Source organism: Falco biarmicus, chromosome 2 (assembly GCF_023638135.1).
Source record: "Falco biarmicus isolate bFalBia1 chromosome 2, bFalBia1.pri, whole genome shotgun sequence".
NCBI lineage: Eukaryota > Metazoa > Chordata > Aves > Falconiformes > Falconidae > Falco > Falco biarmicus.
The window spans coordinates 48,862,613-48,934,701 of NC_079289.1; positions in this window are offsets into that span (position 1 = coordinate 48,862,613).

Here is a 72,089-nt window from a genome sequence, read left to right on the forward strand (position 1 = left end):
AATTACCCAGAAATCGTAAAAATTGTAAAGTTTCAGGTCCTAATCCTAAAACCAATTCTTCATATATTACATTTCTACAGAGATGTCAAGTCAAGAAGCCATTTTCTATTTCAAAATTATTTTCTTCTCTACATGCACATTTTGAACAGTAAGAGAGGAAGACCTTTTCTCTTGAAATTTTCCATTGGTATCTCTCAGCATGAGCTGATATTTTGGGTACTTCAGAGAATGTCAAATGGCATTGCATACCTATTTTTGGGGCACTAAGCCCTGCCTTTCTCTTGACTGTTTATGGGAGCTTAGAAACATACTCACATGGAGATATTTAGACACCTAAATACACTCACTCCTGTATTTGGAGCTGAGTCCCAGCACAATGTAAGTAACATGCAAAAATCAGTAACTAAACAAACAAACAAAAACAAAACCAAAAACAAAACAAAAAGGAAAAGAAAGAATGAAAAGTCCACCTAATGAACTGTTTCATAAGATATGTGAAACTAGATTTTCAATTTCATTAGGAAAATAAGATGTACATAGAAGAAAAAAAAATAGAGAAACTTGGTATTTTACATCTCTGAAATACACAATTAGGTCATACACGTTTGTATGTCACAAGAAGTTCTACATCCTTCACCTGATTTATGTACTGGAAAAACAGCCACACTATCTTTAGAAGGTACTTCTATTTCTCTAGCACTTTGTGAAAAACACAGCTTTTATTCTTGCTTAATGTAACCAAATTATTTACACATGGATTTTAAAAGGTTCTAGTAAAGTGATGAAACTTTATATACATTTTTATATTGGTTCAAAACTGATTGTTCAAGTTTCATGTCTTTACTTCTATATATATGTTAATCTGCTAGAAGTAGCTTTAATAACTTCTAACTAGTCACTGACAGATAGATTGGCAAGCAATCTCAATTGTCAAGTTTTCAGCAATTTCCTTGAATATACAGACCAATTCTATTTCAAAGATGGTTTTGCTATTTTCTCTGTTACATTCTCTTCACCTATGTAGGTGAACTGATTTTTAATACACCATTCTGTTATGTTTGTTATTTTTGACAGCTGTTGCTAATCATGCTGTCATTTAATCATGCTGAAAGTACATAATATTCTTTAAGTTTGGTATATATACAGTTTTCTGCTTACCATAGCTCTTTTTCATTAGGCAGCTGGTTAAAAAAACCCAAGTACACACACAAGTATATCAAGAAGGAGTGATGATTTCCTTACTATTTTGACATCTTTTGAAATCATGTATTTATCTCCCTTTCTTCTGGTTTTGTTTGAGGTCATCTCTAATTGAAAACAAAGAACAGGAACCAGGTCACCCGCTAGCCCAAGTCACATTTCCAACGATCTAAAAAAGAGTCAAGTAAGTAACAGAAAAATAAATTCCAAAAGACTCCAGCAGGAATTTAAAGACAATTTCACATGTGCAAAACCGTTTCTCTGCAGCTATTAGAGAAATGTGTGCAGGCAAGTACAACAGAAATCTAAAGGAAATATACTCTGTTCTCTGTAAACAGCATAAAGTATCACTGGTTTTGTGACAATAGGTTTACTTTACTACCATTTTCTTTCTCTTTATAGTGCAAATGATTCAAGGGTCCTTTTTTCCTCAGATATGTGAAATAACATTATTTGCTTAGCCTAAATAAAAGAGAAGAAAGCAACCCTTTTAGTTCCTAGTATGGGACACAGCCAAGTATAGTATTGACTAGTATAATTACTTTTCAGTACTTAACGTTAAAAATTCCAGAGCCATGAAAACAGGCAGTTGAAAAAGGAGTTTGAAAAACTATATTTTGACATACCTGCAGGGAGGAAAATGAATCACTCATTGTAAGAAAGTCAAATATTAATGCTAAATTTCAGCATACTGGGTTTCTGGTGGAGAGGATGACACAACAGAAACAGTACTGTAAAGATTTCACAAGCAATTCAACTACTAATCTTACAAAGAATGACATCTCAGTATTCTAAATAGTATTTGAACTCCTCTGAAGATGAAGCTTGGAAGTTTCACATTTGAGAGAGAAGCCAGTGTCAACACCTAGAAATTTTTAAACTAGGTATTAATATATTTTCCATCTGTTAGTTTTGTGTAAGGACACATCTGGAACAGAACTCAAACCCTGCAATGAACAGATGAATTTGTTTTCAACAAAAAAACCCAACTTTGTGGTCCTGAATTCCTGTGAATGTGCTATGTAGTTGATAGCCTCTGTTGACTGGAAACAGCATGAAAGAACTTCAAACAAAGAGCTGGAATAATCTGAGCTTGATCCTACAAAATAATGAATGATATAAAAGCTGATACTACCTACAGGCAGTAATCACAAAGGCTTTTTGAAGTCTTAGTAAGAAAATGATGTTTTAATTATGTAAGAATTTTCCCTTTCAAAAGGAGATATCAGTATGATGTTCCATGTTATTCAGAAGACCATAATCAAAATTTAAAAATGTGAAAATTAAAAAGCAGTAATAGAAGAATTAAGTGATGGCAACTGTATTATAATCTAGTAGTGATATTTTAATAGCTTTAGCTATTCATGGACATTATTTCATAAGTGCATTTTAACACGTGTAGGTTGATTTGGACACTGAAGAAAAAAATCTCCAAACTTACTAATACATAATTTGGGAGACATATACTAAGTCAAATATTTTTTCAATGAACAGTCATAGCTGACTCTTGACAAAAATTAGGCTACCTTTATACATACACAGAAATTGTTGAGAAATACCTCAATAACTATGATCTTATCTATTCCTTCTCCAATTTACCACCCTAGCAATCCTTACCTACAGAGGATTTAGTTCAGATAACTGATTTTGAAAGACTTATAATAGCTCAGTTTGACTTCCTTTATATTTTTCAGAGTTCTGAGTATACCTGAAACTTTCAGGTTTATGTTCCTGAAGATCAGTTGTCTATGTACATAATTGTATGAACAATGTGCACATTCCCCCATATCACAAGTGACGTACCTGATTAGGAAAGGTACCCTCCTAGATCTGTTGCTTGTAAATAGTGATGGTCTTGTGGGTGAGGTAAAAATTTGTGGCTGCCTTGGCCACGGTGATCATAAAATGGTTGAATTTAAAATCTTTGGTAAAATGAGAGAAAAAACATCAGCAAAGGTACTACCCTGGATTTGGGGAGAGCAGACTAAGCTGTTCAAGGACTTAGTTAGTATGTTCCCCTGGGAATCTGCTTTTGATGGTATTGGACTGCATAAATGTTGTACACTTTTTAAAACTAATCTCTTAGGAGCACAGGAGCACAATTCCAATGTATCAGAAGTCATGCAAGCAGGGCAGAAGACTGGCATGGCTTAACAGGAATCCTCTTCTGGAACTTCAGAGGAAAAAGAAAGTGTGTGGACTTTGGAAGCAAGGTCAGGCTACACAGAAAGACTACAGAGTTTCTATTAGCCACTGCAGGAAGAAAATCTGTATGGTCAAAGGACAATTGGACTTGAAGCTGGCCAGTACCATGGTGGATAACAAAAAAGTCTTCAGAAAGTATGCCAACAGCAAAAGGAAAACTAAAGAAAACATTGCTCTGTTACTTGATAAGGTTTCTCATCGCACAACTGGTTAGGGTGATAAGTTATCGCTCTCACAAATAAGGACGAAGATACAGCAGAGACATTCAATGTCTTTGCCTTTGTCTTTAACACTAGCGATGGGCCCTGGGACCCCGGAGCCCTGGACTGGAGGCCTCACTGTTCACTTTGAACTTGTACAATATCTCCTCCTGTAACTGAATGCACATGTTTATAAGGCCCAGTGGGATTCATCCCAGGGTACTGAAAGAGTTTGCCAGCGTTGTGAGACATCTCTCACTTATCAATGGTCTTGGGCATCTGGAGATGTCCTAGTCAACTGGAAGCTAGCAAATATTCCAATTTTCAAGAAAGGCAAGAAAGAAGACACTGTTAAGTGTAGGCCTGTCAGTCTCACTTCAATACCAGGTAAAATTATGGAGAAGATCATGTTGAAAGTTATTGAAAAACACTTGAAAGACAATGCAGTCACTGGCCAAAGCCAGCATGGGTTCATGAAGGGAAAGTCATGCATTACTAACTTAATATTTGTTTATGACAAATTACCTGCCTAGTGAATGAAGGAAAGACAGTGATTGTGGATTTTTAAAATATATTTTAACAAAGCTTTCGATACTGTGTCTCACAGTATACTTCCAGACAAAATGTCCAGTATACAGCTAGACATGTATAGACGTACATTATGATGGGTGATCAACTGTCTGAAGGGTCAGGCTCAAAGATTTGTAGTAAAGTGGGTAACATCTGGCTGGTAGCTAGTCACTAGTAGTGTTCCCTAGGGCTCAATTTTTAGGTTGTTATCAATGACCTGACCACAGGAGTTGAGTGTTGGTTTGTCAACAATACTAAACTAAGAGGAGCTGTTGATTCCCTTGAGGGTAGAGAAGCCTTACAGAAAGATTAGAGTGCTGGGCACTCACCAGCTGTATGGCATTTAACAAGGAGAAATGCTGGAGTTTGCACCTGGGGCAGTGTAATCCTGGATGTACTTCTATACTGGGGGACAAGAGGCTGGAGTGCAGCCATGCAGAAAGGGATCTGGGGAGGTTGATTGATGGTAAGCTCAATAAGAGTCAACAATATTCCCTGGTGGTCAAAAAACACCAATTATATCCTGGGTGGCATGAAGCACTGCACAGCTAACTAGTTGAAAGCAGTGATTTTCCTACTGTATTCATCACTGATGTGGCCTCACCTCAAGTACTATTTTGGGCTCCACTGTATAAGAAGGATATAAAAATAACTTCTTGTCTGCCAGCTGCTCTCTCAGTTCCCCCTCCTCAACATGACCTGTGGAGAAAATTAGATGAAAAAACTCATGGGTCAAGCTAAAGAAAGGGAGATCATTTACCAATTAACATCATGGGGAAAGCAGACTTGACTTGGGGAAAATTAATTTAATTTATTGCCAATCAAAAATAGAGTAGGACAGTAGAAACAGAAAAATAAAATGCCTTTACTCCAGCCCTGCCTTCTTTCCAGGCTCAACTTCACTTCATCATTCCAACTTCCTCTACTACCTCTGCTCCTGGCCAGCACAGGGGGAATGTGGAATGGAGGATTGACGTCAGTTCAGAACAGTTTCTCTCTGATGCTCCTTCCTGCTCACACTTTCCTCCTGCTCTAGTGTGGAGTCCTCTCTGCACAGGTTGCAGCTTCATAACTGATCCTGAGTGGGTCTTGCACAGCTTTCAGTCCTTCAAGAATAGACTGCTTCCATGTGGGTCCCCCATGGAGTGCAGCTCCAGAAGTCCTGCTTCTGCATGGGTTCCTCTCCATAGACAGCAGGTCCTTCCCAGGAGTCTCCTCTTGCATAGGGTCTCCATGAGCTGCAGCTTCCTTCAGAGCATATCCACCTGCAGCACGGGGTCCTATATGGGCTGCAGTGTGCATATAGGGTCCAAGGTGGTCTTGTCCACAGGCTGCAGAGGAATCCCTGCTCTGGTACCTGGACCACCTCTTCCCCCTTCTTCTTCTCTGACCTTGGTGTCTACAGGGTTGTTTCTCACAGGTTTTTTCCTCATTCCTTACTGCTGTGTAGTAATTTAACTGTTCTTAAACACGTTTCCACAGGGTGCCACCACCTTGGCTGAGGGGTTTAGTTGTGTCCTGAGGTGTCTGGAGGTGTCTGGAACTGGCTGTGTACAGCATGGGGCAGCCCTTGGCCTTTTCTCACAGAGGCTGTCCTACAGACCTACTGCTACCAACACCTTGTCACCTACACCCAATAGAACTGTAATCCTCAAGCTTAGTATATATATTTTCTTTTTAATAAAACAATTCAACATTTAAAAGAGCTAACAGTTATAGAAGTGAATTGATTATTACAGTAGTTCATGTTGGATAGAAAATAAGAAAAAAAGGACAATATATATGGTTCTGTGACCATGCTGGTGATCTGGTAATACATCAATTTGAAAGATATCTCTGCCTATTTGAAAGGTTCACATTTAAATTTCACTGCAATGACTTCCTTGGCTTTGAATCAGGTGTATGCATGAAAAAAATTCAACACATTCATATGCATCAAAAATATATTTCATGCTTAGTATCAGTGTTTCAAACAGAAGCTCCTACTGGAGGCAACTTTCAATATACAGCTTTTTTTCATTTTGCTAACTTTAAGAAAAAAATATTATTTCCATATATTTATTTAAGAATTTCCAGCCAGTGGCAACTTCAATTTTCATTTTGTTAATTCATTGTTACTAAATTTATCTAAAGTTTATTGAGAGATATGTGAGATTTTTTAAATCAATGTCCATTTATCAAACATGAAAAAAAGACCAAACCTCTTTTTGCCCCTAACATCAAGGAATATTTAGCCTACAAACCTCATTAGTAAGTATTTTTTCTGTCTTCCCATTTTAATAGCTATAATACCTTAGCATACTTTTTTCCCCAAAAAAAGTAATAGCTAAGAGTTATTTACTCAAAAATATTTTTCATTTCTTAACTACATCTTCATACTAGATTTTCAAAATTAAAAAGAAGTCATTGCCATTGAATAAAAATATCAGTTTCAATCATTCTATTAAAAATTTAAAATAAATTACTCATTCTCCTTCTTTTTTTTTTTCCAAATCTTTTTATTTCCTGTCTAAAAAATACATTTTGAACCCCAATATTGAAATTCAATCATAATAATATATACATATATCCACTTTTTCACTGGATGTATTTTAAATATTTCAGAGAAGGTGAGCTTACTCACTATTTAGGCTCAAAGAAACAAATATTTGATTACTGTTTCAAGTAATATGTATTGTCATAGTGCCTGCTACTCAAAATATGACAAAATTTTCAGTGTCTTAACAATGAAAGCTTTTCTGTCATCTGGCTTTGCTGAAATATATTGGTAAAGGATCACTTTAGGTTAGTTAGCTTTCACTTCATAATTGCCCTATGTTCCAGAGATCTTTGGATTTATTCAAGATTTAATTTGAAGGTCAGATGGTCTGCAAGGTCTGTAGTATATATTGACTGTGAAAAACAAGTATTTAAATCTGAGGGTTCCCACTGGCTTCTCAATTTGATCTTTTCTCATCTGTTACCAACAGCAATGACTGAGATAAAGTAAAGCTGTTCTGTGAGGACCTCTAGCATGCCTTGTTTTGCCTGTTTTCCTCAGACCTCTTGAGTCTTTATTATGGTAAGGATTTATCTTTCAGATCTTGTGTCTTTTTACAAGTCAAAGCCTTTTCTTTTGAGAAATACAGTGAGCAGTTTCTTAAGGAGCTGCCACTGGAGCTTCTATTTTTAAGGCTGAGTTTTTCACTTGTTGCACAATTTATTCTCTGTCAGTTAGGGAATGTAGCAAGAAGAACACATTATTTCCAAAATGAAACCACTTCGTTATTCCCTGTCTTCTCTTGTGCCTCTCTTTTATATAGCATATAACATTTAGGTCCATTTATGGTGTTCATAAATTACAATAATTTATATATACTGTATTATTGACACCTGCAATCTTGACGATTAATATAACATCTTTAAAAAAAAAAAATTAAGAGGCATTTTTGCTTGTGTGTGCTTTGAGTTACAAGCATAAATGCATACAACTCACAAACATGTAATGTCCTTCTCTGAAGCTTAAACACACTGATGAAATTTTCATTTGAACAGTCTAAAAAAGGACTACATAATAAATGTTAGTAAATGTCATATGGATTAAAACAAGCATTAAGGGAATTATGAAAGAGCGTAGAAATTATATATGCAGCATAAAATAAAAAGAAGAGGAAATGTTAAGTTAAAGGACTAGTTATCTTTCAACCTCCCAACTTCCCACTTAGAGAAATTGTCTAGCCAAGAGGCAAGTATTGCAGTGAACCTTTCTTTGAGTACTGCTATGCAAAAGTTATGTCCAAATTCAGTATTTATACAAAACTATTATTAATAAGAATAATTTATTCATATCTGTAATGGGTTAACCTTGGCTGCCACCAGGTGCCCACCAAACCACTCTATCTCTCCCCCTCCTCAACAAGACAGGGGAGAAAGTACATTGAAAAGCTTGCCAATTTTTACCCAATACCATTATGAGCAAAACAGATTAAACTTCAGGAAATTAATTTACTTTATTGCCAATTAAACACAGTAAGATAATGAGAAATAATAAATCTAAAAAATACGTTCCACCCACCTCTCTCTTCTTCCTAGGCTCAACTTCACTTGCAACTCTTCTAACTCCCGTGAGCAGTGCAAAGGGATAGGGAATGGGAGTTGGAGTCAGTTTGTAACACTTTCTCCCTGCTGCTCCTTCCTCCTCACAGTCCTCCCCAGGTCTAGCGTGGGGGTCCTTCACTCAGGAGGCGGTCCTTCACAAACTTCTCCAATGTGAGTCCTTCCCGTGTGCTGCAGTCCTTCATGGACTGCTCCAGCATGGGTTGTTTCCCCCAGCCAAAACCTTACCAAGTAAAATCAATGCAGTATTTTACGATGTTACTAGAAAACTCACCAGAACATCTGCTAGAAACTGTATGCTTATTGTTAGACCTGTAATATTAATTTAATGGATTGTGGAAATGTTTGTGCTAGTAAGACTTATTTTGTGTGCTTTCTTTTTACACCTAGTCTCAAAGAAAATAATACCCTTGATCATACCTTTATCTAGATGAGGTCCTCAGCTGCAACTGCTATAATCTGCTATATCTAAAAATAGTACACCCAAAAGACACACACACAAACACAGACGTGTTTTTTAAAATTGTCATCATCATCATCAATATTATCATTATTAATATTAATGCAGTTTTTAGGGAAGAAAGAAATTTATTTGGAGGGATGACATACATAATAAGATATTTTAATTCCAAGTTATGTTTGAATGCAAAACTGTAAATCCAGGCAATACTTGGTTGGTGGTCAAAGACCCCACGAGTGTGTTATCACTGATGACTATTTTAATGTGACATTATGGGATATCATCATGTAATGATCTGAGATTCAGTTGCTGAAGCTTTGCAGTTGTCACTTGAATTCAAGCCAGAATAATCAATCTGCTCTTCTGCCCTGGTTAAATTCGGAACTGGTATATGTGAAATGATGGAAATTGGTTACTATTAGTTTGTCTTCTCAGTTGTCTTAGGCTGAATAGGACCATGTATTTTTTTTCTTTTTCTACTGTATTTCTCAATTTTAGAGAATACATTGTGCCTCCCATTTTGCCATTTGTACATTTAAGGATTTCTTTCATATTCTGTTGGGGTTTGGTTTTGTTGTGGTTTTGTTTTAGTTTTGTATGTTTTGGTTGTTCTTTTTTTTTAGTTGGTTGATTGGTTTTGTTTTTTAAAATTCTATTCTAATTTATTCTATTCTTTTCCTACTTACTGTGTTGTAATTTTGGAGTCAATGACATTGAGACATAAATTTAAGCCCTGTTATGCTGAGAAAGCCAAAGAAACTTCTAATTGGTAGCCATTTTAATCGCTTCTAACTGTAAGATATTTTCTAGAATATGTATAATGGAATTTGATACATTATTCAGTTTTCAGCACAAATAGGGAAATAGGAAGATGTTTCCTAGAGTGTGTAGTAACCTTGTATATTTTGAAGATATTCATCCCATGAAGCAAAGTAGTGACTGTAAGCAAACTTGTAAGTACAGGTTTAGTTAGGTACACTGCATTGGTTTAAATAAAAATGATAGGGTAAGTTTTTTTTTGTTTGTGTGTTATTTTTTTAAAGAATCTGATTATTCTTAAGATGAGTCTGAAAAGAGACAAAAGAACTATTTTTAGTGCAGAAAACAGCTCTTTTTCCTGAAAAAAAAAAAAAAAAAAAAAGAGAAACTGCTCAGGTATTAGCATATTGATCTCTAAAGTACCAAAGCACTTGTCTAGAGATTTTGTAGTACAACTTGAGTGCTATCATACTTTAAATCAACTTTTATTTATTTATTTATTTATAACACTTTATGAACTCTTGATTTTATAAACCATCTTCTCTTTTACACAAGCACAAGGGTACACCTTAAAAACTTTAAAAATATGTTTTCATTTTTCCAGATGTTTTAACTAAATCCATGGTTATTTCTGGTTTATCAACAAAGGTGGTGAAACTATTTTCTACAACTAATATTATTTATTACCTTGCAAGTGTTTTGCTTAATTAGACCAGAATTGCTTGTGATCATAAGTTTTAATTTTGAACAGTCACTAAATAACTTGAATAAATTTACTTACAGCTTGCAGGTCTTCAACATTCAAACTCTCCTCTTTATTTCACTACTCATTCAATTGTATGTTATTATGCTCTACAAAGTCACGTGCCAATGATTGTGATGGGTAAATTCAGGTGCAATTTGTCATCCTTCTTTTTATCAAGTGTCTCATTTTGAGTGGTGGTGGATGCTTCCTTCCCACCACTCCACCTTTTGCTTAACAAGGTAAATAAGAAGGATTAGGAAATGAAAAGTTCCCAGCATTCTTTATATTGTTCAAAATACTGTGTATAGTAGGACATCCAAACACACATATTTTCACCATTTTTCATTACTTCCTAATAGCATGTTTAGTAGAGTAAAAGGCACTAATTTTCACAGATTAATGAGACCAATGTTTTCTTATCTAAATAAAGCAGGTAGGAATCAGATTTTTTTTTTTATTTCTTTGTTTGTTTATTTATTTTATGTCATTGAGATGATTATGTTTTCATTTTCAATTATTCATGTATAGCTAAAAGCCTGACAGACTAATGCTTAATACTGCAGAATGAATATATACATATTTATATCTATCCCTTTGCTATCACACTATTAACCTTTATATGGGAATTGGCTGAACTCTGTTGAATGCATATGGAGAAAATGCTCTCTTTAGGTACATTTAAAAAGAATCTCAGTTCATGCCAAAGCAAATCAAACAAGTACACAATAGATTACACTGTAAAGAGAGACAATTTAAGAAGTAAACTTAACTTAAACTGTCGTGCTGTGTGCTCACATAGCTCAAATTAAGAAATATCCTTCATTCAGTATCATATCTTGTGTTATTTCTCTTTCTGAATTGCATTCTACATATTCTTTTAGAAAACTTTTTATCCAGTCAGAACTCATTAATCCTGCATGGATTGTTCTGATTAAATTTTTTTCAGAAATGGTATCTTCTTACATCACCATCCAATGTAAGACTAACATTTGGCTATATTAGAGTGAAGAAAGTTTAGAAGTTACGGAGTCAGCATGGATTTATTCTTCTTAAGTTACAAATATATTAGTTATACACCCTTTTCTACTACAAATTGTTTTACCAAAGGGGAAATGCGGAGAACATCTTCCTGTATTACTTACTGCCTAGCTCCACCTATGCTGCAGGAAATATCTGACATCTAAAGATGGTAGCTCCAGTGAGAGAGTAACATAGATGTTCTGTTAGTTCCTGATCCAGGAATCCATTGGAAAAGTTGAATAGATGAGGTCGTGCTGCTTTTCCATTTTCACTTTTTTACTTTTGCAAGGCAGTTATAGTCAATTACATGCTATGAGCAGGGAACAAAATCTAAAATAATAAATCTTTAGTGCTGATGTCCAAGAAATAACCTATTCAGACACCTTCATCAAATCTTTCAAAAATTCTTTGTATGCGCTTTTTTATTATATTAAAAAGATAATTTGGGTGGCAATCTCTTTATGAAATTATTTAACTTCCAAAATTGTCTAACATAAATGTTTCCAATAATATGTTATTCTGCAGAAACAAAAACTTCTGCACAGTAAGAAATGTTATTCTAAGAAAACCCCTCTTTTCTTGAATGTCGGGGTGTGTTTTCTGAATTATAGGAGTTTAGAGAAAGGAAGAAAGAGAAACAACCATACAGCAGTTCCTGGATTGTGTCTAACTGTTCACTGACATTTCATAGGTTTTCTTTTTGGTCGTATTATGACATATCTAAACAACGCAAAAGCTGTTATTGTCTCTCTAGTAAACAACTCCCTTTTCACATGGCTTTCTTTTTAAATCACAAAAAATCCATAGCCTGTCTAAGATGTCAAAGGAAATATAGTTTCAGGCATCATACACAGAAAATAAATTGATAAAGAGATGTGAGGAATGTGATAACACAAGGGTATAGAATGGACAAGACAAGAATCAAATAAAGGGGAAGGGTCTCAAAATAACTCAGCAGAACACATACCATTTCAAACAGGATTCTAGCTCAACTGACAGATATCACAGTAAATTATTTGCCTAAATATAGAAAAGAAAAAGCACAAGAAAATCTATGATACCTAGGTTACTATATTAGTCTTACAATATATGTCTACCCACATGACTGTCACAGAGGCCTGTGACACTTGTAAATAATAAGTGAATAATGTATGATACAATTATTCTTAGTTTTCCTTGAACTTAAATGAGTGTACTAAAAAAATGTAAATGAAACAGCATATAGCTATTTTATAAAACTGTAATGACATAGCCAAATACAACATAAGATTTTTCCATAAGGTTATGAACAAAGTGACTAAAAAAGGGGCAAACAAAGACGTGTAGGTGCATGCAAGAGAATGCAAATTACAGAAGAAGGAATAGGTAAACCCAAATAACTACAAGCAGGTAGGAGACCTTCCCAAATACACAGAAATGATGACTGGCAAAACTAAGACAAATATAAACAGTATTACGGACAGACAAGAATCCCTTTTTGGCGGTCAGTAAGGAGGATAAATACAACAAGCAGAAAGAGAAAATTTGGAGAAGACAGATGTCTACTTCAGTTCCAAAGTTTTCATGGAGAACTCTCAAGCCTGATTGCATTAACCTCATCAACTAAGAATAATCAGGAGCTGTAGTCATGAGTACTAACTGTACAGCAAGATTTTTATGGTACTGTACACCCACAGCTAATTTATTATAAGCTTGTTAAGGGCTAATAGTTTTGAATGCATAGTGAATATATAGTGATAATGAAGAACTAACCATTAGCACAGAAGGTTGTTGATAATGAATGCATTTAATAAAGTTTTGGTTTTATGAAACTGACTTAATTTTTCTTTCTTCTAGACACTCCCACCACAGATGTCTCTAATTCCCTGATATCTACGTCTTTATACACATATATAGATGCTTGTGAAAAGGTAGATCAGAATATTGTAACTAAATGTAAAGGTCCATGTAAATCTGTGCAGTTTAGACCTGCTTTATAAACAGATAGCACTAAAACCTGCTAAACTATTTTATTTTTTGTACTTCCACTGAAATCAATGCCTATAGTAATGTTCACTGAACAATTATCATAAAAAATCCTTGTAGACTGTGTAGAACCCCATACATTTTTCTTTCAGTAATATATGACATTCCTGAGACACTGGGCACAGAATAAGCTAATAAAAACCAAAATATATGAAGTAATTAAAATAATGGGTAACTTAAAGGCACATATACTTATTTTATATGTTTAAATAAAGATATCAAAATTTAATTCCCATCTGATCTGTTTGTAATTGTCACTTCATGAAGCTGAAACTGGTAATTAAGAAAACTTTTTTAGTCTTTGAACTGCAACAACAGAAAAGAAAGTTAATTAAGCACTATGAGGATTTTCCTAGGGAAAAAAAAGCACCATATTTTAAGACAAAAGCAGGATCACAAGACAATACAACAATGACAGAGGTTTCTTTCCAAAGGGTAGAAAAAACATGGTTTTTTTAATGCTCCAGTTTTGCTCAAAATTAGTTTGCTTTTTACCCAACTACATTTGCATTATTTGTATCAGATTTTTTTTTTTTTTTCTTCTAGAGGTCAAGATCTCCTGCCATAAGCATTGTCCTTTAGAATCTCAGGAAATCACAGCATATTTGTTGAAATTTATTTTAAAAGGACATACTTTTTAACCCACTGATGCGTTTGGTAAGTTATTCAAGAACAATTATTTTCTAGTGACATATACTTCATTATTCCTATCCATGACTATTTAATACCACTATATGTTTTCATTGTCCTTTAGTGTAAATGATTCTTAGCCTTCCCCAGTGTTGACAATCATTCAAAAAGAGTAATAATATCCCTTGCTATTACAGAGGCCAACTTTAGGATTGTTGTTGTTTGGATCATCTTTTTCTTCAATTTATTCCACAACCACACATCAGCAGCAGCAGCACATAAAGTATGAAGAAAACATAAACTTTTATATTAATTTAAGGATATTAAATGCAAGTCCTTGAAATCCTCATTTTAGTCATCAGTTCTTTTAATTTGTCGAAGTTTTTCTTTTGAACCCTGGAAAGTCCATTATGCACATTACTTTGCTTAGTTGTTCTTTTTAAGATAAACAAAAGAAATGTAATCTTTCAAACCAAGGCTGTTTCCTATAACCATCTCTTATAAATATTACTATTATTGATGACAATAATTCTAAAACGACATCACTGGCTGTTTTAAGATCAACGTCAGAAATGTTAAAATTAAACATTAAACTTTTTTTCATTTTTTGGGGTTGTTGCTGTGCTTCCTATTCCCCTACTCCAGCAAAAAAACCCAAGGGTTTTCTACAATTCACAGGAAAAGTCTGGCATAAAGTTTATATGTATATCCTTCCTTAAATACAGGAGATTTGGATAAGCACATCAAAAGCTGATTCTTCTAAAGCGTGCTTGTAACAATCAGTTACTTGACATTCTTTCGGTCCCTTTTCTGTTTGTTTGTTTGGCGGGTGTGGTTGTTTATTTGCTTCAACATCATTCCCACTATATGCACGAGGACAGCACACAAAAAGCATGAAATTGAAGTATATTATTACAAGTTATGAAGTGTGTAATATATTGGATGGGATTCAGTTTCAAAGAAAAAAAAAAGATTACAGCTGACTATTGAGAGGTGTTTGTCATGCCCTAATAACTCTCATTACACTCAGAGGAGTTCAGGTTAGTAGAGCCTAGAAAGTGATTCAGCTCACACTAAAGTAGATGCTGAGGGTATAAGTCACTACCTGAGCATACAGATCTAGTTCCAATTGTGATGTTTTATGGTAATCTATCTGGCAAACAGCTCTTGTTCCAGATTGTGGGAGTCCTGTTGATGCGGCATACCTATCAAACCCATGGGGGGAACTTGGGATACCCAGGGAATCTCAAATGACACTGACAGCATTAAATCTTTAGGTAAACAATTTAATCTCTGACTTTCTTTTATCCAAATATAGCTTTGAGAACTGAGTTCAGGCAGGTGGCTACACATGGGTACATTTCAGTATTTACAGCATCCAGAAGAGGCTGAGAGCTGCAACACAAGATCAGAGCTCTTCTGCAGCTGACAGCCCGAAGTCAGGCAGATTACTTTAGGAAATTTTAAATTACAGTAATTGCTTATCTATAAACGAATGAATCAAAATATTAATGTAGTTCTAAGTACTGTAGGTAACATGCCTGGCCTTGCAGTTGCTGCTCTGGATGACAGTTTACTCTAAGTTCAGTGTCATATCTGTTGTCCCATAAAGATGTCTTGGATTATCAAGTGGCAGTAGAAATTTATGCTGAAGCAATTGATTCTTTTTATGTCAGGTCAGGTTGATCACTGTAGATTGTCTTAACTGTAAATGCTAACATAAAAAAGCCTGACAGCCAACTCATGTCTATGTAGATGTGCATATCTCTGTGTGGGCATCTAGTATTTGGTTGTCTTAGTCTACTAAAACAGTCTTTGGTTCCTCTGTGAGGAAAAATATGTATCTCTCATGCATCCTTTCATTTTTGATTAATAAGCTTTTTATTTATTTATTTAATATTATAATATATATTTCATATTATAATATATATTTTATACATATATTAAGAACAAATATTTAAATTTATGAGGTAATTGGGGGAAAAGGTTAAACAACCTTCTCAATAATTATGTTTTGAATCATCATATATTCTACTTTTAAAAATATTTATTTTTAAATATAGACAAAATTAGAAGTTTTTTGGTTTGGGGGCTTAGAATGGATAATGTATACTCCCTTTTCTGTGAATCTGAATAGAAGCTGTTGAAGGCCTACCTGAAGGTCAGTTTTGCTCTAGTTCTATAGTAAGAATAACAGTAGAAACATTCTTCTTACAAATAACTTATCTATGGCCTTATTCAACCCCTCAACTCTGTAGTGATTGAAGAAAAAATACTTTTCCTCAAAACATATGCTGTAAAAATCTATGGTAAGGTAAGACTGCTTTTGTTAAAAATGAAAGTCCAGACTAAATACACTGGAGATCTTGTGACCAAACAAAATTTATAATTTAGATATATTGAAAGAACTTGATATATAAAGATTACTGTTTCACATGTTTAATTTTTAAGTGACAGGGGACCTTCTTTGGCACCATAATTGCCACTGAATTTTGAACATACCTTATTCTTGTTATGATCTTTTCTGAAGGAGCAAAAAAAGGAAGACGACACTAAAAGGAAGATGACACTGGAGTGGAGGACACTGGGGAAAGGAATTGGAAAAAGAAGTCCTTTACTTTATGTTATTCTTTAATTGAAATGTTAGATATCTTTAAGTCTCTTAGCCAAAAAACTTTGCATCCTCAGGGCTGTAAGAGATAAAATCTAGGCTATCATCTCTATGCCAATTTTGTCCAATGTCTTTCCCCTCTTTTTATGTTTTTCTAGTTAACTCTTACTCAGAGATATTGTATTTCTCCTACAAAGGACAATACTCCTTCCATTTCTCTTTCATATACATTTTGAAATCCAGCTAATCACTTCACATCACAACATTGTTGACACAAGCAGTTCATTTCACAAGTCTGTCTTCATTTTGCCTGTATCCATAACCACTCCTTTGCATCTTCTTTTATTTCTACTGTTATTGGAGTTTCAGTTTTAAATAAAATTTATTCCCCAAATTGATCATCACAATAGCCATTCCTGGCCCAGAAGTTTTTAAAACTTCAGTGGCCAGAAAGGTAAAATCTATCTGCAAAGAGAAGAGAAGAGAAGAGAAGAGAAGAGAAGAGAAGAGAAGACAAGACAAGACAAGACAAGACAAGACAAGACAAGACAAGACAAGACAAGACAAGACAAGACAAGACAAGACAAGACAAGACAAGACAAGACAGAACAAAATAGGTATTATGAATATCTCTTGCAGTTTTTAAATCACTTGTAAAAACTCCTTCCACATATTCTTAACAGTGCAACAATTCACAGAAGACAAAAATCGAGAGCATGAAAAAGAATGACACTTGCTGATTTTTGCTTTTAAAAAAAGGCCAGTTCTCTCCTGTACACAGGAAAAAGGATCCACTGGCTAAATGGAAGATGCCTTGTGTATGTTACTGTTTAATATATCTTTATTGTTCTTAGTAGAATAATTTTTGTAAAGCATAAAACTATTGTCCTTAGCTTATCAAAAAGTAATTTATTCTGGTTTTATAATCCAAAAGCCTTCTATTCCCCAGCTTTGCAAGTTTCCCTTCTGATAAGAACACTATCTTCAATATAGTCCTTTCCAACTCTGATAAAAAATGTTATTACAATATTTTACAGTACTTTGTGAGATGTGATCCTTAATTGTAACTCAATTCTACTCTCAGCCTTATCAGACAGGGAAAACTGGTAATTAGAAAGGCAAAAGTCAGAGACAGGCATGCTCGCAGTCTTAATTTGGAAGTTTCCTTATAGCCTTTCAGAAATTACAGTATCAGTGAAACAACAGGAAACTATGTTCCATCTTATAAAGCAACCAGATAATTAACCAGAAAAAATAAGTGAATTTATGGCAGGTTTACACTACCAAAAAAAAATATATGCAATTCAGCTCCAGATTATAGACACATACATGGAATTGTCTTCTAAAAACTTAACAGCTACTGAAGCCTACACAGAGACATAAAATGCCATTTGAGATTCTGTTGAGTATCTGAGATATCTACATGGGACTAGAGATATGATATAAGACCTATAGAAAGGTTTGAATTTCTAGAGGAGCAGCTGCAGGATGTGAGAGATCCTTCATGGCATCCTGATTACCCTGGGATGCCATGTTTATGAAATGGAGCCCAATGTGTCTATTTCAGGTGACAGAGATTTCTGTACTGACTACATACCCACTGACTACAGTGACATCTTGGATACTTATTCTTCATGCAGATGCTTGCATGAAAACAACTGCATGAGTGTGTTAAAAATCTTAAGCTTAATCACATTCATAAAGCCAATTAATTTAACCCAATTGTAACTGTTTGAGAACAAGATATCTAACCTACAGCGATGGTTTAGGTCCCCATTTATGCACCTGGACATATACATCTAATATCATTGGAAGTGGTTGCAGTGTAGCTGAGATATCCGAAAAAAACCCAGCAGATATAAAATTGTGAAAAAATTGTTCTGAAGTGACAGTTGGATCTCAGTCAGAATACCCTAGCAAATCTCAGGTTAAAGTACATACCAAAATTTTGGCAATGGATCAAGCTGCTAGATCTCCTTCAGGATGAATCTGCTGTGATAGTCACCTCTAGAAGTGATGTATCCTTTCCCAAAATATATTGTTAACAAATCAAGAGTGTAATTAATTTCATCTTAGGTAATGTCTTGAAAATAAAGAAAGCAAATGGTGTTTCAGGAGTGCATAAATTAGAAAGAAAGAGAAACTAGGTAACTGATGATTGCTGTTTACTGGAAGGCTACAGTTTGGTAAGCAGATCCCACTTTCACTTTTGAAAAATGAATGCACTAGCTCTACTCAGTGGCGTATACAAAGTGCAGAAAAAGTAAACTGGAATCCTATAAGACAGACAGTCACTCATTCTGGCCAACTTTTATGTAAAGAACCAAGTGAGGACTAGCCATATCTGGAAGAACACTCAACTTCTATCATGTCTTTCAGCTGGATATATGTACATAAAAGGTAAAAAGAAAAGATAAAAAGGAAAAGTAGAATAGAACAGATGGCATTGTCAATGCAAAACTTTTGGTTATAATACCCAAGCAGTTAATTACTGTTCAAAGGATTTCTGAATTCTTGCAAAAACTCGTTTAGTTTTTGCTTATTTGTGATGTTGAAAAAGCTGGAACATTAAAATAGGAATTAAATTAACCTTTATGAATGCATTTCTACAAAATGCTAAGTTAATGTCTCTCTTATTATATTTGCTGTGAACATTATACAGATGACTGATACCATTGACCTCCAAATGAAGTTTAAACAATGTCACTTCAGGGTGAATCCACTTTTCTAGATAAATTTAATTACTAATTATGCTGCTTTTTATTTTGTATTGAATAATTCTAACCAACAAATAGTGAGAAAAATAAATTCCTAAAGGAGACATATAATACTACTTTCTGAGTAGTGTATGATAGTATTTCTCTAGTTATCAGAGCAGTTTACATTTGCGTGTAAATAAAGTTTTAAATAATTTCATAATTTCAAATATCATGTTTCTGTAGTGAATCATCATCTGGAGGAAATAAATTTCATGTCATGATTGCCACCTAAAATGTAGTTGCCTAATTTGAACTATTTATTAAGGGACCTTTCCATACCCTCTCACTGCTCAGTAGTTTTCAAGGTAGTTACCATGTTCTTAGTGGGCTGTGTGTTCTGCCTTGGGGATGTGACATATCTTATTAAACCACCCACAAATTAAGCCTTCACCCTCAATCTGCACCACCAAAGAAAGGATCTTTTGAGGAATTCTGAGTCTAGTGTTGGCAATAATGGAAACATGAGAGTGAAACAAATATGGGAAGAAAGATTTCAGAAGAGACTACATTATCTTTTAACATTTATTTAAAAAAAAATTATTCACATCTGTTGTGTGGTAAATATTCCTTTAAATATTTAATCCTTAGGACAGCCCAATCAAAGAATAACCAGTGCAAGAATTTGGGTTCTCTTAGAAACCTGTATGTTCTTGCTGAGCAATTTCTATTAGCTACGCTTTACTTTAGTATTTATGAACTGTCAGCCTATCTAGATATTAATCTGGTTGACAATTCTAATAACAGGTTTTGTAAAATCTTGTTTGTGTATGCTATCACCTGTTATCCAACAAATCCCTGCTGTCAGAAGGAAAAATAGTGTTACAGATTCAACGACTATAATGTTAGAAGACTGTGATGATAATTTACTGTTATACCTCGTAGAACATGGAAGATAAGATAACGTTAATTAATTTCTACTTCAGGTCCCATGCTTTGTGTAAATTGATACTTTAAAAAAAAACCAAAGAAACAAACATTCGTTCTCAATACATTGTGTGTAGTAATGGAGAAATTCATTACCCTTGATGATTGGGTCCAATGATAATTTGTTTTCACTCTGCTTTAGGATCTATTAATGTTTCTCAGCTTTAGCTAGCTAATCAAAGGCAGTCTGCTTTGCTTTTCTTAAATACAGTTTGTCTTTTTTCCCTTAGTTCCTGCCCATAAGCTTTCTGCCATATTAATATTTTATCCACTTGGTTTATCAGTCTTTCACACAATGTTAACTCCAGAAAGTTACAGTATTTTAAATCAGTAGAATTTCTTTCATTAGCCTTCAGTTTAATCTCAGATGAAAAAAGAATGTGTGGACAGGCTTTGTCATGTCATAGCAAATACAGTTAAGGAGCCACACTTTCCATAGTTAACAGTAACAAAAGGGAAAAAGATGACCAATGTGATAACCAGCTGTCCTTGACACTCTCATCTGCCTGATATATATTTGATAAAAACAGTTTTGACTATAAATACAGGTCAATACTCAAAGTCATACTCTTAAATCTCAGATGACAATTCACATATGTACTGAAAAATAAAATATATGTAATTCCCAGTCTGTTGATATTTTGACTTAAGTTTTTCATTTGTATCTGCCTATGTTGTTATATGACTGGTTTTGAGGGTTTTTTACATTTGCATACCACGATTACAATGTTCATGTGTGCTACTGGGGAATTTGACTAGCTCAGGTTAAGATATACAAAAGGCAAAGCTGACAAAGGTTAATAACCCTTTTTTAGGTGCTTGTGGAAAAGGTGACTGGCTAACAGAGAAGGAAAAAAGGCATTTAAAGGAAGGAAAAATGCTTATGGATCCAAATTCACTTCACTGTTAGATTATTTGTTTCCAAAAAAAAAGATTCAAAAAATCCACTCATCCATTCACTGGTGTGTTGTAACAGAGGGCCAAAACTAATCCACAGATAACTAGGTGCTTACAGTTGCAAAAAAATAATGATTTTGCTTGGCTAGCATCTTTGTAAGTAAGGTAGATCAGGGCAGCCTTTTTAGATGGATACAGAGAAATTTCTTGCAAAAATTTGGGGTGATGAGGAGAAACACCAACCAGTAGGGTTCAGTATGACCATTAGATCAAAAAATATGGGACTACACTGAATCCTTATCTAGTTAGTGTCTGTGTAGGACAACAGACTTTGGTGTACTCTATGCAAAAGGTGAGGATACACCAAAAGTTTCATTCAAGGCCACAGTTAATTCAGTATGATGGCCTGCACAAAATTATTTACAAAGCATGCCTCCTTTTAAATTAAAAAACCCCAACATTTATATTAGTGTAAGTTCCAAGAAGATTATTATTGCTTCAATCATAACAGTGAACATTCAAAGAGAAAGTGTAAATTTGAAGTAACTCAATAATAAACAGCTCATGGGGAGGGTGTTCATTTCATCCCTCCACACACAAATAATGGCAAGGTAATTAGGATTTATATATCTTGTTCTCCACTTTTATTTGCTGTCTTGAAGAGGACATTGTTTAATACTCTTACATATTGCATCAAAGCATTAGTTCATAAGTGTTCGAAACATTTTATTTCAAAACTGTTGTAACTTGGAAATATCTGATGCTATATTTTACATAATTCCACAGGCAGTTCTTGATTGCTCACTTAAACATCTAGAAATAGGTTTTAGCATGGGCCATTTTTTCTAACACTGTAACAGAAATGAATCAGTTTCTGAAAAATGGGAACGATCATGTAGAATATCATTAGACAATGTGAGAAACAGTTATAATTTGCTGCATCTAACCTAGCAAATACTGTATGACTCTACCTAAGAACATTTTAACAGAAACACTAATTTCTTTCTCCTTCATTCAAAAAATTCAGGTGAAGAGCGTTCAGTCATGCCTGCTGCACCCCCCACCCCCCCCTACCCCCCCCACCCTGGTATATTTAGCTGAATAGTTTTATCCAAATTAAATAGATGACTTAAAAAAAAAAAAAAAAAATCTGTGCTTTCACTTGTTTAAAATAATACACTGACTGCCTCCAATGACATTTTTTAAAAAAAACTTTGTTATTTCTAATAAACGTAATAGTGACTAAAAAACAAAAGTTTTTTTGAGGAAGGGAGATATGGGAATGGTTTATTTATTTATTTATTATCAGGTAACCAGAAAAATGTATTTCTTTATATACTGGCAAGCAAACATATATAAAATCTATTATTTAGATATTTTTATTTATATATAAGTTGGGAGAAATAACCTACTTCCATGAATAATCAACAATTAATAAAATATTATGAAGCAGCATTTTATAAATATTTAAATAAAATAATAATAAGATGAAATAAAATATTAAGAAAACAATTACACAGCAAAGCTAATCTCTCACACCATAACATCCTGAAATAATGTATTTCTTTACCTATTGGCAAGCAAATATGTATAAAATCTGTTATTTGAACATTTATATATACATAATCTGGGAGAAATAATCTACTACCACAAATGATTAACAATAAATAAAATATTACAAAATGTTTTAGAAACTTTATATGAAATATTAATATGAGAATATGAAAAATTATGAAAACAAGTACACAACAAAGCTAATCTCTAACACCTTAACATCCAGAAATTTGTGCAGTAATAACATTGGCCATGGTGAACAATAGTTATTTGTCTTTGAGAGGTCAGTGCCTCATCCAATTCAACATATCTGCATTATGAAGTATTGGATACTAAGTTGTCCTTTTGACATCCATTTTCTTACAGAGATGTGCTATCAGAATTGAGTAGATAAGAAACTTATTGGTTAAGTATTTTTAAAAACCCTCACTTTTGAGAACCATCAATTCTGTATTTGACTTTCAATTTGTCCATGACAAAAATTTGTGGAATGCAATTTAGATGTACTACTAGACTGTATTGATTGAATAGCATCAGCTTAAATAACAAAAGCAACGAATGCCTTAACAAAGATAGTAATATTGAATGCTTTGTGCTAGAAACAATTTGGTGATAAAAAAATGACAAAATAAAGACCACAATGAAATTGTTAGATCCAATATATTTGCTTAATTTTTATGTAATGATGACCATAAAATATTGATGTTGTCTTTATTACAACTGGCTGTAGTACATAATCTTCTAAAGTATTTAGTCTGAATATTTGCAGTGTTATTTATATTATCTCTGGGTAACCATTACTTCTTTTTTGTTAATGTAAATTTACTGGAAATAACTTCCCTTCCATGTATTTAAATAAATACTTACCCTGAAGTCATCTTTTTCTAGCATAGTTGCACCTCAAAGAATTATGCTCTGAGGTGAGGTGATTTGCCACCTTTTGCTGCATTCACTAATGTAGAAATGAAAGATGGCCGGGCTTATTTATTCACTAGGGAGAAACAGGTATTATTATGTATTTTTCTATTCCCATAAAAAAATAAAATTAAGTTGTATAAAAATTAAGAATAAATCAGATGTCACAATATAAATGACAGTGATCTATAACATACACCTTTGCCAATACATTATTGTGGTGTTCAGTTTGATTCAAGTAAACCTCCCCTACAACCCAAAATATTTCTCCATATTCCTTGCTATGCTGGCATTAGATTCTGATTTTTAGTGAACATGGTGTCCAAGATTTATTTCTGCTTTTGCCTTCATACTGTGATGATCCATTAAAGACAGACTACCTTGATAAGGATGTTGTAATGTTCCAAAACAATTTCAGATGTTCTAAGTGATATTGAAATAATCAAAATGAAAAAGTAATATTTCAAAGTCTCAATTCAGAATTCAACAAACAAAATACTAATTTTATGAAGCTTTTTTTTAAAAAAAATTAGAGGAACCAAAACAACCAAATGGCTTTATTAGTTTTAGGCACTAAGTCACTGAATTAACTTCATATTGAAATGGAGTGTTATACTGATTTCTGTATTATAAAAAAAATTACTGGTTTCTAATTTCAGGAATAATGAGCACAATTAAAACAAAATTTATAAAATTATACATACTAAAGTACAAAAAAAAAAAAAAAAAATAATTCCACAACAGAAAATATGTTAGTAAGGAGAAAAGTAATCCTTTGAAAGTTGTATCTAGCCTTGCATTTGCTGCAAGTAATATTTGAAATGTTACTTGTTTTCAACTGTCTTATTCAGAACTGCAACATTTGGTTCTCTCATTTACCAACTACAGAAGTGGAATTTTTTTCCTAATTCTAACCTTTGGAGAGAGAAAAAATATATGGCTGTAGATGCTTAATAATGCAACACACTAAATATGATTACGTTTGAAATTATTTCAAAAGAAGTAGAAGAGGATTTTCCTGGGAAAACTAATTCTGAGACAACACTGAAGAAACTGTAGAATAATAGTAAAACTGTTTTCATCATAGTTAATATTGCATAGAACTTACCCACTTCCAAAAGGGTATATGCGATTTATGGATAAACATCAATGATGAAATACCTATATATCCATATTTAGTAATGTAAACCATTAAAGCCATTGTTCAAAATCTGATATCTATATATTCAGGGAAGGCAAAGCAGATTATCTTAAGAATGAGGCATATGAGCTGACTTGTGGTTAGCTTACCATCTGCAGATATCTACATTTTTTTATATGTATTAGGAGGGATCCTTGCTGTTCAGATTTCTAACTTTGAGTTCGCTGAATTTATCAGTGCTTCATCAAAACAAACAAACAAACAGAACCACAAAACCCAAACAAAATAAAACAAACAACAAGGAAAGTTTATGTTTATAATCAGGGTTATTTGAATGCAAATAATTTTATCCCTTACTGTGAAATTTTATCCCTTACTTTTCTATCAAGATTAACATGGAACAAAAGGCTCTATGTCATGACAGCTGGATGTTCACTGTCCCTTAGTTTTCTTCCCTCTTCATTGTGGGCTATTTCACTAAATTCCTAATGTAATTATACAAAGCATTTGGCTTAGACTCCGATAGCAAGCCTTTCAGGATGGTTTTTAGGTTCGTAAGAATTTCAGCAGGTTCCTCTTAACAAAGTTCCTGATTATATTTACCTAAATCTCCACTCAGCATTTACCAGCATTCCTGTATCTAGTTATTTACTGCACACAGATTTTACATATCCGTGTTTTCTGTCATTCATCTTCATCTTCTCAGATTTTTAGTTTCTCTATAAAACTGACTTGCTTCCTTTCAGTTCACATTCTGCTTCATCTTGACAACTTTTTCTCACTTTCTCACCAAAATATTCTTCCAGTATTAATCAGCCTTACATTAGTATTACTCTGGTGGGATGTCTTGAACTTATGGTTGAAAGTACATGGTAATTTACTGAAACGGTGCTAAAAAGTGCTGAAGATATGCCTTCTAATCACACTCCTGTAGTATCCTCTAAGTTTGGGTGGTTTGTTTGTTTGTTTGTTTGTTTTTAATTTCTTGCCTTTACAGATCAGAACTAGTTCTACTTCACTGAATATCACTGAATTTAATACTTTCATGGCTACCATTTTTTTATCGTAAAATAAAATCATTAAGATACTTCCCTACTGTAGAGGAATAAAGCTGGGTTAATTAGCATTGATAATATACAGCTGTGGGTTGGCTTCAGGGACTGCGGGTTGGCCGATGTAGATAAAGTGCAGCTGTGGCTGGTTTTGGTAAAGGGTTGGGCAGCTAATGAAGGGGGAGCAGCCAAGGAAAGGAGAGGATGAAGAAGCAAAGAGTGGGCCCTGGATGAGGTGAGGAGAAGGCAGTAGAGGGACTGCCATGAAGAGTATGCTGGTATAAGATGGTTATATACCTTATTGCAGCTTGATAGTTTGGAGAGTGCTGTAACACCCTACTTTTGATTTTATGCATGTGTCCTATCTGTCTGCTTTAAATATTAATGCAATCATTGTGAAAAATTCAGACTGAAATGAATGTGGGCTATCAATAAGTAGTCTAAATTCTGTTATGCTGGATTTAGGCATCAAATCTAAGGCCTTTATATAGGCTCCAGCCATAGGCAATATAGAAAGATTAACATCTTCAAGAAGTGTAAATTTCCCTACCACCGTTGCCTGGATTTTTTGGAGCTCCCTAGCCCTCCCAACACCCCAGGTAATGGTTTACTGTGTTTCCTTTTAAAGATCAACATCTTTAATCCTCAGCAATATGTTTACTTCTTAACTTTCTCTCATTTTAAAGTATTAAATAACCTACATCTTTTTGATCTTTTAAATAAGTATATGTACATACAGTTTACAACATATAAACCAAAAAACAAGTATTTAAAGAAGGTGGGGGTTTTTGTTGTTGTTGTTGTTTTCCCCTTGCAGATCTTTGCATTTCAACTGAATTAATTTCTTGGATCCCTAAACCATCTTCTGATGAGATCCAGATCACTCTGCCAAAGGAAAGAACTTTAATTGCAAGATTATGATGTTCCATTAATGAATCAATAAAGCAATATAATATTAACAGAATATAAAAATAATAATTTTTCATATGTAACTATCAAAACACTATATCACAGTTTCCAAATTAATTTCTCTATTTATTGATAGAGAAAATGGTGCAATGAATTTTTAGTCTAGGCAGTATGTAGAGGTTCAGAAACACAGTTATTGTAAATAGGCCAGCAGATGTGAACATCAACCAATGCCTAACGAAGGAATGAGGGATCAGCTAAGTCCAGTTCTTCTGTATTATCCTTGTCAGCAAAAAGAATGTTTTCTAAACCTCTATGCAATAAACTCATTTTTTTCTGAGAGATAGATTTTTCCAGAAAACCTTGCCTCTTCTTGGATATTTCCTTTTAAGTCTTGCATTTTGAGATAATCATTTAGTGACAGTCAACATCCAAAATATTTTTTCTTTAAGTGAATTAATTCATTATCGTCTCTTTTGAAAAGAGTTACACCCCATCTCACAGAGGATTGTGATTTGGCAAGAATTTCTGGCTTCCCAGCACTGCCTGGCAACTTCTTACTATTCACATGAATACTGATTGCAGAGTTGAAATCACATAAATTTCTTGAGGTTGCTGATTTCCAGCTAGGTCCATAGGAGAGAAGGCAAAAATAACACAAGACAGGTAGTTAACAAGACAATCAGATTATGCTATGATTTCTTTTGCTTGCTAAGAACTGTTTGACATGGGGACCAGCTAAAGGGTCAGTAACATGATGCAACAGACTATAGGGAAGAATCCTCCAGTCACTCTCCACAAGTAATGTAATGCTGTTCCATTTCAATTAACATAGGTCAGCTATTAAATTAATAAATCATGAGGCAAAATATTACACTCTACCAGTAGCACATAATGGTAACAAAATTGAATCCAGTGAGAAGGATAGAAAGCCTTTGCAACTGAATATTGAATTTTAAGATTTGCTAGTTTCCAGGTTAGACTAGGATAAAGAAGGTGAAATCACGTTAGCTATGAAAAGTGGTATGTGCTTCCTTTATATCATTGTCATTAAACAGCTGCTATGCTAACCACATAACAGCATAACTAAAAGGTGAACAGGCAAGTAAACTCAATGTTTTTAACATTCCTGCTGGCAGTCTGTTGAATGCAACACCACATAAAAAAATTACTAAAAGCAGAGGAAAAGAGTTTTAGATACTGAGCAAAGACCACATAGTTACATGGACTCTGTAAGACCACTTCCTTATGAGGATTATTCATGTTGGTATTTAGTTATACAGACTGTAGTAATTCCCTCTAGAATGGCTGTGCTGTGCTGCACATATCCCTTTTCCACAGGATAAATTTCACCAGCCAATCGGGATGAGAAGATGTATAGGCAGCTTCCAATTGGAACCAGCAATTATACCACCTGTGTGTCCTTGTCTTTTTCTAAAAGTGCAGCAAGTTCTCCTATGAACAAAAAATCATGAGTAGAACTCTTTTCTTCAAAGAAAATACTCTAAGTGCTCAAAAGACCAAAATATTGAGTAAGCTTTCCATGGATGGTATCTGCACAGCATGATGAAGTCTGGCTGAAGGCTCGATAAATGCAGTTAATGCTGCAAAAATCAGGTTTTCCAGCATTTGAATAGTTGTAGTATTATCTATAGTTCTAACAAATTGCATTTAAAGTGATGTTTTATGGCTTCTAAATATCCTTCTTACTGGGATCAAAACAAACCAGCACCTCCTTGTGCAAATCTGATTTGCTTATGCATAGTGTATACACTGTATACCAAATAATGTATGACAAGTACCGTATACTATATACTATGTGTGTGTGTGTTTTCTGAGGAAAGAACCTTTAAAAACATCAATTACAGTTCTGTGTACATCTATGAAGCATGTATTAGGAAATATATATTAGGCTGCACTAACATTTTTGTCCATTAAAATTTGTAAATTCTGAATATATCAGTTAAAAAAAGAAAAGAAAAAAAAAAATCAGCATGTCTTTTAAATGCTCTCTGTTGGATGCAGTTTGTGTTTATTAACCCTCCCATTATTTAAACTGGACTACTTAGTTAAACCAATTTAAAAGAACAAACTAACAAACACATCTTCCTTTTTGGAAAAGATGAAGTATGCATTATGACTGAAAGTGCTGTGGTATTTGATGATGATGAATTGCGTTTGGTCTATAGAAGGATGGAAACACCACACAGACATGTAATACCCCAGATCAGTACAGCTGTAATACCAAATTGTTTTTTTTTATTATTATTATTATTTTCTCTTCAAGTTGGAACCTGATCTTTTCTTAGAAAATAAATTTTAAAAAAAACAAACCAACAAACCGGCCTTACAAAAAATATTTTATCATTCACAAAGTACCTTCAGAATTTATCAAGCATGTATGAAAAAAGAAATGTCATTACCAGGATTTTTAAGGCTGCATTTATGCCATCTTAAATGGATAGTTAGTGCTGCAGACATGTACTCAGGGATCAGAAAGTGGAGATCAGAACCCACCTCTTCTGATACAACTACTGATTTAAAAAAAAAAACAAACAAACAACAAACAAAACCAAAAAAACATATTAAGCAATTTCAGGTTACAATAAACACTAATCACAACATAACTATGGAAAATCAGTCTTGTCGATAGTCCAGTTAGGTTGCAGATGAGGATACAAAACTAGTGGTTTACTGCTCAGATGACATTTCACATTTATCTGTATTTGATATGATTTACATTATTAAAATGCAACAGAACCCATGCTTTGTGGGAGAAAATATGCTCATGAGTATGTTTGTTTACAGTTTATAAAACTGTGTAAAAAGACTGGTTTTCACTTCCATAAATGAAGAACGTGGCGTAGCATGGGAAATTCCTAGATTAAAGAACTTGTGAAATATTATCTACTTACTATATTAGAATACATTGAAATTACTTAATATAATATTTGTATTAATGACCTATCTAATTTTGTAACTTCTAAATTTTATTCTGTACATGTTTTAATTACTGAGGTTTGATGTGCTGAATGCTACTTCAGACATGATACTTTAAAAGCATGTTGTTCAAGAATGGGCAGAAAACAACAAAACCATTTATTCTTGAACATTTTCTTTACGGGGCAAATTAAAGGACTGAAAATTATTAATACTTAGTAATCTTTTTGATAATATATAATTATTTTTTTAATAGGATTATCAGATAATACTCATGCTACTAATCTTGATTCAGTATACCAAACACACCCCTGACTCCTTATTAATCCAATGAGGTATTATTTACCTGGAACAAAACCACTTAACATTCCATTTAAGACTGCATAAATGCAGCCTTAAAAATCGTGGTCACCACATTTCTGTTTTCATACATGCCTGATGAATTTTGATTCCTTTTGAAAAACAGGCAATAAAAAATTTCATAATTAATTACTCTGACACTACAGAAAGATGTAGCAGCTAAGGTAAACATAGTGAGACTTTATTTGCTTTCTAATCTCATTATTGGGTACCTGAATGGCTCATTTCTCTGACAAACAAAAGATTACAGCATAGATAAATTATTTATGGCTGTTTGCTTCCTATAACTGTGAAATTCTGGTGGGTGATCACCACCTGTGCCATTAGCACCTTTTGACCAGCATATTGGTATGAATGAATGACATGATTCTTCCCCTCTTCCTTTTACTTCTTTTTTCCCTATTGTATCTCACTCTGATTTTAAGCCAAGGGTGGAAAGCCAAACCAGTAAAATAAAATAAGGAGCTAACCAACTAATCGATAATTCAAACAAAGTAATTGAAACCTCTTTTGAAGGCTTTGAATGTAAACTCAAGCATCAGAGAAAATTTGGACCAATATTGAGATGCTTTTGAAAAAGCTTTAAGATCACATGGATTACATTTTGTAAATTTGAAACACAATATCAGCCAATTCCACCATTCCGTTTGTTTTTTGGTTTTGTTTGTTGTTTTTTTTTTTGTTTTGTTTTGGTTTTTTTTCTTTTAAAATGTAAATACCTGTCTTTAGATGTCCTTACAGTTCTGGCAGCTCAACAGTTGAAAAATGATGTGTTTAGGTGCTTGTCTTGTCTGTCTCTCTTTCCACCAGATTGAATTTTGCCTAATTATTGGTTTATTTAATTTTTTGTTGTTTTTTAATGGAAGGAAATAGAAACCTTGAACATAACACAGATGACAGTTTAGTTCAGTGATCTCCAAAATTTTTTGATCATCTGCCCCTATAAGTGCTATTTGAGTGTACCCCCTCAATATATTTATTTATAAATTATACATTACACATTACAAATGCTTAATATGTACTGCTGAAACTCTAATATTTTCTTCCTAAACTCCAATGAATCATGTTGTGCACCTTGACTGCACACCAGTTTGGAGACCAGTGGTCTAGATGGGGGTGGCGAAGGGAGTCATATTTATTATTCTGTGAATTTAGCTTAACATTTTTTCTAGGAGCAGGGAGGAGGAAACAAACCCAGACTTGCTAATGGGTTTGCAATAACTATGAATGGTTTAGTTCACAATTTTATTACTTGCTTCTGCAAGAACCCCTTAAAATCCATTTCACATAGTTAGGGCTTTCCTTTTGTGAGAAGATGAGAAAGTCAACAAAAACATCTTTGAAGACTTTCCCAATCAAAATTATATAATAGATTCCATCAATTTAATTTTGAAACTACACATTTACTGTATTGTCTGAAAGACATTTGTATAGCCAGGGCTTCATTGACAAACATCTGTTCCACAGAAAACACAATCTTCATCCTTTCTATCTAGAAACATGATTACTTTCTTATACATGAAGCATTTAACATATTTCAGGACATCTTCAGGAAAGTAATTTCAAAGTTAAAATTATTTCCTATATTGGCATCTGTCCTGGTTTCAGCTGGGATAGAGTTAATTTTCTTCATAGTGACTATAAGGGGCTACGTTTTGGATTTGTGATGAAAACAGTGTTGATAATACAGAGATGCTTTTGCTACTACTGAGCAGTGTAAGCCCTGACAAGGCCTTTTCTACTTCTCACACCACCCCACCAGTGAGTACGTTGGGGGTGCGGAACAAGTTGGAAGGGGAAAAAGCTGGGACAGCTGACCCCAACTGACCGAAGGATATCCCAGACCATATTATGTTATGCTCATAATAAGCAGGGGGAAGAAGAAGGAAGAGGGGGGACATTCAGAACAATAGTGTTTTGTCTTCCCAAGTCACCATTACACATGATGGAGCGCTGCTTTCCTGCAGAAGGCTGAACATTCACTTGCCAATGAGCAGTAGTGAAAGAATTCCTTGTTTTGTTTTGCTTGTGTGCTCACAGATTTTGCTTTACCTATTGAACTGTCTGTATCTCAACCCACAAGTTTTCTGACTTTCACCCTTCCACTTCTCTTCCTATCCCACCATGGATGGAATGAACAAGCGACTGTGTAGTGCTTAATTTGCCAGCCAGTGTTAAAGCACAGCAGCACCCTAGGTAATAATGGCAGTTTATAATTCTAAGATTATAAAGATTTCATTGGTGCAGTTGTTCAGCTTCTGTTCCTCAAGGTCCTTGCAATTTCAGCAGGAAATATGTCTATTTTTAACATCACAGTTGCTAATTTGTAGTGTAGATTTATTAGTTCACATAACCACATTTTCAGTGTATTTGGTTTTGGCCAGAGCTATAGATCTAATAACCAGGAGAGGAAAATTATCACTATACCATAAAGAGTTAAAATTATGTCTTAGGTAAATTAAAAAAGAATATTTAGGAAATGAGGCTGCAATTAGGAAACTGTAGTTGTTCATTAATTTCAATAGATCTCAAATCTTTGATATATTACATGAAAATTTCAGTGGTTACCTCTCATATGTATTTAGTTAGATAATCACCAGTCTGTGAGATTACATGCAATTCAGAATCTCAAAATATATTTTAAATGTATTACTGTTAAAGGATATTTTAGCTCAAAATTGACTGATTACATGTTAGGCTTCACAAAGTCCTTTCAGACTATCAAACAAAACTCAAAATGAGTACTAACATACTTTAGAATACCAGCTATTTTGAAGCAGGTAATTGAGATACTGTTTCTGAATCTGTCATCCATTAAACAAATATATCTTAATCTAAAGTAAATACTATCAAAAGGTAAAAAAGAAATATCAGTTCAGCATATTTTTAAATATTTTTTGTGTGTTTTCCTGACAGTTTTCTCTTATTTTTCCTCTTCACTCAAGCTCTCTGTCTGTAGGACTAATCAGTTTTAAGAACCTTCATATACTTATGTTCCTTAGACTGTGCATGACCTTAAAATGTCCCCCTGAATGATCTTCAGTGTCTTCTTGAGAGTGACTTTTGCTTGAAATGTCATTCTACTCATAGCTAAGCATCTACTTTCAAAGTTTTCTCTATGATTAAGAGTTACTTTCTCGTTAAGCTCAAATTCAACCAGGAATAACGTTATATCACCAGATTGTTGTTATCATTAATATAAATAGCATGTTAAGTATATATTATACATTTTAAGAAATATGTATAAACTAGTAAACTTATGACTTTATAGAATGTTTATTTTCATACATAATGCAATGAAATGTAATATAAAGTACTATAACAGGATAAATACAATGCAATAGAATATAATTAATATAATGTGATATAAATTAAGATTTTGAGAACTGTAGAGTATCATTACAATTCTGAGTCTTCCCCATTTTCCAAACAGCAGGTTAGAAATATATTCCCAGATAGTGAGATATATATAACAGAGTAAGTTTACATAAACCCCTAAACCATTCTAACAAATAAAGCATTACTTTTGTTGATTGTTTAAAATAATTTAAAGACAGAGTATGGAGGCAATAAGAATCAGCGCTTTATCCATAAGCATTACTACTTCTTACACGACAAGATACTACTCAGTATTACTGAAGATGAGAGGACCAGGTTGCAAGGAACTGAAAGCTAATCACAGGACAAAGATTAGAAAGGTAACTAATTCTATGATGTACAGAGTTTTCCTGAAACTTATTCCTTTCTTCTACGGTGAAAGAATTATATTAGAGCTTTATCAATCCACCAACAAATATGGGACAACAACCATGAAATCTTAAAGGCCTTTATAAAGGATTTAATATTAAAAAAGTAATCCAGATGAAAGACTTTATTCTTATACAAAATAAATAAATGTCATGTCAGCCTCTGAAGCAGAGAAAGCATTTCTGGAGTCTTTAAATGAAGTCTGTTTCATGAAGCAACTGCTAAGAGAATCAGAAACCACTGTTAGATGATTTTCTAGTACTGTGAGGGATCTGGTATAAAAATCTGCAGCTATAAACACTCACATTATACTAGTGGCCATAATGTACTCAAATTCCTTGTCACTGGAAAAAATCACACTGATTATTCACTGTAACATTTACCTTTAAAAAGAGAAAATAGATAGAAATAATAATAAAAAAGTGATAAATAGAAAAAACATTCAAAAGTATAAAATTCTTGCAGAGTTAGTAGAGTGTTTAAAGACAGTATATTAGCGGTTCAGATTAGATGTATACTATTAGTTAAACAAAATCCTAAAATAAGAAATGGGGCTTTGATGTTTAAATAGCAGAACAAAGATACCTATTAGAAACAAATGACATACTTAAAGTGGAACCATAGAGAAGAACATGTATTTTCAGATATTAAATGTAATGCTTCAAAAAGGCAGGCCAAAAAATATGAAGTAACTTTCTAAGTGTAAAAACTCCACAATAAAACTCAAAATGGCCAGTGAACACACCGAAGAATAGGTGTAGATGAGGTGTTAATCAGGTATGAAATAACTACCTGGAGAATTCAAGACCATAGAAGAAAAAGAAAATTGGCTTTCATGTTTATTGCAGGCAAGTATAAATGAGTATGTACCTGGATCCTATTGTTAAGATTGGAAATGTCTGATGATCAAATTCTCAGGCGAATTTTTTTTTAGGAGGGGGTTTAGAATCAATAAAGTATCAAAGAATCAGGACAAGATTATATTTAGCACCACAAAATTAAAGAATTTAAATAAGAAACTTTTTAACTTCTAACATGTAGCTTCTTGCTTAAATCCATTCTGGTGACAGAATAAGCTTAGAAAATAGGGTTAAAATTTTTACACTGACCTTTGGAACCACAGGCCTGCAAATGTGAGTTTCATAACAGATAAACTGAATCAACAGGAGTGAAGAACAGAAGAATCAGACACATAGGCTAATATATACTTGGAATATATATTTTACAGCAGAAATTTATGGTTCTGAAAATGCATTTAAGTATGTGAAGTATTTGGACAGATGCTCTACATAATACATTTTCCTTTTCAAAAATCTACTGATAAACTCCACTATGAAAGACTTTTAAAAATACTTCACCACTATCTAGTAAAGATAATAAGCTCTGCTGTAAAGTCAGTACTGTTGTGACTTAATGGGTTAGGAGATAGAAAACAAAAAGATAGAATGCTTTTCCTCATAATGAGAGAAGTATATAGATTTGCATTTCTTGAGGGAAGAAGGCATAATAAGGTCATAACATGTAAAAATTCTGGACAAACAAACCCAAACGTAATCCTGAAAACTTTTGGAAGAATGGTACAATTCTAAGTTTTTCTGAAATAAAACAGCACATAAAATTCATTTTCAAAAGGAGAAAAAATATTACTTTAGAAGCCCAAAGTGCTAAACTAAACTTGGATGTTATTGCAGTACCGCCTGCGCTGTTCACTGCATCTTACAATAAAGACAGACTGTGAGAGCAGTAAGAATTACAGAAAACTTAGAAGGGTTGACTGATTACAATCCTTCAACCTGGGAAAGAAATGCCTGAAGGACATATGACAGACATTTAAAAGAGCTTGAAAAATGCTGAGAAGAAAGATTTATTATCTGCAATTTTCTGTCACAGAATAATCGAAAAGTATTAAATAGAACTGTTGGGAAGCATGTCCCTTTGTGTTCGTTTTCACTTTTCTGTGTGTTGGTTGAAGGTTTGACTGGCAGTATTGCTTGTGATTTCTTTTCTTCTGAAGTATGTCTACTGCCTTTGCAGGCCTTGTTGAAAGAACAGTAAAACAAGGTAGATGTCAGAGAACCGAGGGTGGGGGGGGGGGTGGGGGAGGGCGCGTTGGAGAAGGGGGGCAGATGATTTAGTTTTTGGAGTGAAAGTAGGAGTAAAGAATGCATTTGCCTGCTTGTCAGTTTGCAAATAATTAAGACGCCGGTTGGAGAGAGAGGGCAGCTTTATAAGGGTTGTGAGAGAAGTGGCTGTTGCTCAGGGGATGGAAACTTGGTAACTGGGAAGCAGAGGCTGGAGCATTGGACAGCCTCCAGGAAATAACTGCTTGGGAACATGGATTAGGGGCTCTCAGGGGACAGAGGATTTCTGTCTGGCATCTTACATCATCCCTGCTGAGTATCCTGGAGACAACTTCCTATCTTAGCTTCCATGGTCCCACTTCTTTCCGTCTCCTCTTCTCTCCAAAGCAGTGGCTTAGTGCTGAGGTGCCAGGGAAGGCCCTGCTGGATGGTCTATACTCTGCCTCTTGCTTGCAGCAATGCAAGCATGAGGTGACTGGACAGTAACTTTGCAGTATCTCATTCATTTAGGACATCTGTGGAAATGGAAGAAACTTGTTAGTCCTTGAGTCTTTGTGAGGACTCAATGTGCTGTTCTGTTACCAAAAGCCAGCCTCTTTCTGTACCCCTAAGGTTTCCAGGGACAGGATTTTTTGTTAATTAGTGGGATGTACACTGACGGGTAGCAGTTGAAACATTGCAGGACCTGTCTGTAGTGTCTGTATGTCAGTGTTTGAACTCACTTCATACTGCACTTTTGCCACCTGCATTAAGAAAACACTCCAAGTTTGTCTAGTAAAGAGGTTCCACAAAACACAAAGTATTCATATACTGAGAACTCCACTGAGCAGAAAGTATCTGTCTGTCTCCACCTTTAGCTTTGAGAATGGAAGTATTGGTTAAAATGTTCTAAAAGGAATCAAGTTTATACCTGGCAAAACCCCCTGAGGACCGAACAAACAAGCAGTAAGTGGAAAGAATCATCGTACACTTCAAAACTTCATTGATACTTCAAACAAAATTGCAAGAACACAAGCAGATAGGGTCACCTCTTTGTGTTCAACCAAGGACAAAGATAGTTTGGAGAAAGCGACTCATGGATCTGTTACATTTTGGTTACTTTCTAACAAAAAAACCTAAACCTCTGCTTTTAAATTTATAGAAGCATGCCTCTGATTCCACTTTCATCTACAGATTGCCAGAGAATACTGAAGACCATCTGTACTACTGATAGCCTGTGAAGAGGTGGGTGTCCTTGAGCCCACTCTATGCCTATCGTGACTAAAAATTTACCTGCAACCTAGGATGCTGAATGAGTTGCTCTGAGAAAAAAAATACTGCACTGAAGTCTCAGTGAAAACACTTTGTCTCGCATACCTTTAGAGTCTCAGAACCTTACTTCTGTGCTCCGTTAATCATGACTGTAGCTACCCCCTAATGGAAGAGGGATTTAGTAAGATGTGAAAGCAGTAAGAACAGCACTAAAAAATGCTTGTAGCTTTTTTTTTTAATAATCTTATATCAATGAATTTATGTCATTTGTGCTTACCCTTTTAATATGCTTTGAATTTTATACTTATTAGAATGTCAAGATGAAGTGACTCACTAGTGGGAGACTGCAAAAGAGCTATCCCAGTTTTCAGAATTTTAAGGAAAACTTATATCTAGTGTACTGCATTGAATAACACCAGCAATGGATGAAGCTGCTTACTAAGAGACATAAAATACTTCAATCAACCAATAATCACAGCAGAGTAGTACTGTAAATGCTGGGGTAGTTTGATACTGTATCAAATTTAGTATCGAAGAGCTTAGTTTGTATTTTCTTTTCATATGGTTCATTATCTTTAACTCTGCATGAAAACCTGTTCGTTGCTAGAAACAGAATGTTATTTTGTTTGGATTTTTTAGTTCCAAATGTGACTGATTTATTGTTGAAAAATACATTAAACATTTGAAGTGGACCTCATACATGCCATAACCAATCTGTGTCAAAACCAAAATTTCCCTATTATGCATAGTTATCGACAATATCTTTCTAAAGAATAAGAGAATATGCCTGGTAGAAAACCAAACCAAACTCCCTTACTCTCAAAAGGAGGAAAGAAAGAAAAATCCCAGAAGGGCTTTTCTGTTTTAAAAGCTATGTAAGTGGGTACTATAAAAGAAAGTACCATTTCCACAGATTTTTCACATCAGAACTAGGACTTTGTGGCCACAAGTAAAAGTGAAAACCCTGCAGGTAAGAATCGAAAGGGACCAAACCAGTGTCAGAAGACCTTGGTGAAATTAGTTTCACCTAATTTTAGACCACTGCAACTGTAGATACATGCCTTTTGTCAAATACAATCTAATCCCTGTATCACTTCAAATGAAACCATCTACAAATGATGAGGGCAAAACTAAGAGGCTGGATGAAAAATTATGTATCTCATCTCATGTCTTGGGCAATTCTGTACCCCTTCAAGACAAGATATCTATAGGAAAGTTAGTAATTAAAAAAAAAAAAAAAACAAAAAAAAAAAAAACCAAAACAAAAAAAACCCACACCACAAACCAAAAAACTCACCTACATTGAAACAGCATTTCCTGAAGACAAACAAGTAACAGAAAGTTTCACACAGTGAAGAAAAAGGTGAAATGAAGCCTAATATCTATGTAAAATGGAATAGAATTTGAAGACAAACATCTGAGGTAATCCTGTACATGGATGGAAAAAAAAAAAAAGAAAAATTCAAAATGAACCTATGCTTATTATATAAAAAGTAATTCAAAACTCTAATACGACTAGTAATTAGTTAAAACTACCTGCTAGTCAAATAGAAACTTCTAAGCTGCCAGAAGAAAATAAACATAAAAATCATCAAATTTCTCCTTGACAGCATTAGAAGTAGGAGAATACACAGGACACACATACCTAAGGAAAGCACTGCCCCTGCCTCTAGCCTCTGAACATGAACATAATGAAATGGCTATCAGAAGCAATAGATAATGTAAATACATTCAAGGTGCGTTTAAGTCAATGCATACCACACCTTCTGAATTCCATCACAGCTGTGCAAATAAAAAGGAAAATATTTTTCTCTCTTCCCATAAATTGATGACTTTTTTTTTTTTTTTTTTGGTCTGTAACGGATGCTATAATTGAATTGTGAAATATTGGGAAGAAAAGGCTGAAAGGGTTTGAGACATATTAAGAAATATTAACAGAGTATAATCAACATATGAAATAATTCATTACTTTTGAAAATAATATTTAACTTTTAACATAAAGACTATAAATAGCTATAGCTAAGAAGAACTATTTTATATGAGATGTAAATTTAATGAAAAAATTAACTCACCAGAGGGGACAATTAAGAAAATTTTCAGAATAATCTATGGAATAAATTAAGGGGTTTTAAGGTAATGAATTGCTAGCCAATACTGAAGAATAGAACAAAATAACATTTAGACTTGCACATATAATTTTTTGTAAACTGAGATTTAAATATCATGTAAAAACAAAGTGTAATATTGGGCCAATGTCAAGAGAAAAAGTTTAAGAAGTGACATATTACTGTGCCATAAAGGAAATGGGTCTTATGAAGTAAAGGGTGAGGAAGGGATGTTTTGATGGAAAGTGTAACTGGGAAGATATATATATATATTATGCGTGTATATTCATACACACACATATAAGTATATGTATATGCTAGTGTATATGCTTATGTTTATGTATTTGTATGCAAAATCAAGTATCTTTGCAGAAAAAAATTAACGAGGTATAGGCTAGTGGATACAACAGTATATTTGAAATTATTTTTTCACTTTACTGTAAGTATTCACAGATGATGGGAAAAAGTTATTAAGATAGAATCTAATAATTTAAAAATTCTAAATAAATTATAAGAGATTTAAGTTTGTCATCACATACAGGGTTATTTATTTCTAAAAGCAGCAGATACTAATAAAAAATATTATTGGTGTCTGTTTTTATAAAGATAAAGACATTATACAAATTCTGGAAACAGTCATAACTTTTCCTAGAAAAGAATAATTACACATAGAGAAATAATGCTTAGTCTGTGACAAATGTTCAGTATATTCAGATGCAAAACTAAACCTAACAGGAAATTCAAAGAAGATAAATTCCTGTGGGAATATTGAAAAAAAAAAAAAAAAAGAAAAAAAAAAAGGTGAAAAAACCCACCCTAATTTCTTCTGATTCAGCAATATTTTTATTAAAAAATAGAAATGCATGGTGGTTTAGAATGCAATTTCTTCCAGGGTGATTTCATGAACATGGGGCAGCATGCCTGTGGTCTAGGGGCGTAGTATTAATTGTACAATATTCAGCTACAGAAAAATAATGCATGAGAAAATCAAATGAAAGGGAAAAGAGTACAAAAGAAGAAGAAAATTTCAAATAGATTGTTTTACATTAGGTATTATCTGATTTGAGCATGTAACTCATTCCTTTATGTCTCATTAGAAAATGTTATGTGCCTCTCTAGAAGACATTAAAATGGAATCGTAGGTGTCCACACCTAAGAGACAGTCCTGAAAATAAAATGTACAGTCATTACCTGGGCTCGAAATCTTGATAGTCTGCAGACACCTAGGGGTGTGACGTTTCTCGGCTATTGTAGAGGGATTTCTAAAGGACCGAGGACATATGCTATCATTGTCCGGTTTGGACAACCCAGGCCTGTTAGTTGAAACTGCAAAGCAACTTTAAATTGTCCTTGAAACAAGCAGTGTGAGAAAGAAAACAAGCTATGTAAAAACAAGAAGCCAGGTGCAGAGCAAGTCCTGGGAACTGTGAAATCGGCACACTCTGATCAGGTGCCTGCAGCATGCTCACCAGTCAGCAACACGGAAGCCCACGTGGCCAGAAACTTTTATCCAATCACCTGTGTGTAGAGCCACGTGAGCGGTTGGTTTAAGTTATAAATATGACCTGTTTGTTTAATAAAGTGAGTATGACATGTAGCCATATTGGTGTGATTGTCATGACTTGGCCGACTCTCCATGGGGGACCCTCTTCGTCTGGAGTTGCTCTGCAGTTTCAACTAACAGGCCTGGGTTGTCCAAACCAGACAATGGTAACAGATGTCCTCGGTCCTTTAAAAATTCCTCTACAGGGTATCTAAATGTTCCTTTGCTTCAAAAACCAAACAACAAAGAATTCTGAAAAGACTCAAGCCTCAAATGTGTTCAGAAATGAGAAATTTATTTAGGCACATTATGCACTTAATCTGGCAGGCATTCTTAGAACATGCTTACCAAACAGAGCTTTGGACAAAATGCTACTGCATTTAAATGTAATTTCTTTCTATTTTCTTGTTAAGGAGTCAGAGTACTCATCTGAAAATAGACACAGATTTGATTCCTACTTCTGCTTGAGTGGAAAATACTGGATCCCAGTAATTCCTTAGTTCCAGCTTTTTATACAGTGCACTGTGGAAATCCCAACCAAAACCACACTGTTCTCTTCAAGCACTCTATGGCTAGTTTAGAAATTAATCTCTGATTTCATCTTTCAATATAGGATAATTGCATAAAATAAGACAACCATGTTTATTGCTACAGCACCACAGTCATTTGATCTAGCTCTTCCCTTCCTTTACCAAAATTAATGCATGTAGCATATTGTATTGTTTGATTTCATACAACTTTTCACATTGAGCTGTTACGTTTAAATTAGTTATTCAGATTCCCATTATACTTACAGGGAGAAAAGAGGTAAATGAGGAAGGTAAATTATCTAATGCTTTAGGAAGGACAAACTACCATATAAAAATGCCTGTTTCCATCCATAAATTATAAAAGGAACAGAAATGACTACGAAGACAGAAAAGTACTAGATCTTTGAATGTAGTGACATGAACCCTATCTCATTTGTTGAAAAATAATTATGTACTTGAAATAAGCATTTTGAAAAATTATCATTAATTGATATGTGTAGTTGTTATGGTTTAGCCCTGGCAGGCAGCTAAACACCACACAGTTTCTTGCTCACTCCCCCCATGGTGGGATGAGGAAGGCAATCGGAAGGGTAAAAGTAACAAAACTCATGAATTGAGATAAAGGCAGTTTAACAGCTAAAGCAAGAAGTTGTGTGCTCAAGCAAAGCAAAACAAGGAATTCATTCACTACTTTCCATTAGCAGACAGATGTTTAGCCATTTCCAGGAAAGCAGGAAGGCAAGGCTCCATCTAATGGTTGCTTGGGAAGACAAATGCCACTACTCAAGAGGGAACAACAAACAACAACAACAAAATTTGGATTCTTACCCAAATCTGGAAGTTTTTCAAGACTATCACTGTTTTAAAATACTAACTTGCTAACTTGTCATGCTATTTCTGATTATATTTGTTATTGCTCAAATACACTTTTTCTAGTGGGTTGACCTTGTCTGTCTGCCAGATCCCCACCCAGCATCTCTCTCACTCAACAGGACAGGGAGGAGAAAATAAGATTGAAAAGCTTGTTGGTCAAGATAAACAAAGTGAGATCACTTACCTCTGGGGTAAAACAGACTTGACTTGGAAAAGAATAGATTAATTTATTTCCAATTAAAATAGAGTTGGATGGTGAGAGACAAAGACAGAAACTAAAACAGCTTTCCCTATCCCCGTCATTTTTTCCTGGGCTCAACTTTACTCCTTCATTCCAAATTCCTTCACCTCTACCTACCCTGCCCTGAGAGGCACAGAGGAGACCGGAATGGTGGGGCTGTTGTCAGTTCATAACTGTTCCTCTTTGGCACTACTTCTTTCTCACATTTTTCCCTGCTCTAGTGTAGGGTACTTTCCAGGAGGTGCAGTTCTGCAGGATAACCTTGAAGAATAAGCCTCCATTAACTTCAGCTTATGCCAGGAGAACTTGCTCCTTCATGGCTCTCCACAGGCTGCAACTTCTTTCAGGAAATATCCACCTGCTCCACCATGCTTTTCTCCATGGGCTTCAGAACAATCTCTGCTTCAGTGCCTGGAGTACCTTATCCCCTTCCTTGTTTTCTGACCTTGATGTTCACATGGTTGCTTCTCACATTTTTTTTTTTAATTCATGCCTCACTGCTTGTGCAATATTTTGCCCATTCCTAAATGGGTTTTCTAAGCCACAGCCATGTCTGAGGGGTTCAGCCATGCCCTGTGGTGGATCCTTTGGAGCTGGCTGGAACCAGCTGTATCCCACGTGGTGCAGCCCCAACCTCTTCTCACAGAGGCCCCTGCAGCCCACCCACCCTGCTTCCAAAACCTTGACAACTACAGCCAAAACAACTGTACTTCAGCACACTTAAATAAGTAGATTAGTTTTAAGAGGAAAGAGAGCAAGAGCAGACGTTCAGTGTAAATTGTTCATTCTGATTAGAGGAACTGTTTTCTCAGGGAGAAGTAATTTGCAATATGTAAATAAGAACATCATAGATACAGTAGTATCTGACAGCTTACAGCTGTAGAAAGCACTGTGAGATATTGTGATTTCTGGAAAAGAACAGAATGAAGTTTACAATCAGTACTTTTCCACTCTTTTTAATCCATTAAATAGACATGACAGAAGAAAAGAAGGATAAGATTCTAAACAGGAGGAAAACCCTTGAGATAGTGAAAACAACTTTCAAGTGATTTCCTTTATACAATAAAAATCCTTTTGCTTCTTTAGAAACTGTATAAAGTGGATGATGACTTTTTGAAGCTATTAATTTCTTGAAGTGGTACCTTACTCTCATATCCTCTGTAATAGTTGCCAATCAAAACAGTATGCAGAAGGCAAACATGTAGCAAAATAGCAGATATAGCAAATATTCTTTGCAAATAACAGAGATAAGAAGGTATGATGGTGTGAACAGGATAAAAAGCAGAGCAATGGAAAACAGGCAGAAGAACAGATATGTACTAAATAAACACGCGGTAACGTGAAAGTAGATGGTATGGCTTAGGATGGCTTGGAGTTTTGGTCATCTGTCAATAGCAGACAGGGACTGAGAAAGGAACATTTCCATAACTTTCTTTGAAAGTCAGTCTTTGCAGCTTCACTGATGTCTGAGATGGAAAAGGAAATATTAGATTTTTATTTTTCAAAACATTTATAAAAAGTAAGAATATTATCAGCCTACTAGTAGAACACACTTCAAAATTAAATATATATGGCAATATGATTCCTTGAAAAATACTTTTAAACACCTGATGATCACTTTTGACCCAAGTATTTAGCAGCATTTTCAAAACAAAGACCTGGATCCTCAAATAACATTTTGTTTTAAAAAACATTAATTTAAATAGCTTACTATTAATTTAACATTTACTGTATTCAGCATTAATTTAATATTTTAATTCATCACATCTATAAATAATGATAGCAATCAGTAAAATTTATGTCTCTTCTAAGTTCTTGTACCTCATTAGAGTGGTAAGCAATAATGGATAATATGAACTAGAGGGGTGAACAGTATCATTTTTTTTTAGAAGAAACAAGGACAAAGAAGAATAAGAAATAAATTTCACTAGTGTCATTTCTTAGTATTAAATCACTACAAGTGTATGAGTAAATTACCCCTGCCATTGATTCTTGGAATGTCATTAGCTTTAAAATATCTCACTTGTCTATGCTACATTGTATTTCCTTCCCTGCTCCTCTCTTGTTAATCTGGGTTTCTGATCTTTCCTCATCTGCTACCTTTCCCTCTGCACCCACCCCCCCCCCCAACCACCACACCACCACCCCCAAGATTCTAATACTGTTATGGAGCTACTTGGCTTCTGGATTTCTGACACAATTAATCTGAGTTCACCACCCCTTGCATTTTAGAAGAAAGGTGGTCTGGATTCTCAGCTGCGAGTCAACTTTAGATGCAGATATCTAAGGCTAGGTTTCTATTATGCCTATGTGCTTGTGTAAAGTAGGTGTCTAACCTCCAATTATTTCACATCAGTGCAGATTTAGCTAAGCCTGTCAGTGGAGTCTAGGATAGTGTTAAGCGCACACACTCTAAATTACACATATACATGAATTCAAGCTGAACAGCACCCTAGGCTCCATTGCTTGTATCATCTGAGGTGAAGCAATTTAGTGGCACAAGCATAGGCATTTAGTGCCATAGGAGATCAAGGGATATCTGCACGACATTGGCAGATATGGCACAGGATCTGAGAGACATACTTATTTTGGAGCAGCATCTGGAAGCTGAGCAAGATACCCTTTATTCATAAGTGGTGGTGCTGTTTATTATTTCAAAACCAGCTGTCAAGTTGTTCTGTGGTGTCAATAATGCGCTGCCTTCACTTAGGCTTGTGTTCACTTAGTGCTTGTGAGAGCACAGCTGAATTTATATATCTGAAAATAAGGATTCATGACTTCAATCTATATTCTTCTATGGTCCTGTGATCTAAACATTAGTTGACTTCATGCCATTTGAAAAAGAGAATTCACAGTGGAGCACTCATCCATTCCTAATCTCAAAATCGTAGTATTTTGATGTATTAAACACCTGAAAAACTACCTTATTTTGGTTTTGTAACTTTTCAGATCTCACACATTTGAAATAAAGACAGCTTTTATGAATTGAAGCCATGAGGTTTTCTACAGGAAAGTGCAGATTTTAAAATTTAAAGATTGCCAAAATATTATTTATGAAAACCGTAGGTATATAAAAATGCAACAGTAGCACAGGAATTAGTACTACAGTTTATTTGAAGATGAAGATGCACACAGTAAACTCCTATAAAGTGTTCCCCTTCCTTGTTTGGCTTTTTTTTTAATTTTCTTCTCTTTCCCTTAATCTGTCTTCTTTTCTCCCTCCAAAATTGCCTAAAGGGTTTATTTTTTATAATTTATGCTTGAATTGTTGGTTTCTATTACAGAACTCTTTCAACTAAAATTTTTCAGACTTCTAAAAATAAATCATAGATAGTACTTATGTTAGAAATATATGTAAACACTGTACTTCTTGTAGAAACCAACTCTATAATCTGTTTTCATGAGTATTCAAGAAAGAAAAGAGATTTCTAAAACTGCTATTAGCACCTACTTTATGACTAGTATTATAAATAATTATTTACATAAATTTAATAACAGACTTTGTGTCAGGAAAAGATGTACCTATTTTGGCTGCTTAAAACAGGTCAAAGCACACATAAAAAAAAATAGTTTGTTTGAGGTTTTTTGTTATTGTTTTGGGGTCTTCTTGTTGTTTTTAATTTTGATACCAGGATACCTTTTACTCTTTCTTCAATACCTACTCCATTTCTAAATATTTGTGAGCAGTTTGCTTCTCAGAATCTGCTACAGACATAATCTGACACTGTTCATAGTGAGGTTGAAATATATATAAACTTTAATTTAAACTTTATATTTAAACCACATTAACTGTTTACTTCTAGGGCATATGCACTTGCCAAAATAATCAATGCTACTTGTGGAAAAAATCTTCTGTATTTTGCAGAATACGTGTCATTTTGTTCAATCGTATTGTAGGCTGAACCTAAATCAAAGCTCTCTGTACTCCTGAACTAGTACAAAATGTAGCTAAGTCTAGCCTTCAGAGACATAGGAGGCATGAGCAGGAATTCTGTTTTCAGTAGCCTCTTAACATCCAATGTTTGTGATGCCACTTTCTGTGCAGAGAGATATGTGGGTTCATCCACAAAGCAAGGGGGGCAGGGAGGGGGCAAGGGGAGAGTATACTATTTGGGGATTAGCTGTTGAAAGGTGTTCATTATTAAAGAGTCTTCAGAAAAGTGTAAGTATTCAACACTTTGTAAGTGTCATATCTATTGGATTGCTGATAGTAATCCTGAATATACGATTCATTGATTGCCAACTAATTATATGTCATGATGGACAGATGAATAAACTGCATCTGTCCTCATCTGAATTAAAGCATGCGAGCTGAGGTGCTTTTCCCGGCAATAAACTTGGTAGCAAAAGACTTAGCTGACCTAACTTAGGAAAAAGTAATTTAATTGAACTTACTTAATTCAAATAGAAGGATTATTATGTATTTTGAACTAGAATTATTTAATTTAATCTTTCTACTTCCAGAAGAACAAAACTAGGAGAAATCATTACATTTAAGCACAAGTATTGGTTAAGGTCTGATCCTAAGGATATTGAAATCAGTAGAAAGAATCACACTGCTTTCAACAGCATTTTCTTTAACCTATAATTGCATTTATTGAAAATCTTTCTTTTACCTTATTTCATGCCTGGTTGATAGCTATAAAAGTTTAACGACCTTAATAAACGGTGAAGTAAAACCACCAGATTTTGTACGAGCAAATGCAATACACAGAGTCTATGAAAGAACAAGTTCCTAATAACATTTCTGGAATTTTTTAATGTAGTATAATTTGATTTTCTCATATATAAACCTTCTCATCATTACATTTTTCTGATGTTTCACATCACAGTCCTTTTAATACCATTTGCAACTGACACTAAAATTCAGGTTTAAAATAAAAGATTATTCTAAAAAGATAGACACAGCTCATAAATTTATGCAACTTTTCAATAATTGAATTTCTAAAGCAACTTGAAAGAGCATTTTAATCACTCTAGGCAAGACACATTGTGTATTTGGCACAAGTGAAGGTTAATGCCCAAAGAATATTTTTAATATAACTTATTCAGGGTCATATAGTTTTTGCTTGCCTAATGGAAACGTTTGAGGAAAATTAAAAGTTAGCTGTTCTGTAGCATTTTCATTTCCAAGTTTATAAATATAATAATATTTTCATTATATATTTATATATATATATATAAATATAAGCATAAACAATGCTTATACAAAAATAGAAATTCAATGAAAAATTTATTACATAAATACACCTGTTGATGACTAAAGCTGCAGTGAGTGATACTTCAAATTCTCAAAAAATCCCTTTCTAATTACATTACTAGTAAAGGCAGTGGCTTGCTAACAACAAAACAGCCATTCTGAAACAATGGCTCAGCAGAACAGAAAAGGCACCCACCACTTCTACATCTTATAATGTTTTTGATTTGATGGCTAATCCCTTTTGCTAATCTTATTTTCTCTGATTCCCCAAAACACTTCAGTAAATTTTTTGACAGTGATTAGAAATATAGGAAACAGATCAACAGGACTTCTATTTTTTTCAAAGCTATGGCAGAAGAAAGTATGCTGATGTAAGCTAGTTCTCCAGAAATGGAGTTTGGTGTACATTATTTAATGACTTCTGTCCTTTAGTTTGGCAAGGTCCGAAATAGAAAGAAGGCAAAAATTGTAGATTCAGTTTTCAAATTCAGTTTTCAAAATCAGGCTCCTTATTCTGTATTTGGAAACTCAAAGGAGGAAGTTTTTTTCATAATCCCTTTTTAATATTTTTTTTTTAGTTAATCGGTAAAGTAGCCTCAGATAATCAAAATGAAATTAAATTTGATATGTGAATCTTTAAGGATCAGAAGTCAAGAATCTGTCAAGGCAGAATAATATTAATGATCTGGGATGCTTCAATATTTTAACTCTTTCTTAAAATACATTTTTGTCTTCTTGTGCAAGAATAAGGGATATTTATAATTTGAATAATCATGTGTAAATTGTCAAAACAACAGAAAGGTTAATTGCCTCTACCTCAACAAAAACTATCTTGTGACAATATCTATAGTTAAAAAAAAAAAAAAAAATCTGGGAGGGAAAGCTGATCCAGTTCTTCTGCCAGTAGTGAGCAGGAGCAGAAGGGTTGTGTCAACGATGTTGTATCCAGTATCTGCTTCAGGATCTCTGCGATCATTTTGTTACTGAAACACTTAATTCCAGCCAGAATCTATATTGGAGCTTCTAAGTGGGGGGGGGGGGGGGATGGGGGGGACGACGACAACGGGGGACACACAAACAAAAAAACCCAAAACCAATTCCTATGTTTTTCTTCAATTAGAAAGTTGATGCTTTTACTTTGCTACGTACATCCTGAGTATAGGAATACATTCTTCATCAATCTTAGTGTGTGTGGCATTTATGTTATTTTAATGCTTCTATTAACATCTAATCTACCAATCTTCTCTCTCTCTCTCTGTCTGCTACACCCCCATCCCCCATTTCCCCCACCCCCCAACCCTCAGATGTGATTCTCCTTAAAGGTAAAAAAGACTTCTGCTATTTCTGGGGTATATATCATTGAAGATATGTACCCAGAGAGCAACAAAGAGAGAGACATCAATTTAAAACAATCTTAATTTTCATGTTTTCCCAGGAAAACTCTTGGAAAGAGTCATGTGTCTCACTTTCAAACAGGCAATTAAAAGTATTTAAAAATTATTATTATTTTATTTTCCCTCACAGATAATTTTAATAGCAGAGACCTATTTTCAATATTTATGGGGCAGATATTCACATCAAAAATTCTTCTTACATTGATTAGTGTTTGAGAAACATGGCTGTGTTTCTATAAGAAAAGTGATTTTCCTTCATTACTTCCACTCTGAGTAACACTGAAATTTGAACAACTCAGCTTCTGTTTAATACTTCCTTTATCCCTCTCCATTCAAACATTTAACACCTTTTATTTTTTTATTACTTTACATACCTTGTAGAGCTTGCAGTATTACTTGAGCACTTCACAATGTATATCTGCAGCATTTTTCAATTCTCCCGAAGGATTTACCTATGCAATCTCAGTAGCTTCAAAACAAATATTACCAAAAATTATATATATTTGAAACCAATCATCATATAAACCTATATTTTTCCCCAATAACTTAGGGGTTAACCAAGCCAATTGAAAAATATAACTTAATTTTCTGAAAAACTGAAAAGCACTAGCAAGACTAATTATGCTAGAGTGAAAGCTATCTTTTATCAGTTATCCTCTTTAATTAGATACTTCTGCTTTACAAGCAAAGTCATTATGGACTGAATCCCAGTTCTGAGTTACTTGAAACTGTGGGAGGAAAAGTGATTTGTTGTGATCAGTGTGATTAGATTGACAGTAGCTGTTTTCTGCAACGATTCTCCACACTAGTTTTTCTGAAGGTGTCCTGGTAACTAATAAGAAGGAAAAGGAAGGAAGGAAAAGGAAGGAAGGAGGGAAGGAGGGAAGGAGGGAAGGAAGGCGGGAAGGAAGGAGGGAAGGAAGGAGGGAAGGAGGGAGGGAAGGAGGGAGGGAGGAAGGGAAGGAAGGCAGGAAGGAAGGAGGGAAGGAGGGAGGGAAGGAAGGAAGGCAGGCAGGAAGGCAGGAAGGAGGGAAGGAGGGAGGGAGGAAGGGAAGGAGGGAAGGAGGGAGGGAGGGAAGGAAGGAAGGCAGGCAGGAAGGCAGGAAGGAAGGAAGGAAGGGGAAAAAAAGGAAGAGATCAGATTGAACACTTTCTCAGATCAAATTTCTCTCAAGAAAACAAACTATACCTAATGTAAGTAAAAATAGATAGGTCCACATCTGTAGTATTTGTATTTGCACAAAAAAAAAAAAATCTTTTAAAAAAAATCAGTTTTGGTAATATTCCTCTGATTCTGAAAAGCAAGAAAAGCTAATCAAGTCTGAAAAGTGAGATACACAGTGAAAAAAAGACTTTGGATATCCTTGAAAAGGACTATTACATTGTTTTTTTATTGAATTTCCTTGAGTATTTTTACAGTATGCATTCCATAGTGAAATCCTCCTACAAGCTTATGATTCAAGGCTAGTTTTGACATACCTTACCTGCTTAGCTTTGGCTCAAACCTCTGAAAAATTTGCTAAGTTGTGAAAAAGTGTATAGACTGGAGTCATCCAAGATAAGAAAATAAATTGCAGAGAGAGGTAATACTGTTGAGGCATGAATCTTCAACAGCTCATAATTTCCAGAAGGAAAATACTGATTTGAAAAGGGATAAAATCCTAAAGGTCTTCCCCACCCCACCAAATGAACAAACCAACCAATCCCAAAGAAATGAAGAAAAAAAACCCAAAACCCAAAACCAACAACAACAGAGGAAGAAAACAGCAACTTGGTAACGTCAAGGATCAGCCTATTGTAGGAATCAACAAAGGCCAGCCTTTTCCCACCTAGCTGATACTTGCCTGGCTAGCTAAGACTCATCAGTGTTACATTAAAGGTGCTGATCATATTAATGCCTAACCTAGTATCTCATTAGTCTTAGTTTTTTAATGTTTGTATCGGTCAATAAATAATAATGTTGTCCTTTTAAGTTATGCCCATCTTGCTTGCAGAGTTTGTGGATGGTGATGTGATGTGATGTGATGTGATGCGATGCGATGCGATGCGATGCGATGTGATGTGATGTGATGTGATGTGATGTGATGTGATGTGATGTGATGTGATGTGATGTGCATGACTGAAATGAAGTAGAGGTGGAGGGTTACAGTAGGAGACACTGTACTGGTTTTTCTTTATTGCTCCAGCCAGCCCACATGCATTGTGTATATGGCTGGGAAGGTTCTATTTCCTTTCCAAGACTGCCCTTTGTTAAACCTGCCATTAGGTCTCAAAGATTCTAAAAGACAAACACTTCTGTACTGGCTTCTTAGTGCCATAGATGCTACAAGAAGCCAGGATAATTAGCAAAAGTTATTTTCCTAATATGGGAAAAACATTCAGTAACATTCTTATTCATCTGTATTTTAAAACTGTACATACTTTCTTAAAGAAGTTATTTTCCACTCCAAGATGCAATGTGGTCACAGGACATCAGAGTATTGTTTATTGTCACTCCTAATTGAAAGTGGGAATATGCTATTGTGAAAACTAAAAAAGCTCCTTACAATTATAAACATATATATATATATATTTACATAAGTATATATAAAAATTTGTCCATATAAATAAACTAACTAGCTAGATATATTAGTGGGGATGTTAATATTTACTGTTGGAAACTGTGGTTTAGAATCTTTAACCTCAATATAATATTGGCAGATTTAGTTGCTACTAGGTTTCCTAAAAAATACTTATAATATTTCTGACTTAATCAGAAAACTGAATGCCTAGTAATAAGGCAGTAAACTCAATCAAAATATTAATGAATACCCGATTGACTCTTTTTCCTTATAAATGTATGAAAGAAATAAAATGTTCTCATAGAAACAGGCAAAGAAAAAGATATATTAAAACGTTATTGACAACAATTTTAACTAAATTCAGCAATGGACAGTCACTAAAAGACCTGATTTTACTCCCACATTCCAGATAATTGGTATTGCAGGCAAATTAACTCAACTACTTAAAAAAAAAAATAATACTCCAAGTAAATACTTAATTTGTAATCCTCAAGACTCATGTTGTTATGAGATGAAATTTGTGTGGATGCTAGAAATAATAGTTTTTATTATTTCAACTCATAGTACTCACCTGTCCACATTTCTAAATTTCATTCTACATGCATGCAAGTGAGCGCTGGCCCTCCCCATTTGCAGCTCTCTGGCCAACAATATATACAGTGGAATATATTGGTGGAATTCTGTTTCCCACCAAAGCATAACCAAGCTGTTCAAGTTAAAGCTAACGGCACTCTCATTTTCCCCAGTAAACAGCAGTGGCTACCGGAGCCATGTTTTCTTGGTTGACAGGGAATGGGTATTTTCTGCTGTTTATAGCCACAGTGCAGAAAACCGTCACTCATTACCACAGTAATTCCAAGTGGTCTAGTTACTATCAGCCATATGCTCCAAAACTGTGCAACTCTATCCACTATTATTTTAAATCCTATATTTAATTTTAATGCTATATCTCATGATTTCTGTGGTATGAAATATTCCTTTCTGCTTCAGTGCTGGTTATCCAAGAAAAGTCCTGAATCCAAGCTGCATGCTCATGATGGTAATAAATGAGTGTTGTAAGAGAGCAGCCATGCAGGGAGAAAGAATAAAGTGAGTGCAGTATCTGCTTGATTTCTGCCTGAAATCACAGAAGTCACAGTCCTCTACATTTAGCAGAAATAGGCTGATACATTTACCTACATATATCTGCCAGAACCAACCTGTTACCTTAAAAAGGCAGCCAAGAGGACAAGCATAGATCTTTACAAATGTTTCCTACATGTTTCATATTCAGAGCTAGTTATCTCCACTTTACTGCTGGCTCTGCATTTGTGCAGCAACCCTGCTGATCTCCCAAAGGAGGCAAAAGAAGGAGCTGTAATCTGCTGGTATTTTGGCAGCTTATAATAACAGCATGCTCAATCAGCAGTAATAAATTCCTGTTCCTTCTATAAAACCACTCATCCAAGAGGACAATAGTGGATGCAATCTTGATGATTTTTGTAGGTGCATCATATTAATTTAATTTTTATTTTTGCTTTGAGGAATCAAGAACTGTCCATTGCCCAAAGCAATAAATCAGACATGACAGACCAGTGAGTTAGGGAATTCATATGCTTATGTTTTAAGTACCCTCTGTCAAATTTTAAGAATTGTCCAGCCATCTGTGACTATAATAAACTTTTCTGTTAGTAGAGAAACTGAACAACAGCTACACTCGTCTTGTCCCATAGCTTAGTAACCCAGTGTTCAGTTCCATTTTTTGGACAGTGCAGAATCTGTGAAAATTACAGAATATAGGCCAGAATATAAAGTGAACCTTAAATGTTTTGTTTGTTTTCTTGGGTTTGGTTGGGTTTTTTTGTTTGGGTTTTTTGGGTTTTGTTTTCGGTTGGTTTGGTTTGGTTTGGTTTGTTTGTTTGTTTGTTTGTTTTTTGGGGGGGTGCGTTTGGTTTGGGGTTTGGGTTTTTTTGCTTTGTATTAGAAGTCTTTCACAAAACTTGTTGCTTTAGGCCTGATTATTTATTTTTTGGGTTTTGTTTTTAAATTGTTCTTGGGATCTGCATCATGGTGACATTTCCTCTGAATAGGTCAATTTGTCACAGATCCAAGATCTGTTTCTTGGCATTTGTAGAGCTCTGAAGACCACAGCCATGGTTTTCTCTCTGGAATCCTTTATGACTGGAAAGATATTTGTGATTTGTCAGCAAAGCATAAAATGTAGTTCATTACCAGTGAGTACAACTGAATAATTACAGATTAATTTATTAATAATTTTTTTTCAGAACTCAGTACCTGTTCCTAATAGTAAATTTTTTTCCTGAACAGCCCATATCCCTATATATTTTGGTCTGCTCTAAGATTTCCAAGGGACTGAACAAGCAAAATCCTTCCCCAGCTGAAAGCACTGAGGAAAGAGTTTGAACAATCTCAGTCCTTACTCTCAGTCCTGTAATTCCCCATTTAAATATCAGATGGTTAGTTGAGAGTCTTCAGACATAGGTTCGTTCTAAAGATAGGGTTTTGTTTTGTTTAGTTTCTTTCTTAGTAATAATCTAGTCTGATCTTCTGTACAAATTTGCAAGGAAACTCTGGGGACTGACATGGCTGATTCTCCTTTATACTGGTGACATTTAACCCCAATAGGACAGGACAGGTTTACACCATTTTAGATCTTCTTAAACGACATTTGGTATGGCAATATTACTTAGCATAACTGAAACTCACCTCCTATTTTCATGGTATATTCCACTAGTGCAGCTCTTATAAAAGGCCTACAGGGTAATAAATTAAAATATACATTTAGTGTGTGGATTTATATCTATAAAACATTTGCAAATACACGCACATATAGTTTTAGATACATATAAATACGTAAAAGTACTTTCCATCTTTTTCTGCCAAAAAATTAATTTTAGCCATAGTATTAAAATTACATTTCTTGCATATCCAGACTCATTCTTGTTTGATTTCCAAAACTCTGGCTAGAAATTCTCTCCATAGTGTTAAAATAATGGGTAAGAAGTTGGTAGCCAAGCTAAACACTAAATGACTGGACAGAAAATATGATAACTTCCTGACAAAATAATGTAATTTTGAATCTTTAAAAATATTGTTCCACTAATCAGAAGAATCAATGTGTTGAAAGTAGGCTCCAGGTACCCAAAGGAAGAATTTCAACAATCACATTTTTTCAGTAAAATATGTCTAGATAGATATTCAAATTCGTTAGTCTTTATTTATAATAAATAATTTTAAATTTATTTGAATATATATGAATAATAAAAAATTTGAAATACATCTCAGCTTAGAACTACTTGAACACTTTCATTTTGCTACAATGCAGGAAAATATTTCAGAGAAAGACAAAAAACAATTTGAAAAGCACTTTTTGCTGCTGTTTCTTCTTGTTCGTTCCACTTCCCTTGCACTTGGCAGAAGAGTACTAGCAAGCTTAAAATGTGTCACATTTCTCTCTTCAGAGCCAGTTACAATACTTAAAATGTAGCTGGAGGCTATGATTGAGAGCGAGAGTTCTCTTCCATGTTATTTGTAGTGCCCTTGTACCCCTTGATATGCTGCTTTTAGCAGCAAGCACAAAGCAATAATACCATAAAGGTTTACTTGTTTCTACCAGATTTTTTTTATTTATTTTTTTTTTTTTTTTTTAGATTACTATATTTTCAATACTTCCTAAACACTCTTTCAAGGTTTTTGACACTCTTACACTCAACAGAAGAACAACACAACAAAGCCATTGCTACTTCTTGCAAGCCTTTGTTATAGCAAGTGCAGCTGTTAGGAAACTCCATGTCTTTTGCAAATAAAAGATTTCAGATCTTTTTTCTCTTTTAACTACTTTTCATTTACTGCTGCTATTGCATTATCCTTAACTTATATTTTTCATATGGTTTGGTGGTGGGTTTTTTTGGTTTTTGGGTTTTGTTTTTTTTTGGTAAGTATAAAATAAGGGAGCACAATAGTGGGGCTTTTTTTCAGAGTCAGGGTTTTGAGTTTTTTGTGGTCATTTTCTGATATTTGCTGGTGTATCCAAAATTTGTAACACCTACCCAGGAGAACAGTATTTCTTTCAGGTTTGCGATCTGCCTTTCTCTCGGTTATGTCTTTTTACTTAATTTCACTTTTTCTGAGGATGAATGGTGGGCATGGCGCTCTCTCTATAGATGGTCTGTTAAGCTGTTACTTTAAGCAGTCAAGCATAAGGTAGTGTGGCTGAAATGCATCTGGCAGTCTCTTCTACTCATCAAATATGTCATATGAATATTTGCGTGGTACAAAATATAATATAATAAATATATATATAATATGTATAAATATATAAAAATAAATATATATAAATCACAAACCCAATTTTTATTTAACTAACCAGAAACTTCAAGTTCATCTTCTGTCTATTATCTTCTAGTTCTTTCTTTGCTGTGTCTTATATTCTGGTTGACTTTATAGAAATACATGTTAAACAAAAACTATTTTTCCAAGCTTATGCTCTTACCACTAAGATATTATCTTAGTTACCTAAGAGTTCTGTTGGAATTCTTGTACATTTTTTGTGAAGCTTTTATTAGGTACGTATAATGAAATTACTGGCACTGATAACTTCAGCGGTAGTTTAAAAATGGTCATGATTGCTGAATTCCCAAGGATATTATCTGTAACAGATGATTGGATTTGATTAGCTACACTTATCTTTTTTAAAATTATGTGCATATCAAGTAGATGAAAACAACCCAAACCCCCTAGTCGTATGTGGGTTTTCTGCACCTTTAAGACAACCAAGTGCTTAGTATAGAATCCAGACAAATTCTGGGTTAGAGGAGTTTGCCCAGCATCACCATAAATCTCCTGCACTGTCCCCTCTCCTAGCTGGATAGCCTTATTCTTTCCCAGGTTTACAGTGGCTGAGCAGAGTTGAGGAAGAAGGACCATTCTCTCTACCTAGCAGTCATGTAAGGGGATTAGACTTGCTGTTTTTCAGGGCTGAGACAACAATTTGCATACTTTTTCAAATACATGAGGCAATTGAAAGCAATGGGAATAATCTGATGGATTGGGAAGGATAGCCCTGGACCTAATTTTTTGCTTTGCTGCACTGGACTACACTAAAGCTGGATTAAAGCAGAATAGGTGAGGTTGTCAAATGCAGCAGCTCTTGAAAAGATCTTCTATCACAGGGCTTTTATAGAGACTATTCTTTAGGTAAGCTCTATTTCTGCCCCACCCGCCCCCCTCTACCCCCCCCTTATTATACACGTATCTGTACAACAGGTTCAATAGATTTACAAGGCAAATCTCAAAGACAGTTTTATTCCTAACATTTACTTAAATTTCAAGTTTCTGTTTTATATAATAGGAATTTGCCCTATAATCTTCAGAATTTTTGAAGCACTACAGCAGTATCATCCTTCAGAGATTTATATCTCAATAGGATAGTATGGGATTCCAGCCTCTTAGTTACACCAGATTTCATTTAGCTGCCTGTCACTGGCGAAGCTGAATGTGTACCTTGGAAAACATACTGAAGGAAATTACTGTAACTCATTCACTTGATGAAAGATGAACAGCATATTGAAATTCTGGACAGAACAGAGAACTAAAAATTGCCAGTGTTTAGTTTGGGCAGTGTGCAGGTTAAACAGGCAGTGCATAACTAATATTGACAGTTCACAGACTAGTCAATCAAACAAATTGTGAAACTATTCTGGGGCTACCACAAAAAGGTTAAGAAATATCTGTTGTCTTAACAACAATTTTAAACCCCCACAAATCAACAAAAATATAACACAAAAAAAAAAACCCAACCAAAAACACCACAACCCCAAACTCCCCCAAAGCCCAAACCCCCACAGTCCAAAATAAGACATAAAATATTGTGTTATAGTGCTCAAACATGTATATAATGGTGATGTTCATGCTATTCCGTTACATAGTAGAAGAAAATATTCCCAGACACTTGAATTTAATCAACTCTACCACTAGTTTTTAAAATGGCCCCAAGTATGCTTTTGGTAAACAACAACTACCACTCTGTCTCTCCAAATATTCATGAGTATGGTCCATGAGTTATGATCATAGCTAGGCAACATTCCCTGTAGACAGTTTCCATTTGCCCACCTGTTTTAGAGAGGAAAAGAGTTTGTATTACCATGGATTTGGGCTGTTCCATGCCATCCATTGGGTTACATATTCAATCTTTAGAGACATAGTTAATGTAGAAAAATAGGAGTGAAAGAGTATATTTAAATGGTAGAATATGAACCTCACTAAAAAGTGCAAAAATTGGTGTAAAAATGTAAAAGGCTTATACTCCCATTTCAAGCTGGACATAGATAAATCAGACATTGCAGTGGCAGAAACAGATACACAAAGACTGGATGAAATGCTACATAGATAGTAGAGGTAAAATGGATGAAACTTGGGTCTAAAAGTAATGAAAAAAATCCTAGTTAGGGAGTATGTGAAGGAATTTCATAGTGAAATGATGAATTGGAAAACATACAATTTACTAAATACCACAGGGAAGAAAGCAAACAAAAATAGTCATAACAGGCATAAAAATTTGTCAAGTGTTTCATGTCAACAGAATGCACTAATTGGATATATGTAAAAAAGATGCACTAATTAGAGTAGCTAGGAATAAAAAAAAACAAAACCAAAAAAACCACAACAAACAAACAAACAACAGAAAGTATTTGAGAATGTCTCTGAGGCTGTAGAAAAAACTCTCAAACAAGACTTAACACTCCAAATGTCCATATAGCCTATAGTTAATTCTACAAGGAAAACTGTTTTACTAAGTGAGAAGTGACTTGAGGAGCAGAATAAAATTGTCATTAAGTCTTTGAGCAGGCAAGAGACTCAGCAAGGGACAGACTTACTGACACTGCTAGCAGACAGAAGGAAATACAAACATGGACTCTTTCCTTACGTAAGAAATCAAAAAGGATAAAAAAACCTTTCCATTAAGGGAAGAGAAAGGAAGGGGAGACAGGGGAAGATATATCTACAAGTTCAAATAGCTTTCAAAAAAAGAAGAGCTTTGGTCCGAGGCTAAAGAAGTAAAACGATAAACTAATATCTGTCTAAAAACTAAGATAAAAAGAAAACAGCATAGCCAACTAAATGCTAACACAGAAAACAGTCGATCAAATTAAAGCTGAAAAATGTAGGTCAGACTGAAATTGAATTTATAATGCATAAATTCATTGATCTGTCTAAAATAAATTATTTTTAATATTGGAGAATTCATGCCTTAACCTGGAACATGAATAAAAAAGCATTTAGTCTAAGCTTTAAAAACTCATGAATGTGGTAAATAAATTGACAACATATTTTAGATGTATAAAGTATCTCTTTGCAGAACAGATAATGAACTTCTGTGAGTCTGCTGTCGTAGGTGACAATACCAGTAAATTCAAAATGAGATTACACAAATTAATTAACAGTAGGTCATCAGCAGATACCAGAAGGGACATCAAGAAATGCACTTTTTTAGAACCCCAGTACAACTACTGTGGATTTGGGGAGATGGTAAGGTTCTGCAGGGAGGAGACAAGCGCTTTTGCCTTCTCTTCATGGCCTCTCCCATTGCTATTCCTGTAGAGAACATACTGGGCTAGCTGAACTGCTGCTTCCCTCCTTACTGGTCTTGAAAGTCCCAGGCCCACAGCTAAGCAGGTGGTGATGACCCTGTTACAGAACAGGGAAATGTAGCAGCACACAGGGCACGGTCTGTAAAATCAAGCAGTTACTAAGTCCTAAGTGGGACTTGGACCAGAACTGCTTCTGGATGGCAAAGCCCGTGATTCCCTCCATGGTCAGTGATGCTTCCACCATCAACTGCTTCCTCTGAAGGCTGAGTGAATCATGTTCTATTTCACGGTTTGAGTCTAACTTATGATTGTTATATGGAGATGGCAAACCAAGTATTAAGATTTGACCTTATGTGCCAAGGGTCTGGGTGAATAGGAACTGTAAACTAAGCTGTGCTATAAAATTCTGTGCTAAGCTATTTACAAAATTGTACTACACTGATTCTGCTTATCAAAATCCTATGCTATTCTGATAAAAAAAAATATTGCTATGCTAATTATAAAATTCTGTTTAAAAAGAAAAAAATAATTGTAACTACAACTTAATACAACATTTTGCCAAGGATCCCCAGAAGAACTTGCCTGTCCCCATAATATTGGGGGACAAGTCTTTGTGTTTTTAACTCAAATGATCTTAACCTTGCCTTCAGGAGCTGGAGAAGCAATTGAAATGGAATTAAAGAAATTAATAAAACCATGGACAGCTGTTACATATTTCCTTCCAATCTTCCAGAGTTAGTTGGATATGTCACAAAAAAATTTGGGTGGCAAATAAAAAGATGATAAAATACATCTGACCATTCAAAACCCTTTTAACAGGTCCTTGCAGGGTTATGCTGATTATTTTTTTTAAGAAAGAAGGAAACTATGCAAACGTTATAGAAAGTATTGCCATATATCAGAAAACAAGAAAAAAATAAGAAACACAAAACAGCTGTAGTGTAGCTGTTATTATTTATAGAATGTATTATTGATTCAGAAAAAAAGAGTTAATAATTCTGCAAATTTTTACTCAATATAAAAGTTTAGTTTTATTTAAATCTAGAGATAACTTTGAAAAACCGCAGGAAGTATAACTACGCTACATAAATAGCACAGAGACTGTTAGATTTCAGTTACAGAAGAATACATAATGTGGATGACATCAAGCTCAGTGTTGCACTTGACGCACTTGAGTAGAGGGATGCCACCCAGTGGGACTATGACAAGCTTGAGGAGTGGGCCCATGCAAACCTCATGAAATTCAAGGCCAAATGAAAGGGCCTGTACCCGTGCTGGAGCAATCACCAGTGCCAGTACAGACTGGAGAATGAATTGGTTGAAAGCAGCCCTGCAGAGAAGGATGTGGGTGTACTGGTGGATGAAAGATTGGACATGCAATGTGCACTTGCAGTCCAAAAAGCCAATTGTATCCTAGGATGCACAAAAAGGATTGTGTGTCTTCAATACAAGAAAGCCTGTTAGAGCAGGTCCAGAGGAGTGCCACAAAAACAATCAGCGAGCTGGAGCACCTCTGCTATGAAGACTGGCTGAGAAGGTTGTGGTTGTTCAGTGTGGTGTAGAGAATGTTCCAGGGAGACCTTGTTGTGGCGTTTCAATAACTGAAGAGGGCTTATAAGAAAGAATGGATCAGACTTTTTAATAGGGCCTGTAGTGACAGGACAGGGAATAATGGTTTTAAAATGAAGAATGGTGAATTTAGATTGGAAGAATTTTTTTGTGATATGGGTGGTGACACAATGGAACAAGTTGCCCAGAGAAATTGTGAATGTCCCATCATTGGAAGTATTCAAGTTCAGGCTGGAGGGTTTTGAGCAACTTGGTCTAGTGGAAGATGTCCCTGCCCATGATCTAGGTGATCTTTAAAAGTCCCATTAATTCTATAAATGCAGTAAGATTCACAACATAGTCTAACTAGATTGTCTGCAGGATTCATTAATCCAGCCACCACATTTTGCTGAAAGAGTTAGGCAATGTTTGAAGCAGTAAGCAAACTTAATATCTGAAAAATACATCTTTTGACTATTTGTATCACAAAATAGATGAGAATGATCCTGCTGCTGTTGCTATAGTAGTAATGGCCAACATATGAAAGAAAGGAGAGGAGAATGAGTAAGCCATCTGAAAATAATTTCTCCTTTCTACTTATTTCCATCATTGTTAGAGGAGAAAACATCTGCTTAGCTGAACATGTACACTTTCTTATAGAATTAGTCATCTGTCTAATGGATCTGTTGAAAATAATGAGCAAAATGAAAAACAAAGAAAAGTGTGATGTCGTTGGTCATATAAGTCCCCTTCTTCCAGAAAATGTTTCTAAGGTCATGAGGGGAATAACAAAAAAACCCCACCCTGCTAAACTCTAAAGATGAAAGGGGCATACCTACAGTCGTGCCAATGTAATAAAATACATGCCAAATTAAATAATTATTTTTGTATTATAAATAATTTTAAGTTTTCATTCATTACTAATGTTTTTTTTTTTTCTTTTTTCCTTTTCTTTGACACATCAGCTATTATTGAACTAAGACATGGATACATCCAAACTCATCCAGTATTACAGACAAATCTGAAAAAATTATGTCCATCTAACTGGAAAGTTTTAGGAGAGAGAATGTCAAAGTTTGAATTTAATTTATTTTTTTTATTTTATTCTTAATTTTTATTAACCTAATACTTGGTGTACTAACTAACAGTCACAGCTTGTTACTAATTTTATGAAGAGTACCTACAGAAATTATGGATTGAACATCTCTTAAATTTTCTGATTCTATCTTTTCATAGCTGAATAAAATTATCACCATAGGATAATTCAGGTAGGAAGATACCTCAGTTTTCTCTAGTCCAACATCTTGTTTAATGCCAAGGTAGCCCTGAGGTCATCCCAGGCTGCTCAGCATCTTGTCCAGGCAGGTTTCGAAACCCTCTGTCCTCATGTGGAAATTTTTTTCTCCTTATAGCCAGTCTAAACTTTCTTTCTCCAATTTATGCCCATTACCTCTTATTCTCCCACCACATGCCACTGTGAAGAGCCTGGCTTCATCTCTATATGTATGGGGGGTTGCTGTTAGGTGCTCCACAGCCTATTCTCTAGGCTGAACAAGCTCAGGTCCCTCAGTCTCTCTACATAAGACAAGTGCTACAGTCCAACCATCCTGGTGGCACTGCCCAGGACTTGCCCCAGTATATTGATGTCTTTTTTGTATGGGGAGATGCAACACTGGACACAATATTATTGTTGTTGTCTGACAAGTATTGAGTAAAAGGTAAGGGACATAATCACTTGCCTAGACCTGCTGCCTGTTCACGCAGCCCCAGATGCTGTTGGCCATCTCTGCTGCTGGCTGACATTCATCTTGCTGCCCCAGAGTCCCTCTGAGCCCTGAGATGCTCCCCAGGTTGTCAGTCCTCACCCTTTATTAGGAAAGAATAGTTCTAATTGGAAGGAACCCACACTGATCATCTAGTCCATCTGCCTGACCACTTCAGGGCTGACCAAAAGTCAAAGGATATTATTTAGTGCATTGTCAAAATGGTTCTCAAACATGGTCAAGCCTGGAGCATCAGCTGTCTCTTCTAGGAAGCTTGTTCCACCCTTTCAGTAAAGAAACATTTCCTAATATTGGGTCTCAACTTCACCCGACACACCTTTGAGCCATTCCCACATGTCCTGCCACTGTATACCAAGGAGAAGAGATCAGCACCTCCATCTCCGCTTCCCCTTCTCTGGAAGCTGTGGAGAGCAATGAGGTTACCCCTCAGTCTCCTTTTCTGCAAACTAGACAAATCCAGTGTCCTGGATGTATTGCTTTCTTCCCAGGAGCAGAACACTGTATTTGTCCTTTTTTTTGGAATTCATGATGTTCCAGCTTACCCATTCCTATAGGTCACTTTGGATAGCTGCCCTGTGTTCCAGCACATCTGCTGCATCTCTCACAATTGATGCCACCTGTGAACCTGATGAAAATCCACAGTGTCACCTCCTGCAGGTCACTGGTGAAGGTGTTAAATAGGACATGTCCCAGCACAGACCCCTGCAGCACTCTTCTTGTCACCAGTCTCCAAGCAGAGCATGACCCAATAGCCACAACAGTTTTTGCCTGTCCAGTTGTCTGCCCATCCAGACTGTAATGTACCAAATTAAATACAAGAAACACGGTGACAAGGCTTGCTAAAGTCATGATTAAATTACATTCGCTACTGTTCCTCTATACAGAGATTATTTTTATGACTGAAGGCAATCAGGCTGGCTTTTTATATTCTTCTACAAATGGGTGCTATGTAAGTCCAAAGCAAAGTAATCAAGAGATATTTTCAAAATACATTTCATTTTTTCATGTTTCATTTGAAAATGTGTAGAATTGGAACTTGCTAATTGCTTCCTGAAAGACAGTATAGTAAAATGAAACTCTGACTACCCTTAGCAAAACAGTCCAGAAGATTAAAAATTTTTCTAATTCATTGTAATGCTTACAAGACTTCTCACAGACTACTGGGGTTTTTTTGCAAATGACTAAGGATGCAAATGCAATTAACTATCAAGGTTGCGTCCACACAAAATATACTGTGCTCATTTATTTTGACAAGTGAATTTTTACTTTAATTGCTTACAATATAATTTTAAGTTGTGCTAATAAATCAGGGATGCATATCTTACTAAAGCAAAATTTTAAAGTAGTATGAGCTCTCAGTAAAACTTTCTTCTATTACATCTTCTCTGCAAAAAGAAATAAACCAACTAGATTACAAATAAATGAAATGGGAGTTTACAGCTACTGTAGAGAAGAAAGATCACACTCAGAAGTTTTGTGTGATTTCAAAGCAAGGGGAATAAATTTACAATATGCAGCATATGTAACAAGAACGCTAAAGAGGGTATATAGCCAGTGGCAACAGCCTGACAGACCCTGGGGTGGAAGGGGAATGACAGCCCTTTTTGTCATGGGGTGAGGGGCATACTTGTTACCCTTCCCTATTGGACCCCCAGAAGGAACAGGCAGGGGTAGGGGGAAAAGATGACATTTTGTCACATGACATAGATTGCACAGACTAGCAGCAAGTCAAAGCATCCTACTTGCATCTCTCTATGTGCCTGGATTTCCTTTATGGAAAACAAAATCCACCAGATTTGGGGCCTGCCAAATCTTGCTGAAAATAATTACTTGGATCCAGCCTGGTTGTAGCACCAATGCCAGGGATGGGGAAATGGTTCCAGGTATAGGATAAAATGTGGCCTGAGTCCACTTCTCCTTTCACAAACTTCCATGCCCACGACACATTTTGAGTGGGAGTTCCAATTACCTAATAGTTTCAAGGCCTGATAACAAGCCTTCTTAGGTCTAGAAGTTAGATTAAAAAATAATCCTCTAAAGAATATCTGTGATTCCTGCTATACAGTATAAAAAAAGCTGATGAAAATATGTGTTTAGAAATCAACTCTGTAAAAGGTGGAAAAGAGGAATTATGAGAAAAATAATTGTAGATTTAGGTCACCATTAAAAAGCATAGGACAGACAAATTCTAATTCAATAGGTACAAACCTTATGAATCAGGTCAAAATTTATTTAAGTTAACTCTGTTTGATTTGGTAATTTACCTTGGTTAGTCAAACCGATGAAACAATGATTTGTTAGTTTATCTGACTCTATCTTACACGTATCCATTTTTTTACTAGATTATTTTAATTGAATAGCTGTGACCTTCATGATAAGCAGAAAAAAAGATATTATCTTGACTTTGTCTTGACCTATAACTCTCACAAAAGCACATCTCATATCTGACTAATAGAGAAAGCAGAAAAGTTTCTGAGGTGTTGCCCCTTTGCCATACCTTAAGCAACAGATTATTAGTAACCAGGATGTGGTCTGTCAATAAACTGGATGCTTTTCTTTCTCATTTTGTTCTTATTCTCATTTAATTTACCTCATCTACATCTAAAACACATTAAAGCAGTTGAACTGCAAATGAGCATTCTGTGACTGGCAGACACTTCTCAATAAATTCAAATCTTCATAGCTAAACCCAACCTGTTCTGGGAAGAAGGCAGACAGAGAAGCCTCAGTGAAGCACTTAGCATTTAGCTAAGGCAACCAAAGGGAGAGGACACTGAAAAGCATTATGATTGCTGAGGCGTTGGTCTGGTCTCAGAAAACATTGAATAATAACAGTAACTGTATTTACATGGAGGAGTTGGCATAGGGGAAAGGAAATGCTATGCAGCAGAAATGGAAGAAGAAATTGTTGCTCTGGTTGTTGTTGCAATAACTGAGTATGGATTTTTGCTACAAATGAAGTAACAGTGGAAAGAGTTCACCAATAAAATGTAAAGTGAAGTAGTCCTGGCCCTGGAAGCCTGTTGTTATAAAGGAATAGACTGAACTGGGGAGTAAACACTGTATAAACACATCTTTTCTGCACTGGGCTTCTCTGAACTCTCTGAACCTAGGACTTGCTGAGTGTGTGTGTATACCACCACGTAAATAAAACCAAGGAATGATCCCAAGCACTCCTGATTGTCTGCAATGTTCAGATGGTAGTTTAATCCCTAGTTCTGTTTTGAATTGATTTGAGTAGTTGTTTCCATGTAAAGCTCAGTAGGACTGAGCCTAGTCTCAAGTATCATGGATGTAAGCCAACCAAATAAAGTGCTGCTTAATTTTGGGGACAGGGATTGGTAAATTTGGGTCTCTTGTATTCAGTAGTGCAGTAGAACAAACATAGCTATTGTGGTTTTGTATGAAATATGAAATATTAAGCATGATCCAGACTTTTGAGACTCTCAAAATGTAACTCCTAAATCAATCACAAATATCTTTTAGCTGGTGAGCTCTCTAGGTAAGACACGGCTTTATATCTGACTGCTGTGAATCTAGACATGAGCACATAATAATGATGTAACTGGTGACAGTGTATGATTATTTTGTAGTATTCACATCAGCTTAGCATCATTAATAACCATAAGCACAAAATGACAAGTGGACAAAAGGAGTTCAGAAAAATATGTGCAAGAACTAAAATCTGCAAGAACAAACAGCGAAGACATCTGGTAAAAAGAGCAGTCTTGCAGAGCAGGTACTGACAGTGTGACTGATGGAAACAGAATTATCCTGCAGAGTAAGCAAAACCATAACAAGTTCTGATCCCAAATGTATTATACTAAGACCTGATGAGATCATTCCTTTCTCTTTCGAGGCAGGGACAGAAAAGTATAAAGCATCAGCATTGGGACAGGAAAGGTGGGGAATAAAGAAGACAGCTCAGCTTCAGCTCCAGTTTCCCTGTCAAAGATCATGATGATGTTGATCTTGGTGACTAAGCATAATGATGAACCACAGACAGCCACGAGTGCTAACTGAAAACTTGAGTTCCATGGTATTTTATACTTATGGCTAGTTTAGGACAAGTTTGTTAAGTAGTAACTGGTTTGCCTATGTGCTGATAATGCCTGATAATGATTAAGTAGCAAATGGTAATGTGCATTGTTAATGAATATCAGTCCAGTAAAGGATTGCTTTCAAGTTATTTATCAATCCTCTAAACTCTGCACTCAGAACAATCTTCAATTCCTTAACTGGTGTATAGATAAATCTATACACTGAGCTACAAAAAATTCTACTGACCTATGTATTTACTTAACTAAGTGTCCCAGTGGTCATTGGAGAGAATTTATGGTTACTATGAAACCTTTGCTAAAACAGCACATAGCAATATGGTTTCTGATCCATTCGCCATCCATACACATGCTTGTCTCACAACCAACCTATAAACAGCTTGCACAGTTATATCTAGTTAACCATCCAATGCCATGCTAAACTCTTGAACATTTAGAATATTATGCATTTTAAAGAACAATTGATAATCTCATGAGGCTCAACACTTTCAGACAGACTGCATGAACCTCGTCTAGAGGGTAACTTTAACATGGCATTAAAAGGGTGGTACACATATACACTACGAACTGAACATGCTTCTGTTTCTTCCTTTACCAGCAATATACTGTAAAACAAATTTCTCAGTAGTATTTAGCTTTTCTGCTGTTTATTTTTACATGTTGCAATCCAGAGCACCTTCTTACTAGGCAGTTTCTACTCTGACAGGGTCTACCCCAATATATTCTTTGCTCTAAGAGTACCATTGGACTCCTTCTCTATTAGACAACTTGCTCTCTCCTCAGGAAACAATTATTTTCTTTCATTTAGTATGCATTTTAGTCTATTGCTTTATTGCTTTCTCAAATGTTAAAGGAAATAAAATATTTTTATAAAATGAATGTTATTAGGTATAAAAGAAGTATCTTTACAAATGTCAAGATCTTCCAAGATCATATTGGTTGGGATATTTTAGTATATACTGACCTTCATTGTTCAAATAAAGTAACCAATCTCTCTTGTCCATGTATGGTTGCTTGGAAAAGGCATAAACATTTGAAATAAAATTGATATGATAGTGTGGTAACAAGATTGGAATTTAATTGCAAAAAGAGCTTTCTTCTATTCATAGAAGTATTAAACTATAAGTGAATTTCTGTCATAGCATTACATTCCTTCACTTGTAGCTGAAATGCTATTCTATAGTTAGAATCAATGTGCAGTACATTTGATTTATGTGTTTAGTAATTATGGCATAAAAATGCAGACCATGACAGTAAGGATAGTATATTTGTACTGAGTTTTGTAAAGGAAACATTAAGAGCTCCATAAGCTTTGCCAATGTAAGAATTATGATTCTGATCATACAACATTTAAAAAAAAAAAAAAAAAAAAACCAACACCCAAACACCTCCTAAATTAAATTAATTTTAGTAAAGATTATGTATTACAAGTCTTTTTCTTTGGCCTTTCTGTTGTGTTTACTCTGCTATAATATGACATCTCTTGGCTGAGCTGTACTGCAGACAGCTTCTTGAGGAACTGTTGAATTGGAAGTATTGGCTGGCCAGACCTGTCTGACTTGCAGAGCAGAAAACAGAACTTTCAAAGTAAGAGGTAAACTCTTGAAGACAACTGCCAACATCACACTTTTTCTGGGTATGTTGTGAAAAGCTAGACTGCCTGGATAATTTTGTAAAATTCAGTGCTTTTACTATAAAGAAACTTCAAACTTTGAAATTATTCATGATAGAAAGGCTAGTGGTTTCTCGGCCAAAACTCACAATATTGCTAGACTATTGCAGAGCTGTTGTTTGCCCTACTCAGTTATTCATGTGATACTGGCATGCCAGGTTCCTGTGGGGTGAAAAAAAAGAGAAAATTAGTCTATTTTTTCAAACCTGCAACTGCAGGCTATGGCCAATACATAATAAATGCAATAGGAATTAAATATTCATTATCAGAGTAACCATGCCAATCATTTGTTTCTTTTATGATTTAAAAGCATCAGATAAACAAAACTGTTTAGCTGTGAAAACTTTTACAACTCTCTGCTGAACAGCAGTTACAGCAATATATCAGGTGAAAGACATACATTTTTAATAACCACTTAAAATAAATGTTAGAGTTGTTTTAGATACTGGAGGTCTTTTAAATTTTTTTAAAATTGTTGGCTTTTTTTTCACTCATATTAGGCTTTTTCATATGTGATGTAAGCATTACATTAAAAGAATGCACCGTGATTACAATCTATACAGAGGATCAAGAGGGCTTATGAGTGTCTTGAGATCTCTGTATTAATTTGAAATATATATAACCAATTAAGAGAAGAATACCAAACACCAGTGTTGCACAGTTATTGAGAAACAGTGTACTGCTGTGTCTGGATTATTCAAATAGATCTGAGACACAAGGCAAATCTCAAAACCTCAAGGAAGCACTTTTTTAGGCTCCTCTACTAGTTAAACCTGTCTGTTAGTAACTAAGAATGAAACACAATGGGCTGAGGCCAATGGTATGAAGCTCAACAATGAGAAGACCCAGGACCTTTGCTTGGGTTACATAACCCCATGCAAGGCTACAGGCTTGGAGAAGAGTGGCTGGGAAGCTGCCTGGCATTAAATGGCCTGGGGTGCTTGTTAAATGCCAGCTTGAATGTGAGCTGGCAGTGTGTCCAGATGTCCCAGAAGGCCAACAGCATCCTGGCTTGTATCAGAAACAGTGTGGCCAGCAGGGCTGGGGAAGTGATCGTTCCCCTGTCCTTGACGTTGGTGAGGCTGCATCTCAAATGCTGTATTCAGTTTTTGGGCCCCTCACTACAAGAGGGATGTTGAGGTGCTGGAGTGTGTCCACAGAAGGGCAATAAAGCTGGTGAAGGGTTTTGAGTACAAGTCTTATGAGGAGCAGCTGAGAGAACTGGGGTTGCTTAGTCTGGAGAGGAGGAGGCTTAAGGAGGATGTTACTGCTCTCTTACCACTACCTGACAGGAGGCTGTAGGCAGGTGAGGGTAGGTCTCTTCTCCCAGATAACAAGATATAAGACAAGAGGAAATGGCCTCAGGTTGCGCCAGAAGAGCGTTAGATAGGGTATTAGGAAAAATTTCCTCACTGAAAGGGCGTTCAATCATTGGAACAGGCTGCCCAGGGAGATGGTGGAATCACCATCGCTGAAAGTCTTTAAAAAATGCGTAGATGTCATGCTTAGGGATATGGTTTAGTGGTGGACTTGTCAGTCTTGGGTTGATGGTTGGACTTGATGATCTGAAAGATCTTTTCCAACTTAAATGATTCTGTGATTCTATGATTATATTTTACTGATGTTACTCACTTTTTCAATGTCCTGAGTACAGATCATCAAGGGCAAGCCATTTCTTTTTTTCTGATATGCTCAGATAAACACCAACCAGTATTTCCATCCAGTACCATCCAATCATTCCGTTTATATGTGCAGTTTAAGTACTGTAGCTTTACTAAGCAGGCACCAGAAAAAAAAATAAAATGCAATTTTCCATGTGTTTCCAGGTCAATCTTAAGGATAGGATCTGTAATACCACACACAATCAGTTGTTCATTCACCCTCTTTTGAGTGAGGCAGATCCGGTTCGTGTAGGTTCATAAAGTCACTTTACGTCCTGTGGTGATCCACCTCAATTTCAATTTTAGCTGCAGAAGACACTCCCATTAATTGTGTCTTACGTACCAACCCATCATAGATGGCTTGTATTTGCCCTGGTCTCAAACAGCATTGCATATTTCTGTGGAGGTAACTAGTTCCTTCTCAGCCTCTTAAGGCAACCTTAATTGTATTGACTGGGTTTACACAAAATGTAATGGGTGCTTAAACACCTGGACAAGGTGTATAATGCTGTGAGTAAAACAGTAATCAGCACACATATTTGAATACCTTAACTCAGCCTGAGAAAACAGGCTGGCATGTAGTCCGGGTGGTGTTACTGAAAGAGTGTCATAAATAAGGTTTCATGATTTCCTCCTTTATAAGGAAAATGTAAGTATTATTCTGCTTTGCCAGACAGAACACAAACTGAAAATAAACATTCTGGTAAACTGATGGAGTTATATCTGGTACTGTTTGATGGCCCAGAGTTAATAGACGTGACTGTCAAAACAGGACTTAATGTCAGGACAGAATCTTAAACTTAGGAATACAGTGGCAAAACATTTTCACCCAAGAAAAGGCTAAGCTAGATCATGATCACTGCTGACAAGTGTGAAATTAAAACTACACCTTTTTGAAATGTTAATTATAAAGGCATGAAATTGCATCCTTGTTTTGCAACCATACAGGAAGACTCTAACTCATCACACAATATTTTTCTTGCATAACTGCCCTTTTATAGGTTGTCCTAAATTTCTCCAGTTAAAACTTGAACAGGCAACTAGAAACAAAATTGAGAAAATAATGACTAATTTATAAAATGTTCATATTTTTTATTGCCTTTGCTCTTTCAAATTATAGTAGGAGTACAGATTTTGCCATCTGTCATTGTGCTAGAACACTAGAGTTTCTACTTAGTGAAGAAAAATATGAATGCTGTTTTAAATTTCCTTTGAAAATAAAGTATTTCTTGCTTGAAAATCAGAAATACTCAAGTGGCTAATACACACAATGAGCATTAGGGGGTTATGGGCTCTGCCACAGGTAAATTTCCATTTGTTCCTTGCCTCAAACTGGACAAAATATGTTAGGATGTGCCTTGTCTTGAAGGTGCTTATTTTATTGTTGTTTAGAGGTGTTAGGAAGAAATTCCCCCTGCCCAGCTGCTGGAGCCCATCCCAGTACACCCAGGGACCCAGGATCTCTGTCCCAAGCTGAGACAACTGGCTGCTTTTTACTAGTTTGCACATTCAACCAGTAGCAAAGCTCACCACGTCTCACAGAGACACACACAAGCAGGCAAACACACACATATTTATGTATCTAATCTATATATGTATAAACTGAATGTATGTATTAACTGGGTTTTGAATAGAATTTCTATTGCTGAGTTGAAACATTTTGCATCAGATTGTAGATAAGGACTCTAATTCTGCAGTAGTAAATGGATTCTAGTTAATATAATATAAACAGTCTATGCAATGTAGTTTTGAATACCTAGACTAGTTTCCCCAGTACTGTCGCTTCCTCTTACTTAACAAATCAGTCAATAACTAAGTATCGATCATTTGTGACACAATTCTCATTAGTCAGAAGAAGAACTATGAAGTGAAAAGCTTTGTACTCTTTTATGTCCTAATGCTTCTTACTATTCATAAAATATTTTCAGTAGGAACAGTGTCTAAATCTTGGACTATCTTTAAATAAAACAAATACATTTTATTCCTGTTAATTGAATTGCAGGAATTAGGACTGTCTCATTTCTTCAAATAAAAGAATATTTATTTAAGTAACTAAGTACTTTGAATTCCCTATTTTAATTAATTAGCTCTACATTCATAGTTCTCACATATTGTAAAATTTGTACATGGCTACATGACAGATCCTAGTTGCCAATAAAAACATGATTACAAGTGTATTTTTTCAAGGTGTATTAAAAGAAGAAATATGATACAATTTTAAGCTAACTAGGACCTCAAAAATCGTTAGGGTTTGTGCAAAATACAGTGGTTTAGATCTGT